General features: G+C 35.5%; 4 protein-coding genes across 4 annotated transcripts; all 4 read left to right on the top strand.

Moving 5' to 3' along the window:
* Positions 1-1,660: 1,660 nt before the first annotated feature.
* On the top strand, positions 1,661-2,636 carry LOC114745105 (uncharacterized). The gene is made up of 2 exons (XM_028933246.1): positions 1,661-1,921; positions 2,073-2,636. Exons 1-2 carry the CDS (start codon positions 1,661-1,663, stop codon positions 2,634-2,636), a joined length of 825 nt encoding a protein of 274 aa, XP_028789079.1.
* A 5,895-nt stretch (positions 2,637-8,531) lies between these two features.
* On the top strand, positions 8,532-13,725 carry LOC114745104 (uncharacterized). Its single transcript, XM_028933245.1, has 6 exons — positions 8,532-9,120; positions 9,237-9,401; positions 10,309-10,419; positions 11,448-11,558; positions 12,633-12,758; positions 13,670-13,725. Exons 1-6 carry the CDS (start codon positions 8,532-8,534, stop codon positions 13,723-13,725), a joined length of 1,158 nt encoding a protein of 385 aa, XP_028789078.1.
* A 31,326-nt stretch (positions 13,726-45,051) lies between these two features.
* LOC114745102 (uncharacterized) lies at positions 45,052-45,558 on the top strand. Its single transcript, XM_028933244.1, has one exon. The coding sequence runs from the start codon at positions 45,052-45,054 to the stop codon at positions 45,556-45,558; it is 507 nt and encodes a 168-aa protein (XP_028789077.1).
* Positions 45,559-50,023: 4,465 nt separating this feature from the next.
* Positions 50,024-50,476, top strand: LOC114745101 (uncharacterized mitochondrial protein AtMg00240-like). The gene has a single exon (XM_028933243.1). It carries the CDS (start codon positions 50,024-50,026, stop codon positions 50,474-50,476), a length of 453 nt encoding a protein of 150 aa, XP_028789076.1.
* Positions 50,477-72,089: the final 21,613 nt, after the last annotated feature.

Raw genomic sequence — 72,089 nt, 5'->3', positions numbered from 1 at the left:
GTCTTTTGAATTTAACTAACTCTCAAATTAATTGAAGTAATGATGGCTTTAATCATTATGCTACAGGATTGCTTTTCCATTTACTGTCACTTGTTAATTCTCTTTGTTTATTTCATTCACATCCATTTTATAAACTAAAAATACAAAAATTATTTACTTATTTTGCATCCTTTTAAATTTTGCCAATTAGTTAGTTAAAAAGAAAATCAATCCCTTTCCAAGTTAATTCTTTATTTTTTATACTTAATTTGCTTAGGATTTCAAATAAAGGCTCCTCAAAGTGAAACAACCCGAATTTTACACTATATTGCATTGTTTAGATTTATTTTTGATTGGAAACCCCAAGATCAACGACAAAAGCTCTCATCACACCACGTAACCCTTCAGTTTTAAACATGTCGGCACTTTGGATTTTAGTCTTAACACGCGCATCTAGGCCTAAACCCCTATGTTTTGTGTCACACCATTCTCAAGAATCACCTTGCATTTTTAACAAAGTCTTCTATCAGATTTCCTCGGCAAAAAGAAAGTCAATATGCAATCATGAGGCTCTACTTTGGCATGTGATTAAATGCGACGATTTCGAGATTATATCCCAGTGCATCATCAAACTCCCCATAACCAAAATTAACATAAGCCCCTGCATATTATCTTGCCTCCTTACTGACATGACCATTAAGCTCCCACCAATCAAAATCTTCTCAAAACTTTTCCTTAAATTGTGCATCTCCACTACGAAAGGTGCATAACGCTATAATGTTGATAATATCACGTCCAATAACAGTCCCAATATATTGATGGGTTAAACTCAATGGCAATGTACAAAACTTTAAATGAACATGTTTTAATTTAATTATGCACAATTTAAATTATTTTCTATAAATATTTTGCTGCAACTGACTCGGCGTTCTGATTCCTAGAAAATTGGTTCCATGGGATACGGCGAATGAAGGAGCAGCACACATGGTCTCTTGGAATAATGGAAGAACTTCTTCATCATGCTTCCGAAGAATATTTATCAGAAATAACATCCATAAGCCCCTCTAAACCGCCTTCAGCTTCCCCAGCACAAAAGAAGACAACGGTAAATATTCATGAAAACTCCAAGCATTAGTTCATAAAGCATTATTAATTAACTTATTATAGATATAGGGAACGTGACATTTGTGGACGACTACGTAATTAATCATTATACATTATCAAAATGAAACTTTTTTTATTGATCTAATTTTAACACTATCAAATTAGAATGGTATAATTTACTGTTAAAATTTTTTCTGAATTTCTGTGGAAGTCCGTGGATCCTTTTATTTTGGCAAATAAAATTTAGTGTTTGTATGACACTTGAGAGGACACAAGCATCATTGTATCATCAATATGCCGACTCAGAAACCGATTGTTTCAATGGTTCACGTCCTATATATCTACATTATGACTGACATCATAACTACCCATGTATCATCAACGAATTATGGTCGATCAAGTTTCGTTGAATAATTAGAAATATTAATTCAGTCAGCATGATTTTCCTCAATTCAAATTGCTGCGACAATAACAACAATCTAATTTTGTGATTTGGACTGTGAATGATTGGATAGAAACAGCATCTAAAATAGTTGACGCACCCCTAATGATTGTTACTAAGAATGGCGTGACAGAAATGGTCGAGAAAACTCTAGACTTTTTTGCATCTACCATGAAAGCTGTGAACGAAGAAGGAAAGAACATAGTTCTGTTAGTGGCAGAAAAGAGGAAGAACAAGATTTATCAAATTTTGTGTGAAAATAATGAAGACCCTTATAGGAGTGCATTTAGTCTAGTGGACAAAAATGGAAATACCGCATTGCATTTGGCAGCCAAGCTTGGAGTCAACCTAAATATGCAGACAACTACCATGGTGGAGGAATTCAAGTGGCTTGAGGTGCGTATCTATTTGCTATTAAAATCTCTTTGGCTCGGCCGTGAGGTCCAATCATAGATTAAAATACTCATCAGCACATTAAGTCATAGATTTATTTAAAATGTTGGATAAATAAACGTGGCGTGAGTTATATATATGAATTGTGATGCAGTTAGTAAAAAGTTCAGTGCCTCCTGAACTGTGGGAGGCGCCCAGCAATGATGGGAAAAGAGCAGAAGAAATCTTTAGAGAAAGTTTCGAGCAGCAAATGACAAGGGACAGAGAGTGGGTAAATCAGATCTCAGAAGCATGTTCTGTAGTGTCGACCTTAGTGGCATCCATGGCCTTTGCCAATGTGGCAGTCAATTTCCATAAAAAGAACTACTCATCGCTTTTGGCCCTTTCCTTGTCCCTCACTCCCGCCATCTCCTTCTTGTCCATACTTGCTTTTCGTTCTCAATCTCTTTACCTTTGGAGATATGTTCCTTTCAGGCATCACCTTGCTATTTTGACCATGTTCGGCTCCATTGTTGCTCTGTGGATCTCTCTCACGCTCCATGACCACTCTTTTAAAACTTATGCAATTATTGGCTTGCCAATCGCCCTCCTTACCATTTTCTCACTACCCACATTCATTGGTCCTGCGTTGACGTATATGTTTACCGAAATTCCAATCGCTAACCGCAAGACCATAGGTGCCATCCGAAGTACCAAGAATTTGAACCCGCCACATTAAGTGCATGTTTTAGTTCTATTTAAACAATACAATCCCCCATCGACTTTCATTTAAAAAGCTGTCGTGTGTAGTGATGATTTGATAGCTTTATTTCTCTTTTGTCTGTAATAAGTGTGTACTATTTCAACATCGCATGGGACTGAACTTGGAGGTTTGTGATAAAAATATAATTATTGACCTCACTTAAAACTAACTTCTTCGCTGGGGTGTGCAATAATAAGCATCATGATAACGGTTCAAATTTAATATGGATAGCAGAGATTTAATTTTTAATTTTTTTGTTTTTAAAAAAATCTTTTCCCCTAGATAATCCAAAACGAATATAATCTTTTAACTGTAAGTTTTTTTTAAAAAAATAATTTTTATTTGAATAATATTGATTTCACTACAGTGATGAGAATCATAGTATTCATGAGCACCAAAATTAGTTCCTTCGGCCACTCACCATCCTTCGCAGCACTACATAAGTTCTCCACATCTTCAACGATGTTGTCCAAAGTCATTATTCTCTCCCACACAAATAATGGCTTCATTCAATGCATATTAACTAACTAACTAATTAATTAATTAATTTTCATGACCCTAAGCATGGATCATGTCTTATTATTATTTAGATAATAATGGACCAGGCCTTAAAGACTTTTGGCTTAAATTAACTTCACTTTGAAGCTTGCTTCTCACTTAAACGTCGTTAATTAGCCCTGAATTACAACACTAATCATCTTCTTATGTTCACTCTCTCTAAACCATATGCGCCCATTATTAAGGTAATCTAATTCAACTCAACTCAATTTGCTTAATTATAAAAATGAATATTTATCCAAAGAAAAACTTGCGCACGTGAATTAGGAACTAGAAAGCTCTTTATTCTTTCCCTTTAGTACAAGTCTACTTTCTTCAATTGTACTCGATCAATCTCTTAACTAAAGGTACAATAGAAATGTAAATTGGATTCAGGTATATTTTTATGACAGTGCAAATGATATATACATGAAAAAGTCAACAACACAGAGAACCCGAGGCTTACCGAAGGCACAGCAGAATGAGATTCTGACTTCACCTGCCTAATCTTGAAGAATCAGAGATGAGGTGGAAAAGAACGAAAAACGAAGAGACATTATCTAATATAGCAAACAATTTTAAGTAGATCATCCTTTCCATGAGCTTCATTTTAAATAATATAAAATTCTGTATATATTTAAAAATATTACAAAAGGCAGGGTATGTTTTAAAAAAATCCGGACTAGACCCTGAATTGGCCTAAACAATGCTGCACGCTATAATCAAAGCTATGAGTGGGCTGGTTACAGTCGTAGTATATTTTAATTATACACTAAATATTTTAATTAACAAAAATAAAACAATAAAAAATTGATAAAAATAAAATGAATAATCATAAGAAATAAGTTGAGTGTAAAATTAAAATATAAATAATTAATTTCAAGTAGTAGTAAAATTAATTTGCCCTCAGTAGATTTGAAGTGGATTTATATGACTTGAAAATAACACTTATTACGAAACTAGTGTATTAGTATGACTTATTTATATTGACTAGTAATGGTCAAGATGTTAATTTGTAATGCACGATATGTTTTTATATGGCTAATTTATTGGTAGGCGAACGATTGTCATCTTTCATATATATTATCTTATATCAAGAATAACACATCCAGAAAACCAATAACTTTGCACGCAAATATTTTTCATTTTCATTTTTATTTTTCTAATGTAATTTTTAATTCTGCTCTCTACATGGGAGATCACTATATTTTTAACCATTACTTTTTAAAAGACTAATAAATTTAAACTCTTTAATTTAAATTGCTATGGTGTAAATGAAAAATATAGATCATAGTTATGAATCAAGACTAAACCAAGCACGAACGTTAAATACAAACCGTACGACTCCCAACAGCAGAAAGAAAGAAACATGAAGAAGAAAAACAAGTCAATGATCTTAAAGAACAAGAGATAAGTAGAAAAACCAAGTATTTAGAATTGGAAAAATAACGCTTTATGACATACACAAAAACAGAACAACGATTTAAATCCGATGAAGAGGGGGGAAATAAAGAGTCATTACAGAAAAACAAGTAAATCATCCCTTCCTAACAGTAACATGAGCATTTACGTTGGGAAAAAAGGAAAAAGAAAAACATGAACATTTAGGTCCTGTTTGGTACGTGGAACTGAGAAGTTGTAATTGGGACTAAGATTGAGTAATCCTAAGTTTTCATGTTTGGTACGAGGTAATGAGGAATCCGATTCCATTCCCAGTCCTATCCTTCATGGGATTCCTCATTACCACCTACGCCATTGGTCCTGCAATATCTATCCCAGGATTAAAATGGTTTTTTTATCAAAATATCCTCTCCCTCCCTATTCAGCGTCTTCCTCCTTAGTCATTGTTTCAGCCATTTCCTCCATCTCCAGTATCTATATTCTTCCATTTGTATTCGTCAGCTCTGGTTCATGGAGTCCTTCTCTCTAGCACAACTCCTCGACCTCATTTTCCTAGCTCTCTCTAATTCCTCTCGCCTTTAGTGCTGTCATTGTTGGACCTGAGTCTCCCTCCTCTCCCTTGTCCAAACCCTTCGCTACATCGAGGCCTTCAAGTACCAGCATCAATGCCGCAAGCTCACCCGCCATCAGTGCAGCAATCAGAGAACCCAGAAAAAGATTCAGAATATGGCGGAGAAAGAAGAAGAAGAAGAAGAAGAATATGCTTCGTAAGTCACAGTCTGGCAGATGTGAAACTTGAAATTCATAGGATCCGTCATCGTTATCAAGATTTGCATAAAAAAAAAAGGTCACTCTAAATTTTGTGGTGAGAAAAGATAATGACGACCCTGGGTTTGAGAGGAGAACAGAGGATAGCCACAATGAAGGAATGGGTTGCGAGAATGGCGATGGACTGAGTGTGGGAGTTGAGGTCAGGGGTGTTATTGTATTTTCAAAATTAACGGCTACTTATAAAATAAAAATAATGAATCCAATCGTTTCAAATATTACTCTGCACCAAACACAATTTTAAAGCCTAATCCCACAGCATTCCCACTCCCATTGCCATTTCCTTTCCAACCCTTACTCCCAGTCCGTCAAAATGTAAGTCCACGTACCAAAGGGGCCCTTACATCTTCTTAGGTTTGACTCCCCCTTTCGCTTCTTTCTCAAATTTTTTGAATTACAAGGGTAAGAATTAATAACTAGAGGTTATAAGCATAATCGAATGGAATGCATCATATTCCAGTTTTAATGGAATGCCACTATACTATGAAAACACATTGGCCTTCTTTCGTATTGTTTTTTTTAAAAAAAATAAAATTGAGCAATAATCGCTTACAAAATTTTTGCCACCCTATATGATATTCTCCTTGGACTTCAGAGATCACTTTTTTTATTTTTTATGTTCATGGAACTTAGGAAGTTATTTTCCTTTTTTTAGAAATATTATGGAAGCTTATCTTTAATGTGAGTTCTTTGTAATTTTTTAAGTATTTTTTTTTTTGGCTGGCCAACGTTCTTTCTTTACCTTATGGTCAATGATCTTTTATTTAGTTTACATAAAAATGAGGTATTACGTACAGTTTTTTGGGACAACGATGTATTATTAAATATAGGTAATTAAAAATTAAACCTCAATTTTTTGTCTTTAGTAGTCTTGTCCAATTATGAAATCAGTCTCTAGATTTTTTTTTTTAATGGACTCTGCTAAGATTATGTCCGTCAGGCCCTCCTTTCTGTAATTTTAAAGCTCTAGTTTTGGAATATAGCTCTTTGGGGTGTCCTGTTTTTTTTTTTTTAGGTTGACCAAATTTGAGGTCTCTTAATGATTGAAGAAATATGTGTCTATGAAAAATATTCCTTGTCATTTCCTTCGGCTTTTGTCAAAGATGCCATTTGAAGTGAATAATGCAGCGCATAAAATGATTATTATTATTATTTTTATGATAATAAAAGCAACTAAATTTGACGTTTAACATAAATATGTACAATTATAATCTTATTATTAATATGTGCAAAAATTAAATATTTATTTAAAAAAAATGCAAGTTAGGATTTAGCTTATTAACCTACTAATAAGCAGTGACGAACGTGTGCCCTCAACCCAACAGAATTTTCCCCCAATTCTTGACCCTCATGAATCCAATCTGATTTCCTCGCTGCTACCATGTGCCTACCAAGTGAAAGAGACTTATATAATTACCTTAATATGACTTGAGAATGGAACAAGTAAGATAAATTGATGGGAGAGAAGAATATTAAATTAAACTAGCCAGTAATGGTCCAATTCTATATATATATATATATATATATATAAAATTTATTCTTTAGTTCAAATATGGCTTTCATAATTACGTGACACCTCAAAACCCATAGTTTATGATCATTCTCTTCATCCACACTCTAATCACCAACCATGGTTTAAATTACCATTATAAAAATTATTGTTATTATTTTGGTATTATAATAAAAACAATTAGGTTTATGTTAAATAGCAATATATAAAATTATAATTTCATCATTAATGTGGGAATAAAAAATTAAATATTTATTTACTTATCTAAAGTTACAATTTAGCCCATTAACCTACCAGCTTTTGACCTCCCAACTACGTATACCACAAGAAATAGACTTTTGTTACTTTAACATGACTTGTAAATGGAGCAAGTAATTTAACATGCACTACAAAATAAATTGCTCCGACGTGTGTTTTTATAACAAGACTTTTCTAACTAGTATGTATATTAATAAGACTTATTTATATTGACTAGTAATGGTCAAGATGTTAACTTTTAATTAAGAAGAATGATTTCCTTGTTTTCTATATATTGTCTCTTTGGTTTTTTTCTTGTCTATCTCATCTTTCCACTCATCTCTTGCTACGTTCTTCAAGATTTGGTTGGAAAAGTCACAATCTCATTCTGCTATTTCTTTGGTAAGGCTCTAGTTCTTTGTGTGATTTACTTTTTCTCTCTTGGTAAATCCTCCCCTTTTCAGGTTCGAATTGATCTTCTTCACTTGTAATTTGGTGTCACGGTTATATCGTCTATTTGGGATTCTTGTTTGGAGTAGTTCGATTTCCACAGAACTAGCTTTAACCCATAAATATTAGGGAGAAAGACATTTAAGAACCACCAAAATATAAGAACCTAAAAACGATTTCTCAAAATGACTTAATTCCAATGAAGTCCCTAAATACTATTTTGAAATTAAGTTTTGTTTTTGGGTGAAATGATCTAATTACTTCTACTGAAATTAGTTGTCGTTGCCTTTTTTTCATTATTATTATTATTTGAAATGTTAAAGTTGTTACTTGTTAAACAAGTGTTTTATGTCATTTCGCTTTTTCAAATTTTAGATTTCAAATTAAGTGATTTAGGTCCTTATGAATTCACTGTGATTAGACTATTTGCATATTTCGGGAGTATTTTCATGTCTTTGTCCCTATATAATTCTCATTTACGCCATTTCAATTTAAGTTAAAGAGTTCATACTATTTGGGAAAAAAAGAATATGTCAATAAATTTGACATGTACTGTGACATTAAAAAGATACCTGAATTCAAAAAGTTACATTTCTATTGTATAGTTTCGGTTACGAAATTAAGTACAATTCATTAAAGTAGACTTCTACTAAAGGGAAAGAATGAAGAGCTTTCTAGTTCCTAATTGACACAAGCTATTGTTCGGATAAATATTCATTTATAACTTAGAAAATTGAGTTGATTTAGACAGCTTACCCCAACAATCTTCGCACAACGTCGTTCAATTTAGAAGCATGCTTTTAAAAGTGAACTTTTGATATAACCCAAAAGTTTTTTAGGCTTGGTCCATACTATATATGGTCATGAAAATTGGTTAATATGCATCAAAGCGAATTGTGTAGGAGACAATGATGAACTCCAGCGGTATCGTTCATCAAGAGGAAGTGGAGAACTTATGTAAAGCTGGCAAGTGGGCAAAAGTCCTTAAGATGTACGAGGAAAAAAGGGATCTTCGTATGGCCAAGATAACAGCAACAGGAGACACCATATTACACATGGCAGTGTATACTAAGAAAGAGCATGTTGTGGAATCATTGGTGGACATAGTTTGTGGTGGAGAGAAGATGAATAAGCAGGACAAGAAGCAGTCGGCGTCAGTGTCATCGGTGGATGAAAATGGAGATGAGAAGAAGTCCGTCCTTGGAGTTCAGAATGAAAAAGGTAACACTCCTTTGCATTTAGCTGCTTCAATAGGAAATGCTGAAATGTGTAAGAAGATCAGCGGCGCAGATCCGTTATTAATTGCCATACCTAATGGCAATGGTGAGACACCTCTCTTCGTGGCAGTTCTCAATGGAAACAGAAAAGCTTTTCTATGGCTTCATTATCAGTATATGAAAAGCCCAGGAGTTTCTTCAACAGACTTTGATCGCTCTATAATAAGGAGGAACAACGATGATACCATACTTCATTGTGCACTAGAAGAAGGGCATATTGGTAAATAGAAGCAAATTATTCATTCTTTCTCATATATATATATATATATATATTATACTGTGTTTTAATGTATTATTTATTCAAGTGCGTGCACATGGTTTGATTTGATTTAATAGATGTGGCAATCGAAATAGTTCACCTTTATGAAGATCATTTGAAAGAGATGCTCAAGCAGAATAAGAATGAGTTGTCTCCACTCCATCTCTTAGCAGGAACCCCTTCAGCTTTCGAAAGTAATGATCTTCTTGATCGATCTTCCATTGTTCAACTTCTTTATCGCTGTAAGTACATATTGTCTTTAATTTATGTGTTATCATGGTTGCAAAATCCTGACAATTTATGTCCTTGACCTCGATTATTATGTAGGACCTTAATATATTATCTATCCAATGATTTTCAATTTCATTCATTTATCATCTAACATACTCAAGAGTTTTATGCTGCATTTAAATGGAGAGCAAACTAAGGAGAAAAGAAAACCAAAGAAGAAAATATGGGGAGAGAAGAAGTGTATTTTTTTTTTTAATACAAAAGGCATATTGTACACGCCATAAGATCTACAAGAGCTTTGATACTAATGAAGGATCCACTGACGGATGAAAGCATTTCTTTTTTCCTGTTGAGAGAGTGAAGGAGAAGGATATGCTTTGGAGGTTATGATCTTCCCAAAAAAAAAACTCCTATATTCACTCCCTATCCCATGTACGATAACTATCTCCCCCCAGTATAGTACTACCTCCAATCCTAATTATAAGACCTCATTTATAGATTATAAATAAAGTCTTATAACTAAGACTGGAGGTAGGATATCACAGGTATTTGCCCATACTTTTTCATTACATTTATTCCCCAAAATGGCTGGGGCCATAATGCATCAAGTGCGAACAAGGTATAGCCCAACATTATTAAACTAAATGGACAAAAGAGGTGCTGAGAGGAATATATGAAAAAGTTTCGCTACTAAAAGAAGTGCCCATATTTAGTATTTAATAGTATCTCGAATAGAATTATCTTACATATGAGGATGTCTATGTGTAGCAGAAAAAGTTGTTGAATGTCATGGACATTTCTCTTATGTATGGCCTCAATTTTTTTTAAAAAAATACACTTCTCAAGAGTGCAATTTTAAATTTTATATTATGAAAATAATAATATGCGTGCGACTTTTGGTTTGTTTGGAACTTGAAGGCCTTTTTAGAGTTAAGAGAAAGAAGCATGCCACGACGAAGGCCGAATTGGAACAACGTGAACGTGAACCACGCCTTGTGGCCCTTATTAAAGGATTGATTGTTCATATAGGTAAGTATGATTTACAAGCATTGTTCTTTAGTTATATGAAGCGAACGATTAATAAACCAAACCACCGATAATTGCAAGAAGCCAAATCCCACGATGACCCATACCCACGAAAACCTAATTCCCAAGACTACCTTCAAAGCCTTAAAAACCTGGGATTTAATGCTAAGGGTCAAGTTTAGGAAACTTACCCATGTGTTCTTGGCCTTTATATAACTCCACTAAACCCCAAAAATGCATAAAAGTGATCATATATATGATCACAACTTTATTTTTATAGCAATCCAAAATAATGTTTAATTCCATCTTATCACCTCAGGCTCTTAAAGCCTTCTCTGCCCATTTTCTAAGCAATATAAGACTTCTTGATCGAAGTGTATCTCCTCCCACCAAACTGCTAATGTTGGAATTTTTATTAGCTCATACTCTACTTTAAGTATCATCATCTTCTAAATTTGGGAAAGGCAAAACTCACAATGTTACCACTACGTACCCTCTTTGAATTTTAAATTCATTTGATTAATAATCAGTAACCCATGGCTTTTCATCTTTACATGAATCAGATATTTTTATATAAACTAAATAAAGTCACCAATCATGCTAAAAGAATTATTTTTGTAATGCTAGAAAACTCATGCACTTCTAAACTTACGAAATCCAGCAGAATTATTGTATTATTATTGATTATATATATAACCTCATTATTTGAGTCAAATTTCCCACATATGAGTATTATCTCCATTTCTTATTTCTTTCTTCAGATTCAACAAAAATTTTACCTTAACAAAATTTAAAGGGCGGATGTCAATAATTAGTGTTTGGGAATTGAGTGGTATATGGTTTATTCATGCATGTTTGGCAACCACTACCTCCTGTTGTTAATATAAAACTTAGTTGACTAATTTAGAGATATTAAAGAAGTTACTAAATTATATTTATGTTTATTGCTTTTTTTTCCAAACTAATTTGCTTTACTTATAAATTGATATATAATCTAATTAAGTAATAAATTTTGTGACTCATATTTTCAGATCGTATTGCTGATTATCATGAAAGATCCACTTGGGCGGAGATTAGGAATGCAATGGTGATTCTGCTGCTTCTTTTGGTGGTGATACTGCTATTCCCCCCAGCATTTGTAGGTACGCCATGTCAATATGCGTAAAAGAGCCCACATGTCTACATTACTAAATGAGAATGATGAACTTATATAAGCACATGGATCTGATTTATATATCTATCTCCATAACTATTACTACTATTCCCAGTGAAAATTAAAGTCAGGCCAAATTAAAGCAAGAATTACAAAGAGAAGGAATGCATATATACAAGAAACTAGAATGTCATGAAATCTTCGGATAAATTGTCAATAAGAAGATCCTAATCAATAACATCATTAAATGTTCTCTTTGATTTTTCTCTAGGCCTCCTCACAAAACTCACAATTGTTGTCTTTAGCATCTCCGGTGGCCTTCTCAGTTTTTAATTTATACATGCCCAAAACACATTAAATGATTTTCACATAAACTCTTCCTCATCTATCTTTTTTACAAGTCTTATTTTTTTTTTTTGTATGTCCATAAATCTATCTCATCAAATCGCAGTTCAACGGACTCCATGCTTGTTACAGATCAAACAACCAGCACTTCACAACAAATTCTCTTAACAAGTGACAACGTTATTTTCTGCATCCCCCCCCCCCCCCAAAACCAAAAAATCTTCACCTCCGAAGGAGCTTTTTAGTTCCCATATTTCCCCCTATATCGGAGCTAGAGGTCGATTGGAAGCCTCTAGTCTAGTATAATCTAAAATTCTAGACATCTTACCTACTCCATATGACTAAAACCACCAATTCTGCAACCATTCATTCTCCCGTATCTTTTATTTATATTTTTCTTGTTATTAGACAAATTATCTTCTTCTAATTGTATCCATCCTGTGTATTACATGAGCTGATAACTATATTCTTACGAGTATTTATGTAGTGAAACTATTGAATAAAAGTAATTCATATACTGCTCTATTGAAATTTTAAACTTGAGGAAAAATCCTAACAATATTATTGATGGGTTAAACTCAATGGCCAAATAGAAAAGTTTGAATGAAAATATTTTATTTTAATTATACATAGTAATAAGTTATTTTTATATACTATTTTGTTAAAATATTTTGCTGCAAGTGACTCGGGGTTCTGAAATTGGGATTCTGATTCCTAGAAATGCTGTTCCATATGATACGAAACTTGAAGGAAGAGCACACATGGTCTGTTCAAATAGTGGAAAAGCTTCTCCAGCATGGTTCCCCTGAAGATATGTCAGCAAATCCATATGAAGGGGGCAGCGGTAATTAATAAGATTTATGAAAATTTCAATCGTTAGTTCGTACTTAAAGCCTTGATAATTTATTATAAATATATAGAACATGACATTTTTGGATGAGTAGTATTAATCATTCCTCACCTTCACCGTCCTGGATTATCAATACGGATTACATGGTTAGTTAATGACAAAACGTATGGATTAAATTACATCATCAATATCTTCTTATAGTTTTGTTCAAATTATATACTTTCTTTAAAAAATTTAAACACTTCTTTGAAAACGAAAATGTAAATTATACAAAATAGTCTTGAATATTTTTATTAAATTACAGAAACATTCTTTCTATTTTCAAAATGCATGCAAGTTCTAAAATATAAATTAATTGCAAATATTTGTCATGAGCGATTTGAAATTACATGATCCTTTTTCCTATTTTCACGAAAAGTTTGCGCATATTTGAAAAATAGAAATATATATTAATCTAATTTGTATATATATTCAAGAGGATTTGTTAAATTCAATCTTTATTTTAGCTGAAATTGTGTTAATTTTGAAACATAAAGGAGATACCCAAGTAATTTTAACAAAATTTATGATCGAATGAACATTATCAATATCAAATATTTTCTTATTGATCTAACTTTAACAATCTGAATTTAATTACAATTGTATAACTTACTCTTAAAAGTTTTTCTGAATTTGTGTGGAATAGTCCATAGACTTTTTTATTTAGCGTTATTTTGCACCTATAATCCTCTCTACGTTATGATTGACATCAAAATTACCTTTATATCTTCAATGAATAATGATCGATCGAGTTTGGTTAAATAATTTATTCGGTCAACTGTAGTCTTTTCGTTAGGGTGATTTTTATCTGCGACAACAACGTTAACAATCTAATTTTGTGATTTGGACTGTGAATGATTGGATAGGGCCAGGGTCTAAAATAGTTGACACACCCCTAATGATTGCTGCTAAGATGGTGTAACAGAAATGGTACAAAAGATCCTAGAATATTTCCATCTACAATCGAAGTTGTAAATGAAGATAAAAAGAACATAGTTCTATTAGCGGCAGAAAAGAGGCAGACCAAGTTGTATCGGATTTTGCGTGGAAATGAAAAACTTGACAAAGTTGTATTTAGTCGAGTGGATAAAGATGGAAACACTGCATTGCACTTGGCAGCCAGGCTTGGGGTCCACCTAAATTGGCAGACAACTACCATGGTAGAGGAATTCAAGTGGTTTGAGGTGCGTCTCTATTTACTATATACTACCTCCTGTCCTTAATATAAGAACTAGTTGACTAATTTGAATATATTAAGAAAATTAGTTAAATTAGTTATTTATAATAAATAGATGTTGCCTTCCCTAAAATACCCTTGCTAATCATGTGTATTAGATAGAACTATTATTTGATGAAACTTTTAACATATGCAACTACTATAAGAACTACCTTGGGAAAAAATGGAAATGTATGAGAAACAAAGTAAATTGGGGTCTTATATTTATAATCAAATTGAATATCAAACTAGCTTTTATATTAAAGACCAGAGGTAGAATTAAGATTTCTCTGTCTTAGCCGTGAAGTCTAATAAAAAATTAAGATGCCGATTATCACTTTAGATCAAAGATTTATTCAAAATGTTGGATAAATAAGCATATTATGGTATATATTTAAATGGTGATGCAGTTTGTGAAAAGATCCGTGCCTTCTGATTTGTGGGAGATATACAACAAGGAAGGGAAAACCGCAGAAGAAATTTTTAGAGAGAGTTACAAGGAATATATGACAAGCGATAGAGATTGGTTGAATCAGACCTCACAAGCATGTTCTGTGGCATCAACCCTAGTTGCGTCTATGGCCTATTCCTATATCGTGGCAGAGAATTTCGATGAAAAGAACTACCCAGCAATTGTGGCTCTTTCCTTGTCCCTCACTTCCACCATCTCTTTTCTGGGTATACTTGCTTTTCGTTCTCAATCTCTTAAATTTTGGAAATACGTTCCTTTCATGCTTCAAATTGCTATTTTGACCATGTTCGGCTCCATTGTCGCTTTGTGGATCTCTCTCATGCTCCTTGGCAAATCTTTAACAACTTACGCAATTCTTGGCTCACCAATTGCCATCCTTACCATTGTCTCACTACCCATCTTCATCGGTCCTACGTTGATGTCTTTGTTTACCAAGGTTCCACCCCCGGACCGCAGCACCACAAGTGCCATCCGCTACCGAAGGCCCCAGAAAACGGAAAATGAAACAGATCCAAACTCGCAAAATTAAGTTCATGTCTTACTATTCAAACAACGCAATCCATCATCGATCACTTTCATCTGAAAACCTCTTGCGTGTGTAGTTTGAAAGTTTTATTTCCCTTTTATTTGCAATAATGTGTGTGTAATGAATAAGTATACTATTTCAATATTATAGTGCTGTACTTGGAGGTTAATTTGTGATAATTATTTCTTGGGCCTTACTTGTACAACTTCTTTTCTCGGGGTTCTCATGATGATGCCAATCCGAGTTGTGGCTCAGTCATTATATGCAGCCTATTAGTAATTAAATCAGTCTTATATTTCGGAGGAATATAAAATTATTTTTGTGGGACCCAAGTGCCATTCATTCCAATTTCTACATCCATCCAAGCCCTTATTCTTGTGCTAAGTTCGCACTTTCCCGCACACTTCTTCTGTCACAAGAAATTTCTGTGCTCTATGGTAAGCATATCTATAGATTTCATTAATGGTTATATACTATTCTAAAAGTTTGATTCAAGTACTTTTTTTGAGTTTGACAGTGGAAATGGGCATGTGGCATGGCCTAGCCTGTTTAAAAATAAGAATAGGTCGAGGCTTTTTAAAGGCTTGTTTCTCTTAACAAGCCAAGTCTAGGTTCTTAAAGAAGCCTTTTAAGCATGTCTGAGCCTGTTATAATTTTAGTTTTTTTTGGTACAGTTTATAATTTTAATTAATTGTCAATTAATCTATCCTACCACGGAGTTTTTTATCAGACCTATGTAGGCAGCGTCACATTGTTTTGCCATAAAGAGTACGTTGCATTTCTAAACAAGTAAAACAAACATCCGTCTAAAATCAACGAAACAAACAGCAGCCAAGAAAGGAATAGTCAAACAGTAAAAAGTCTCCAAATAAGAAACATCCTAGGGCCCAAATTAGAATTTCTAGCAGGGGACTCTTTATCAATCAGCAAATGCAACTGATAAGGATATGTAAGTTTGAATGAAGTTTCAGAGTAAATTAAATTATTTCAACTATATCTTCGGATATGTAATACGAAACATCCTGCCTTTAACCCCTTAGAGTACGTGTTTGGAAGCGTTATGGTTCAAGCGATTCACAAAACAAGCCCGTAGATTGAAAATTTGCGGCAAAATTGAAGCTTTTCCCCAAACTTTCAATCCAGGTCGTGACTTGAGTCCACAAAATGTCCAGGTTGTGACTTGGTACTTTCTAGTCGTGACTTGAAGTCACAGAGGTCATTTTTGCTCCCAGGTCGCGAGCTCAACTTCCTAGGTTGCGACCTGAGGTCACAGAGAGCTTTCGGGTACTGTTCACTAAGTATTTTTCAGAATACAGGTCCAATTTTAGGATGGCGTAACTCTTAGCACACACATCCGTTTTAAATTATCTACATCTTGTTTTAAAGCTTAGGATGTGTACTTTAATCACATCAAATTTCATGCCTTAAATCATTTATTTGATAGGTCAGACTGAAGCTAGAAACTGACTGCTCTAGGACCTACGTTTTATCCATCAAACAATTCTTACTCTAATTCTCCCTTCATTCGAACATGCAACAACTGGCTTTATAGATTCCCATTCATTCATATACTTTGAGTTTCATGACATTACATTATACATCAAACATTACATCACATTTTGTGCTTGACATATCCACAATTAATTGCATAATTAGCAATGTCAATTATTACATTGAAACGCATGTAAATTTTCCATTTTCATTGCTTCCATCTTCTTGCCCTTCTTCATGCATGCCTTCTCTTTATCATTTGACTTACTATATTTGGTTAAGGGAGAGTGAGATTTGGGAGAATCCCAATAGCAAACAATAACCACTCAAACAAGTATGGCAAGTTTGGCATTCATAACATGCTTGTAACTTAACATTTCTATAACATAGTAACATGTTTGGAAATCATCATGCATTAACCATAAAACACGTAGGCCTATGAAACATTTCAAACATATTCACAATCACAGCATGAGTTCATAAAACCATATAAACACAAAACATGTCATACATACAAGCAAATACCAAGCACATAAGATCAGAGGAGGGTAAAATTTGCTACTTTGCACTATAAGTTTTCTCTTGTTCTTTAAGTTGCTCCCTAAGCTTCCCAACCATCTAGGTTGCTTACTCAACCACATCAAAACCTTCTCTTGAATGCCTCAAGGTCCTAATTACAGCCACAAGAGTCACATTACTCATTAGGACCAAGAATTACACAATATGGAAGACTTATGTCCTTAAACTTAATCCCTTTTTCTTTAATTTATAACGTAGCGTTCTAGTTTTGTAAAAATTGTTCCCTTAGGCCAATCCTACACAATTTTTCTCAAGGAATCCAAATATGAGCTTAGATTTGTCAAAATCCAATTTCTTCCCCTAGTTCTAGGCCAAAACTGAAATCTGCCACTTAATTTTCAGTTTTGATTCCAATGCTTCCAACTTCATTAATCTTTCATCTTATCCCTACATCATTTTTCATTTTAAACATATTGGAAGCATCAAAATCATCAAAATCACATCCTAGGCACAAGAACTAGGGCTGGCCGAAACATTTCTTCAAGTTACACAATCATGAAATTTAACTAATTTCAGCATAAAACCACTTTATTCGTGTTCTTTTCAAGTTGTTGAACATTATTTTAACATCAATTTCATCTTCCCCTAATCTTAAGAATTTCGTGTAGCACCTCCCCCAAGGGTTCCAAGCTCCCAAAGATCATTAAAATCCATAACCAAGCTCAACAACAAGGGTAGTAAAAACTACATCAAAAACTATGAACATACCTTATTTCAGAGCTTGATCTTGCATATAACCGCTTGGCCTTTCTTTCTCCCTCTTCTTTCTCTCTCTAGAAACCATTTTGCAAGATTTTCCCTATAGATCCATGGCTTGCTTGAAAATGAGGGGTGGGGAGGGGGTATTTATAGAAAACAAGACTGAATCTAGGCCGTTGATCTTAAAAATACGTGACTTGATCTGGACCGCCCATTTTCTCTTTTTATCTTATGGTGACAAGTGCCCTTTGACATCATGTTTACCTCATCATGATGACATCATGCTTACATCATCAAGCCACATGTCCCTAATCCAACCATACATGTGTCTTATCCAGCCGTACTGTGTCTTGCGTCCAATCGTACACGTGTCATTCATCCAACCATTCACTTGTCTCCCCCATGTCCCTTCATCATTTTGGCATTAAAATAGGGAGGAAATTAATATAAAATTCGTGCAAAATACCACCCTTAGGTATTCCTCCACCTACCTTGCCATTCTAGACCGTATAGGATACTTTTTTAGGTCCTAACATTTTCGGGACCACGTTCTGGCACCATTTTCTCACCTCAAATAGATCCACATAGTATTATATAACATGCCCAAAGAGGGAGTGATGCTCTTCCCTTGTTCTTCCGTTAAAATAATTAAAATAATTAATCATATTTACTTTGGAGTGAACTTGACCGAATTCTTTCTACCAATCTACGACTCTAAGAATCTGTCTCTAGGTGCCAATACTATTTATTCATCACAAGGAATTTCTTTAATTTTTCTTAAGTCAAAAGTCAACCTCTAGACATTTGACTTTGACTTTCCCCGGATAGTATGTAAATAGGCTTTAAATTCCATTAAAGCCAACCTCTTTGCTTTTTGGGGACGGAATTATTTTTAAAACATGTGATAATTCCTCAAGTATTTCTCCCCATTTCCTTCCAATTATATGAGGCCTCCTTATACTTTAAATAATTCATTTTCAGTAATATCCAAAATTAGTCAAAACCCTGGGAATTCCATAAATTCCTTCCAGGGGCATTTTCATCATTTTTAGCTTCATGTGGGCCTTTGGACCCTATTCCTATTTTTCTAAAATTTTTCTAAGCTATTCAGGCCTTAACCTACCATTTCCTATTTTTTGGGATTTTCAGGCATAATTTTCATTTTTGCCCTTATCAACCCGAAAACTTTGTAAAATTACAATTTTGCCTCTAGTTTAGCTTAACCTCAAAATTCATCTCATTGAGGCCTCCAACATAACTATTGGCCTACATCCATCTCTATTTCTTATTCCTGGCCCTGAGACTTCATCCGAGTCTCTAGCTTCCTTTTTTCTCGGTCCCAGAAAACTTTCTCTGTGCGATTTAGTCCCTAGAAATCCCTCTGTCCTTCTAGGGAATCTCTGGGATCTCTGTCAAAAAAGAGTATAGTAGTCTATCCATTTTAAACTAATTATAGTACTTCTAGGCTCAAAAGTCAGGATATTACATAATATATGAAGTTTTAGAGTAAATTTTATCGTTGATAACTTATTAATGCTAATAAGAATCAATATAAAAAGCCTTTTTATATTTGGGGTAAGAAGCCCTTTTGCACTAATAATTTTTTAAAAAAAAAATACAGATTTTTTAAACAAGCTTCAGGCTAAGCTTAGGCTAAAAAAAAAAAAAGCCTATGACAAGCCACAAGTTAGGAACCAACTTGTTAAAAGATAGGCCTGGCCTAGTAAGGGTGAAACCTGGCCTATTTCCACTCATGAGTATGCAAGACCCAACACTCTTCCATTAGTATTTATTTAATTTTTGAATTTTTGAATTAAAGGGGTGCAAGCACTATGCACTAATAACAGCTTGAGGTTAAAAGTGAGCTTACGAGTAGGCGAATTGGCTTATTATTTCAATTTCAACTCCCATCGATATTTCTGTCCAATAAAATTGAACATGACGTGATCCTCAATTATTGACCATTTTTTATGCCGATGTATATAAAATAGAATATTTTGCCAGGTAATCTGTTGACTTTTTATGGTTCCAAAATTTCATATCCACATCCTGTGTGAGCGTGACACAGTAAGTAGAGAGAGAGATGAACATTTCGTAGAGGCATTAGGAGGGAGTATGGGAACAATTGAGGCAACTTTCAAACAGCCCGTGCTTTTACATTTTTAAATTTAACCTTTACTCCCTCAATTCAAAATTATAAGACACTTTTAATTAATTTAGACTCTCAATTAGTTAGTTAATAATTTTTAAATTTATATATTCTATTCATATTTGCTCTTACTTAACACGGTGTCTCAATTATAAAACTTTATTAATTGCACTTCCTAATTAAAGACTTTTTTTTAAAAAAAAGTTATTAGTAATTTCACTTTGAAACATAACAAATGCCTTATATTTTTTAACATGATATTTTAAAAAAATGTCATATAAGTTTGAAGTGAGGAGTATGGTTTTTAAATGGGCAGTTTCTTGGTCAACTATTAATAATTTCAGTTTAATTTTTACGCTCTATAACTTCTTACATTTCTATTATTAATTTAAAAATAAAATGTGATAAATTTAAACGCTAATCATAAAAGGCGCGTAAATCATATAAAAGTATTGCTTTTTTTAATTGCACTTGAGCTCTGCATTGTGTGTGTGTGTGTGTGTGTGTGTGTGTGTGTGTGTGTGTGTGATCACTTATGTTCCATTTCAGCTGTAGCTTTGGTTGTGAGAACAAGAGAGTAGACGTAAGGGAAAGAATTAATTGTTTTCTAAAATTAAAAAATAAAAATGATAGCTGGATTCGTGGAGAAAGGGTTGACCAAAAGCTTTTAAAACTAATGCTCAATTTTCTAATATTTGGGAAGTAGACAAAAGTAGCAACAACAAAGAAAGAAATAGTCATGTTGTTCTTCGTTTTGCGCTGTGCTTGTTATATAGTATTAATATAATTTTAAAATGCAGCTCATTGGAAGGATGATCTACTCATTTGTTTTCTATATAATGCCTTTTCGTTTTTCTTTCTTCTCCCGATCTTTGATCTTTCTACTCATCTCTGGTTCTTCAAGATCTGGTTGGTGAAGCCACAATCTCATTCTGTTATTTCTCCGGTAAGTCTGTGGTTCTTTGTGTCATTTACTTCTTCTTTCTTGGCTAGATCTCTCCCTTTTCATCTTTGGATTCGTCTTCTTCGGATTGATCTTCTTTTTCTTCTTGAAGTTATTTAATTACTAGCTCCTTTAGGGTATCATGGTTGTATTTCCTATACGGGATTCTTGTTAATTTGATCGGGACCAATTTCCAGTTTTCAATTTAGTTTGAAGAGATTATTGATAACCTCTTGAAATTCCTAAAAATTTAGCTTGTTTTAACAATCTTTTGTGGGTTTTGAAAGATAATTGTGCAGGGTTATTCCCTTAAAACTATAAAATATGACCTGAAAATGTGAAACTTGATTTGTACTAACATTTGGGGATTATTTGTGCAATGCTTCTAACATTCTTGGTGTAGGAAATAGCGAGAGTTAGAAGACGAATGATAAGGAGAAATATTTAACCTATTTTGGCTAATCAAAGGAAGATTAAGGATGCAGAGCAAGCAAGGATGGAAGAACCATGTGAAGGAGGCCAAAAATGCATCATCCGTTGTGGTGCCTAAAGCAAGCCGCCTCGACCTCTAAAACAAAAAAGAAGGAGAGGCATTTTGTATAAAGTGTCGCAGTGCCTGTCCAAATCCGGCACGGCACCTAATCCTTGCCAAAGAGATTCCCTTTTTGTGTAATCTGCCATGATGCCTATCCCTATGCAACTATACATTTTGTATTGTAACTTAAAATTTAGGGCATATAAAAGGGGAAATATGTTATCTTCAGTGAGACTTTGACTTGGGGACTTGCTTCGACTTGGGGACTTGCTTGGAGGAGTTCTTTGCTAGGATTTGGAGGTTTTGAGGCTTGGGAGCTTTAGGCTTGAAGTTTGCAGGAGATTTGAAGCTTCTTTACTCATTTTCCTTGGTTTTCTTCTTCTCTTCTCCTTTGTTTCTATAATGGCTTCAAAATACCCTTGTATTTGTGGCAACATGTATAGCTAAAGTAGTCATTCTAGGATTATTTTGATCTATTGTATGGATTAAGGCTTGTTTTAACTCTCTCTTTAATGTTAATGATAATGTTATATTGTTTTTACCTTGATCTTAGTGCTTCCTTGTGATTGGCCACCACTTGGAGTGATTTGTTTGATTGGTTGAAGCTTGAGAAAGTTTAATCGATCTTTGAACTTGGGTGAGAACATGCTAGTTTATGCTATTGAATGGATGGTTTATTAATAGAATAGAGATATATCTATTGATCTAGTATTGTCCCAAAAGGGTTTTGGTTTTCAAAGTGTGATCTTTTCAACAAAAATAAGAGATTGTGAAGTTTTATTATGATTACAAAATTTGGTTTTGACTTAAGAAAGCTTAATCAATATTTGTGAACCTCGGGCTGACCTAATTTATCATTAAAACACTAAATGAGAAGTTTCTAGCCAGGTTTTATGAAGCACTATAGTGAGAAATAATCCTAGATCCTTATTTGTCTCAAAGTCAAATTTATTTTGCTTTGATTTTTACCTTTGTTTTCAGAGTACCTTAGACAACTTCATTTACACATTAATTTGCACTTAACCTAATCCTAAATATAGTTGCGCTTTTTAACTCGTCCGACCATAGTTTCCAAGAGAATAATACTTTTTATACTACTTGCAACTCATGTGCTTGCGGTTAAGCTAAATGACAAACAATTATATCATTTGAAAAATACATCAATAAACTTGACATGTACTGTGACATTAAAACGCACCTAAGTTCAACAAGTTAAATTTCTGTTGTAGCTTTGGTTATGGGATTGAGTACAATTCATGAAAGTAGACCTCGTACTAAAGGGAAAGAATCAAGAGCTTTCTAGTTCCTAACTGACATGTGCAAGTTGTTGTTTGGATAAATATCCATTTATAATGAAGAAACTTGAGTTGACTTAAGTAGTTTACCACAATAAATTTGTGCATACAGTTTAGAGTAGTATATAGGACATGATCTGTATAGTGATTATCAGTGAATTTGTAAGGTGTTAGAAGGTTCCCATGACCACGTAGCCTAGCCGGCCCTAGCTATCCAGTACTTCTTATAAATCCTGTCACCAATATTTAGAAGGTTCCCGTGACCACGTAGCCTAGCTGGCCCTAGCTATCCAGTACTTCTTATAAATCCTATCACTAATATCCGAGCAATCGACTAATTCGGCTTGCAATTCGTGGCTTCCCCTGTTTATAAAAGCGTCTACTCTGAAACTGAAATACGAGATTAAAAGGGATCTATCAGGTCCTAAATCAACTCTTTGTTGGCAAAACCTATCAATCATTGGTTGAAGAGGTTGAGCCCCTGCTAAAGAGGAAACAGCAGAAAGCAAGTTTCATTTGGCCAATAATTTTGCAATCTAACGCTGTCAAAAATTTTCAACAGCTTGCTAGTTTAAAGGTTTCTGAAAAAAAAGAAAAACCGTTTCACTTTCTCGCGCCTCCGTCCACTTTCATACGGTCAAGAGGCTACATAATAATGCTGCCTGCTTTAAAACCCCCACTTGCTTACCATCTTTTCGATGAGGTTGGTGAACTAAAACCAGGCTTGGACACGTCAGCTTCACATCTTAAATTTAAGCATAATGAAGTTACTGTCCTCGATACAGTTTTAATTTCTTTCCTCAAGAAAACAGCACGATGTTGAAACTCGAAAGCCTTTTTCTTCAGTCCATGATCAAGTCTAAAATCTCAGCTAGCTTCATGCCCAGAGTTGTTTCTTTCGAGCCTCGTCACTTTGATTTGGCTCTGATAGATGCATAGAATTTCAACTCATTCAAATTTCATCCGTTTCACGTGGACCATGCCTCTCAAGAGTTTTCGGCCCCAAGCTCTGATCTTTTTCATAAATGCCAAACTATAAACCACGAAACCACACATGCATAAATTATTAGCTTTTACCACATGGCCATAAAATTTGACTGGTTGTATTTTTGTGCATGGCACATGGGAGGGTATAAATTTGAGCAAGATCAACTGGACCAATATACAAATCAACCGAAAATACTTAGAATGAAATATAAATTGGAAAAGCAGGTTTCAATTGAGCTTGCCTATTTTAAGTTTAGCCTAGCAGCGCCATCTCATAAAATAGGGAGGGATTCAATTCCACCAAGCCGCGCTTGGAGAGACATTCTAGATCTAGAAATGCTTGGATAAATGTTTGAGAATTTGTTGTATATGTGCTTATCCTGCGTAATATAAATCAAGGTTCTCCAACTCGTGATGATAATCACTATAAAAGGGACGACAATAATGCCATTCTTCACTGTGCAGTAGCGGGAGGCCTTTTTGGTAAATAAAGACAATTATTCATTCTTAATGTATTATTAATAATTGATTCAAGTGCATATCGTTTGCTTTGATTTCACAGATTTGGCAATCGATGTAGTTCTCCATTATAAACATCATTTGAGAGAGCTGAACATGCGTAATCAGAACGGGTTGTCTCCACTTCATTTCTTAGCGGCAACCCCTTCAGCTTTTAAAAGTACTGATCTTCCTGGTCCATCTTTCATTGTTCAACTTCTTTACCACTATAAGGACAGTCTTTCTGTGACTTCTTGCTTGCAATCATGATAAGTTTTTGTCCTATTATTAGGGGAAAAAAATCTCCACGAGATCCATTCAAATTTACTGGAGTGCACACTACCTAGCACGTGACCTTTTTACATCAGTTAAAAGGGGGAAAAAAAAATTCGGGCACTAGATGTAGGCACTCTCCTAATAGAGATTTACACCTTGACTCTTATCTTATGAGGAACTAATCCTCTCCATGTGACATAACTCTGGTTGGTGGCCCTCATAGTCATCTGACAGAAGTTAGTGGTAGGAGCTAACATGTAGTTAGACGAATTTGAATTAACTGCACTAGCTAGAGTAGAAGTCAATGAAGAAGAAATAGTCACATTATAAGATTATTGCAATGAGAAGGAGAAGACGGCATAGAGAGAGATTTGTACTTTGGCTTAGTTTAAAAGAAACACTACAATTTGAAAAGAATCAACCTAATACTGATGTTAGTGGCAAATTGTCTCCAAAGGGCCATCTAGGATTAAGCTTCATCTTAACACCTTCTAACGTGATGCAATGCAGCTTGGATCCAGATACATTATGATGAGCCTCCAGCTTGCTACCCTTAATGATTAATGCAATAATGCATTCCTAAACAAATAAATAATTCCCCCAATCCAGTTTGAACCCACTGACTGTTTTTTATTTGAGAGATAAAATGGACAGGAGTCTTATATTTAATATCAAATTGAATATCAAATTCGCTCTTATATATATTAAGAACCAAAAGTAGTATATCTTTTTGTGCATTTTATAAATTTATATAGATGTGTGCAGCTCAAAAGTATCATACCCTGCTTTTTTTCTTTGGTGATCATATCCTACTTTTAATTCATTGTATTTTATAGCACTATAAAACTAATAATACTTGTTTGTTTGGAAATCAGAAGGCTTTTCTAGAGTTAAGAAGAAGCAGGCCGCGACGTGGGAAGATTTGGAACAATGCACACGCGAACCATGCATATGGTCCCCCATGAATGTATTGCAACATTATGCTATATGCAAGTATGATTTACAAGTATTGTTCTTCATAAGTGTAATATATTTTTGTGTGTGTGTGTGGGGGGGGGGGGGAAGAGAATGATGTATTCATGTAAGGCTTTTGTTTGTATTCTGTAGAGATATTATAGGAGATATTATAAGATATGTAAATATCCTGTAATTAGTATATAGGATATGATGTGATATGATTTCATATTAATGAGCCATTAATACCTAGGCTCCTCTAGTGTATATAAATACCCAATCGAAGTATCAATAAAATACATAATTTTCATTCTCTAAATTACATGATACCAGAGCCAGTTTACTAGGGTTAAAAGAAACATTTTTTTCTGGCCTCCAGCGTCCGTCACTGTTCACCAGCGCCGTCACTGTTCACGCGGCTACCAAACGATCAGCTTTCCAGCCTCTACAGTGAACACGCGCCGGCCAGAGGAGGTCGCAGGGGTCCGATCGGCCAGCCACCGGAGTCTCGTCGTCGTCCGAGCAGCGCGTGGCCTTCACGCGCCGTCACCCTGCGCGGGTACTGTTCACGCGCCGTCGCGTTTTGCAGCGTTTTCCGGCGTCTTCTCTCGATTTCCGGCGTCTTCTGGTGTTTTCCGACCCATCCCTACTGCTTCTACCTTCTGGGTCACATTGTTTGTTATGATTCAGAGCAATTTTGGCTTCCTAAACAAGCGTTGACACTCTGGTTTGTGGTATTCTAATCTATTTTTTATTCTGTGGTCCCTAGTGTGATCCACTTGGCTGATTAGTATTTTTGTGATAATTATTATCCTAATGGGTGATAACAAGTCTGTTATTTCTGAGATGGTTCCAGTAGTCACTAAGATTACTGAACACAAACTAACTTGGAAAAATTATCTGGATTGGAGTAAGACTATTCGTATTTATTTTCGGAGTATTGAGAAGGAAGATCACTTGACTGACAATCCTCCTGATGAAAAGGATGCCTCTCGCAAGTCATGGTTAAGAGATGATGCACGGCTTCTGTTACAACTTCGTAACTCTATTGACAGTGAGATCATGCCTTCTATTACTCATTGTGAATTTGTTAAAGAGCTAATGGATTATTTGGCACTCTTATACTCAGGAAAGAACAACATCTCTCGTATGTACGAGGTCTGCAGATCATTCTATCGGTCCGAGATGCCAGTTGACCGTTCCCTCACAAATTTCTTTATGGATTTTAAAAGCACCTATGAAGAGCTCAATGTTCTTATGCCTATTTCTGATGACAGGAAAGTTAATGTGTCTCACCGCGAGCAGATGGCCACCATGAGTTTTCTGACTGCACTGCCATCTCAATATGCGGCTGCTCGATCACAAATTTTGTCGGGAGCTGACATCCCCTCTCTTGAAGAAGCTTTCTCTCGTGTACTGAGAACTGAACAAAACCCTTCCTCAACTCCCATTCCACCTACTAGTGCATTACTCAGTCGAGGCCAGAATGACAATCGAGGGCTCCCTAGTCGTAGTGGTCCGAAACCAGGAGGTGGTAATCAGGAGCCCAAGGAAGTGATATGTTATTACTGCAAGGAACCGGGACATACTAAACGCACATGTCGTAAGCTGCAAAACAAGCAACAACGACAGAGCTCTGCCCATGTGGCCACAACAACCAGTGACATGGTTACTATCTCAGCTACTGAGTATGCTCAATTGAAATCTGCAAATCCCCCCGTGAGCACTGCTAGTACAACAGGTAATGAGGCTACTGCCCTTGTCTCTTCTTCCTCCAAATGGATCATAGACTCTGGTGCTACTGACCACATGACAGGTAACCGTCATCTCTTCTCTAGCTATAATTCGTATGCCAACCCTTCTGCTATCACCATTGCGGATGGTTCCCACTCTCGTGTCCTTGGATCTGGATCTGTTAAACCTACTCCTTCTATTCATTTAAAATCTGTACTCAATGTCCCAAATCTTGCTTTTAACCTTTTGTCCCCTAGCAAGCTTACTCGCCAATTAAATTGTTGGGTCTCACTTTTTCCTGACCATTGCTTGATACAGGATCTTTTGACGAAGAGGATTATTGGTAGGGGCTACGAATCTGGCGGACATTACTTCCTTGATGATCAGGGGTCTCGTGCGGTGGCTTGTACTGGTGGTGTCACTCCATTTGAAGCACATTGTCGTTTGGGTCATTTATCTTTATCTTCTTTAAAAAAGGTTTATCCTCAGTTTCAGCATTTGTCGTCTTTAGATTGTGAGTCGTGTCAGTTTGCTAAACATCATCGTCTACCGTTAGTGTCTAGAGTCAATAAACGGGCTTCGTCCCCTTTGAGTTAGTGCACTCCGATATTTGGGGTCCGTGTCCAGTTGAGTCTAAAGGTGGTTTTAAATATTTTGTCACATTTGTTGATGATTATTCCCGTACCACTTGGCTATATTTAATGAAAAATCGTTCTGAGCTTTTCTCTCACTTTTGTACTTTTGTTGCCGAAATTAAAACTCAATTCAATACGCTTGTCCACACCTTGCGCAGTGATAATGCTAAAGAATATTTTTCTGAATCCTTTCGCTCTTTTATGCTTCAACATGGCATTCTTCATCAATCTTCTTGTGTGGATACACCGGCCCAGAATGGTGTGGCCGAAAGAAAAAATCGTCACTTATTAGAAGTGGCCCGTGCACTTTTATTTCAAATGCAGGTTCCAAAACCATTCTGGGCAGATGCAGTCTCCACAGCTTGTTTTCTTATTAATCGCATGCCCTCCTCTGTCCTTGATGGTAACATTCCCTACACCACTCTCTTTCCTTCCAAAGCTTTGTTCCCTATTGATCCTAAGATCTTTGGCTGTGTTTGTTTTGTTCGAGATGTGCGTCCCACGGTCTCCAAATTGGACCCCAAGTCTCTTAAATGTGTCTTTCTTGGCTACTCTCGAGTTCAAAAGGGTTATCGATGTTTTTCTCCTACTTTGAATCGTTATTTGGTTTCAGCTGATGTCACTTTTCAGGAATCTGTTGCCTACTTTGCATCTAATGCTTCCGCTTTACCTTCTCCACCGGCGGAGGAGGATACCTTTCTGGTATATTCTGTTAGTCCAAGCTTGCCACCAGCACCAGCTCCCGTACTGGCACCTGATCAACCATCTTTGTCTTGGGTCTACACCAGACGTTTGAAGGAAACTACTCCTACTATTGCGCCACATTCTGCTCCACCATTATTTGCTTCGTCATCTGATCCTGCAGCAAGCATCATACACCCTGAGCCTGACCCTACCCCAGGTCTAGATGCCGATCCCTCAATTGACTCTGAGACACCTCCTGTTCCAGCTCCAGATCCCTCTCTTGATTTGCCCATTGCCCTTCGTAAAGGTAAACGTACTTGTGCCCATCCTATTTCTTCTTTTGTTTCATATAACCACCTCCCTTCTGTTTCTCGTGCCTTTGTTGTCTCTTTAGATACTATTTCAGTACCTAAGTCCCTTCATGAAGCCTTGTCCCACCCGGGTTGGCGTACTGCTATGGAAGAAGAGATGGCGGCCCTTCATTGTGCTGGCACATGGACCTTAGTAGATTTACCAGCAGGAAAGAAAGCTATTGGGTGTAAGTGGGTGTTGACCCCTAAAGTTAAGGCGGATGGTACACTTGAACGCCTCAAGGCTCGCCTTGTCGCAAAAGGCTATGCTCAAAAGTATGGTATTGACTACTCTGAGACTTTTTCTCCCGTGGCCAAGCTCTCTTCTGTTCGTCTGTTTATCTCTATGGCCGCTACCTATAGTTGGGATCTCCATCAATTAGATATCAAAAATGCATTCTTGAACGGTGATCTCCTTGAAGAAGTGTATATGGAGCAACCACCAGGTTTTGTTGCTCAGGGGGAGCGTGGGAAGGTGTGTCGCCTTAAGAAATCACTCTATGGCTTAAAACAAAGTCCTCGGGCATGGTTTGACAGATTTAGTACTGTTGTGAAAAACTTTGGCTTGCACCAGAGTAAGTGTGATCATTCTGTGTTCTATCAGCAAACAAGTGCTGGCATGATTCTACTAGTTGTGTATGTCGATGACATTGTGATTACAGGAAACAATGCCTCGGGGATCTCATCTCTCAAGTCGTTCCTTAACTCACATTTCCAAACGAAGGATCTGGGTTCATTGAAGTATTTTCTGGGAATTGAAGTCATGAGGAGCAAGAAAGGCATCTTATTGACTCAGAGAAAGTATGTTCTTGATCTGCTGAAAGAAACTGGGAAACTAGGGGTTGCCCCGACCAGCTTCCCTATGGTCTATAATCCTCTGCTTGATGCTGATGGTAGCATACCATGTGAAAATCCTGATGAGGCTGCTAAGAGCAAGCCATTTGAAAATCCAGAGAGGTATAGGAGACTGATTGGGAAGTTGAATTACCTTACAGTGACCCGTCCTGATATCACCTATCCAGTAAGTGTCCTTAGCCAATTTATGGTTGCGCCAACTGTCCGACAATGGGAAGCCTTAGAGCATGTGTTACACTACTTGAAGGGATCCCCGGGTCGTGGGATATTGTACAAGAATCATGGTCACACAGACATTGAGTGCTTTTGTGATGCTGATCATGGTGGGTCGAAAGCCACAAGACGATCGACTACAGGATACTGTGTTTTTGTAGGAGGCAACTTGGTGTCCTGGAAAAGCAAGAAACAGAATGTGGTGTCACGATCGAGTGCAGAAGCGGAATACAGAGCCATGGCGCAATCTGTATGTGAGATAGTTTGGATATACCAGCTACTAAAAGAGGTTGGTCTTAAAACCTCGTTACCAGCAAAGCTGTGGTGTGATAATAAAGCAGCCCTACACATAGCTTCGAATTCGGTCTTTCATGAACGAACGAAACATATTGAGATTGACTGTCATTTCATCCGAGACAAGCTCAAGGAAAACTTCATCTCTACAGGACATGTTAGATCCAGCGACCAGTTGGGTGATCTTCTCACCAAAGCTCTCAATGGGGTTCGAGTTGAATATCTTTGTAACAAGTTGGGCATGATTGACATCTATGCTCCAACTTGAGGGGGAGTGTAGAGATATTATAGGAGATATTATAAGATATGTAAATATCCTGTAATTAGTATATAGGATATGATGTGATATGATTTCATATTAATGAGCCATTAATACCTAGGCTCCTCTAGTGTATATAAATACCCAATCGAAGTATCAATAAAATACATAATTTTCATTCTCTAAATTACATATTCCATTAATATACCCACATAGTATAAACCAACCCGTCGATATAAGTCAGATTTTAGCTAAATAATGTCATTATTTGAGTCACATTTCCAACATATGAATATTCACTCTTTATTTCTTTCTTTAAATTCAACGAAACTTTTTTCACATGGGCAAATTTTAATACTTAGTGTTTGGGAATCCCAGTGGTATATGATTTAGCAACTAATAAATTTTATTGTGACTCGTACTTGCAGATGGAGAATCGTGGTTCGCGAAGATCGGCAATCTAATTGTGCGTTCGCTGTGTAAATTAGCTTTCTTCCTACTGAATTTGCAGGTACGCCATGTGAACGCGCATGCAAAAGCATACATGTCTGCTTTATTAAATTAAAATAATATATACATAAGCACACGGATATGATTTATATATCTCTGTGTCTGCTATTATTCCCTGTGACGTCAGGCGAAACAAAGGATTACAGAGATAAGGAACGCAGACAAGAAAACAGAAGGTCATATCACCATATTATGTAAAGCTTATGCCTGATCTTTATTTCTCAGCATCCTAATCATTTTAGTGGTGCATTTTCACTAATGATTTTTCTTGTGCCCAATTTTACCCCTGGTGTTATTTCTCTTGCGCACAAAATAAAATGATCATAGGTAAAATTGCATCCAAGAAAGAGATTATTGATAAAATTACACCAATAAAAAGACTGGAGTGGTAGATGCGCCTAAAAATAAAATTAGAGATAAAATTGCATCATTATCCCATCATATTTCATTGAACTAGAGTCAGTTTGTCGCACAGCACATAAGGGAAACAATCGGACTCATCTAAACTAATTGGCTTAGATATGCTTTGGGCCTCAACTATAACACTAGTGGAAACCAAGGGCACACAGAACAATGATGACATAGCCATTGGATCTACATTGACTCTCCCGTTACACATTATACAACATGTTACGTTTAATTAGTTTCATCTCTCTTTAAACTGAGAAATGGACAGCGCAACAATTTTGGTGCGTTTAGTTTCTCATTGAAAACCACCAAAATGATATTTTTGTGGAAACATTTCTAATCTGAATATGTGGACCTTAAGTTCGTGTTATACATATATATAGATTGCATGACATCATTATCCTCTTTTAACAACCAAATTTTTAAATAAATTGTTGGCCAAAAATCCTGATTAAGAACATCATATCCCATTCTCTTTAATCTTCCTTTACCTCTCTTCATAAGGACTGAAAATTGTTTGATCCACCCTTCTTATTGTGTCTCCAACAACCTTTCTTTGTACATGTTCAAACTACCTCAAAAGATTTGAGAGAATAATCTCCTCAGTAGATATCAGGTCAACCATTCCTCAGATATACTCATTATGAATCTTCTATTTATTTGTGTATCTACATTAACAACTTCATTTCTACTAACCCAATTTTATGTTATCCCTTTAAAATCTTACATTCACTACCATAACGTATAATTGGTCTTGTAGTAGTTTAATAAAACTTTCCTTTAAGCTTATTAGGTGTTTTCTTTTATCACAAATAATTCTTATAGCCTTTCTCCGTTTCAACATCTCACTTGTATTCTATATCTAATATTCCTATCAATTTCACCATCTTGTGTAATTAATCCAAAATTTCTAAACTTTTTCACTTGCCGTATGATTGTTTATGCCTAAATTTCTAAACTTTGTCACTTGTATGATTCTTCACATTGCAAGTACACTGATTGTGACAAAAAAAAGTATCATTCTCATAACGATCTGGTTTCAAGACCCAATCAAATATTGATTATCACACTTTCGCCTATTTGAGTGACCTAAATATCAAGAGCGAAGGAAAACTATTTTTAAATTAGACATTAATAGAAGTAAATGATTCTTGGACTTCAAGGACAAAATGGGACATATGATCATTTATCCCCCTTGTATATATTAACATTTAATTTACATTCTCTCATAAATATTTTTAATGAATATATGTGCTAGTTTAGGATTCTAAAAGCACTTGTGTAAAAGCTTCCTCAGATCAAGAACAAGTATTTAATTCCATTAATTGTTCAATCTCTTGTTAAAATCAATAGAATTCAAATTTAAGTCCCAACCTTAATGTGACTATGCAAACTTTCAAAGTTAGCAAGTATATCTTTAGCTTACCAACAAAAACATCCATTCAACATGCAAAATTTAAGTTCTTACAAAATTTTACTGAAGCTCTACGTTTAAGCTAGCCCAGCCTTTCAAGCATTTCTCAAATGAATAAAACATCTAAATGGTGATCAAGCACTTAACTTGTTTCTAATTAAAATATTATAGAGCTGTTATAAGTGATGATTCGTGTCATGGTATATTTTACAGTTAAATATATCCTGTGCATTACATGAGTTTGATAGTTACATTCTTATGAGTACTTATGTAATGAAACTACTGAATAAAAGTAATTGTAGTCATACGCGAATCTATTGAAATTTAAATTTAAGGGAAAAAAAATACCAATAACATTGGTGGGTTAAATTCAATGGCTGAATACAAAAGTTTATTAATTAAATGAAAATATTTTATTTTAATTATGCATAATGATAAATTTTTTAAACAATAAAAATATTTTGCTGCAGCTGGCTGGGGGTTCTGATTCTTAGGAAAAGGGTTCAATGGGATGCGAATAATGAAGGAAAAGCACACATGGTCTGTTCAAATAGCAGTGGATTGCAGTAAAAATATTTGTTTAAACTCAAAGCATTTGTTCATAAAGCATTATTAATTTATCACATTATATTTAGAAAAAGTAATTAATCATTCTTGAACTCACCGTTGGATGACTTATTAATGATAAAATATTGAATAAATTAAATCAATATTTTTTAATATAATTTTCGGATTTTGACTGTGAATGATTGGATAGAGGCAGGGCCTATAATAGTTGATACACCCGTGATGATTGCTGCTAAGAATGTGTTACAGAAATGGTGGAAAAAATCCTAGAATTATTTCTATCTACAATGAAAGTTGTGAATGACAAGGGAAAGAACACAATTCTATTAGCGGCAGAAAAGAGGCAGACTAAGGTGCATCAGATTTTGTGTGAAAAAGAAAAGCTTGACAAAAGTGTATTTATTCAAGTGGATAATGATGGAAACACTGCATTGCACTTGGCAACCAAGGTTGGGGCCCACCTAAATTGGCAGACAACTACCATGATGGAGGAATTCAAGTGGTTTGAGGTGCGTATACATTTGCTATTAAAAGTTTTTTGGCTTCAAGTCAGAGATTATTCAAAATGTTAGATAAATAAACTTGGTGTATCTATGAATGGTGATGCAGTTTGTGAAAAATTCATTGCCACCTGAATTATGGGAAAAATATAACAATACTGGGAAAACTGCAGAAAAAATCTTTATAGATGGTTACAAGGAACAAATGACAAGTGACAGAGAGTGGTTGAATCAGACCTCAGAAACATTTTCTGTGGTGTCGACCCTAGTTGCATCCATGGCTTTTGCCAATGTGGCAGTCAATTTCGATGAAAAGAACTGCTTCTCACTTGTGGTCCTTTCCTTGTCCCTCACTTCCACCATCTCCTTTCTGGGCATTGTTGCTTTTCGTTCTCAATCTCTTAACTTTTGGAGATTCGTTCCTTTCATGATTCACATTGCTATTTTCACCGTGTTTGGCTCCATTGTTGCTTTATGGATCTCTCTGTTGCTCCATGACCAGTCTTCAATAGCTTACATAATTCTTCGCTTGCCAATTGCCATTCTTACCATTGTCTTGCTACCCATTTTCATTGGTCCTACGTTGATGTCTATGTTTACCAAGATTCCACCCCCTAGCCGAAAGACCATAAGGCCCCAGAAAAAGGAAAATTGAACAAATCTGAACCTGCGAAAATTCAGTTCATGTCTTACTATTCATCGCTTTCATTTAAAAACCTCTTGTGCGTTTGATTTGATATATCCTTCTACTCCTCTTTTGTTTGCAGTAATGTATGTGCAATTAGTAAATAGCACACTATTTCAATGTCTTGGTACTGTACTTGGAGCTGGTTTGTGATAGTTATTCCATGCACCTCATTTATATAATTTCTTTTGTGGGCAGCTCATGATGAAGCCGATTCAACTAGTGGCTTAGCCATAAAGTCTCTTTAATTACTTTCATTAATGAAGTCATGAGTTTGAATAGGTAGGGAAGACAAGGGTGCACTGACTGATCTGATTCAAATATATATAACTTGACTCGACGAAATTGAGTAATTTAATCAAATTGTTGAGGATGATTATCGCTTGTAATTACGCATTGAGCAAATATTACTGTAGTTAATATTATAATATTTAATATTTAATATTTAGTGAATATCGACTCCCACGATCCTAGGCAGATTAGGAGATCAAATTTAATTTAAATTACTCCTAGATTAATTGCGTGATCCTCTGTAATCTCCTTCTATCTCGGTTTATCTCTTTTCCGTCTATATATATATGATGTACAGTGCACTATGAATATATACAAATCAATATTACTCTGTATATCACATCTTCATGGTATCAGAGCCGGCCGATGTCCATCCATCGTCGAGTCCGACAGGTTCCTCTCATTCATCCTCTGCATTGGAGGACGCACAAGCTCGGTCGAACCCCAGGCGACGTCCGACCACAATGGAGCCCCCTAGTGGATCGCCTACGCACAACTCTGTTTTGACTGGTAGTTCCTCAGCGTCTACGATCAGTTTCAATGCCTCCTCCATTACACTTGTGTTGGAAAAACTCACCGACAACAACTACAGAGAGTGGGCTCAAGCAATGCGATTGGCTATTGGAGGCCGCGGAAGGCTCGGGTTGGTCACAGGAGAATCATCCGCACCCAGTGATCCTAAGTCCTCGGAGATGCAGCGATGGCTCACGGATAATTCACTTGTTTGCTCCTGGTTGATTAATGCGATGTCACCTACACTTAAACGGAGCTTTATGTACCTACCGACTGCCAAAGAGATATGGGATGCTGTTCGTGAATCTTACTCTGATGGTGAGGACCTCGTGCTGCTCTATGATCTCAAGACTAGAATTTGGAACATCAAACAAGGGTCTCACAGCGTCACAGATTACTGGTTAGAGCTTGTTGGATTATGGCAAGAATTGGATATGATCACCGAGGAAGAATGGACGTCATCTGCCGATGCTGCACGACACAAAAACACTGTTGAAAAAGAACGTGTGTTTCAGTTCCTCACCAACTTGAATCCTAACTTCGATGACCTTCGCAATCGTATTCTCAGCCGTGCATCACTACCTAGCACTCGTGAGGCGTTCTCTGAAGTCCGTCATGAAGCATCACATCATAACATTATGCTACCCCCAGCATCTATCACTGACTCCTCTGCTCTTATCAGTAAAGGGGCGCCCTCATCATCCTCCACGAAGGGTAAAGTCACTTGTGATCATTGTAAAAAAACGGGTCACACTCGTGAACGTTGTTGGGACATCCATGGCAAACCAGCTGATTGGAAACCTCGAAAGGGTAAGCCCCAGGGCTATCAAGTATCACCAGAGACCTCCCAATCTTCTGATTCTCTTCCACCCTTGTCGAATGAGCAAATGCATCAACTACTTATTGCTCTTAAAGGTCTCCCAGCACGGCAACCTTCCCCTGCTGTGTCTGCCTCCGTAACTCATACAGGTACTCCTCCTTTTGCTCTTCACACGTCTTTCACATCCAACAAATGGATAGTTGACACTGGTGCTACTGACCATATGACCTCGGATGGTCACATGTTTGTTACCTATCTTCCCTGCGCTGGTAATGATAACATCACCACTGCTAACGGTACTAGTGCTCCCATTGCTGGAAAAGGCTCGGTTACTATTTCAGATTCCCTACATCTCAATTCTGTCTTACATGTCCCTCATTTGGCTTGTAACCTTCTCTCTGTTAGCAAGATAACTAAACATGCCAATTGTGGTGCTTATTTTTTTCCCACTTACTGTGTTTTTCAGGATCTCTCATCGGGGAAGATGATTGGCATAGCTAGGGAGCATGATGGACTCTATTATCTAGACATCTCTACTGTGACTGCCTTGTGTTCACGAATCAATGGTCTTGTCTCTACTTCTGACAATAATGATATTTTATTATGGCATAAACGGATGGGTCATCCCAGTTTCTCTTATTTGCAACGTTTGTTTCCTCATTTTTCTATTAATAAAAATTTTCTGTTACATTGTGATTCTTGTACACTTGCAAAACACCACCGTACACCCTTCCCACCATCCCAATACAAACCCACTCGTCCATTTTCTATAATTCACAGTGATGTTTGGGGTCCATCTCATATTTCAAACCGTACCCACTCCAAATGGTTTGTAACTTTTATTGACGATCATACACGAATGACTTGGGTCTACTTACTAAAAGAAAAATCCGCTGTTCCTACCGTCTTTATAGAATTCTTTAAACTTGTCCAAAATCAGTTTAACACCATGATTCAGGTTCTATACACAGATAATGGCACTGAGTTTTTTAATCATTAGCTTGACTCTTTTCTAAAAAACAATGGCATTGTCCACAATAGCTCTTGTCCTCATAGTCCACAACAAAACGGTGTTGCCGAAAGGAAAAATCGACATCTGCTTGAGGTTGCCCGCGCACTCCTATTCACGAGTAATGTACCTAAATTTTTTTGGGGGGATGTTGTTCTAACAGCCACTCATTTAATCAATTAAATGCCAAGTCGTGTTCTCTCTTTTGTCTCTCCCTTAGACAAACTACGCGAAACTCACCCCATCACTCATCTTTATCACCACCTTCCGCTTCATGTTTTTGGTTGCTCTGTCTTCGTTCATCTTCATCACCCTCCTTCTAAACTTGACCCACGTGCTATTAAGTGTCTTTTCTTAGGATACTCATCAAGTCAGAAAGGCTATAAGTGCTATGATCCTATTTCTAAACGTCTCTTTATTAGTCGTGATGTCTCCTTTTCTGAGCATGAACCGTACTTTCCCACTTTGACAAACTCAATTATTTTTATATATTTTGGTATCTCTTATATGAGTTTTGTCAGCTTAATTGGTCCCTTTCTGCCTTAATTGATTTATTTTATTTTATTTTGAATTATTATTTTATAGGGGCAAAATTGTCATATTTTGGTTTAATTGTGACTAATTGATTTTTGAGGACAATTAATGCTATCTTATCCTTGAATTTTGTTTGCAGATTTTTGGAAGAAATGAAAATGAAAATTAAAAAATAAATAAATAAAAAGAAAAAAAATAAAAGAAAAATCAATTAAAAAAATATAATAATAAAAGGGGGAGCAAAACACAACGTTTTGCCCCCCCAACCTAATATCTAATAATTGAATCACCTTCATCCCGGGAGAAGACGCAGGCGCGGCCAAACACACACACACGACGCCGAACACGAAGGGAAGCGGAGAAAGACGCAAACGCGAGGAGGCGACGCTGAGCGAGCTTGGGCGGCGAGCGACACACTCTTCATCATCATCGTCTTCATATCTTCTTCTTCTCCTGGGCACGAACAGCGACAGTAGAGGGGGAGGAAGGGATTCAGCGTGAACAGTGTTCTTCCATGGGATCCTGTAGCAAAATACTGATTGTGGCATTCCTTATGGCAATCCATGGCTAGAGCTTAATAATCCTCTAATTCAACAACAATGACAGGAGCTTATATTATCAAGGGGGAGTTTTAGTTGCTTTAATTTCCTGTCTAATAATTGTTTAACAATTCCTAGGTCTTAGGATAGTTATTCTAATTATTAGAAAATTTTGTATTGTTAAATCTGATTATCTGTGGGGATTTTTGTGGCTGGATTACTGTTTAGCATTTGACATTGAGTTGTTTATAGCTTTGATTTCAATTATGATGTTGTGGTTATGACATTTATATTGATTTTGGAGTTAATATATTGTGATTTTCTAAGGTGGCTTAGAATTTTGGATCATATTGTCTCTTGCTAGCTTTAATTCTGTTATTTTGGATTTAAGAGTTCTAATTAAGCATTGGTTTTTGACATCCTTAATCCCATTTTACTATTCTGGTTGCAGTTAGTAAGTTGAGATTTTAGGAAAATATTTTGTGGCAACTCGAGGTGGCTCGGTTGTTGGATTAAAAGCTTAATTATAATTCTTAATTCATTATTTTTAACTCCCACATCTTTTAGAGTGATGATTGCCTACATTGTTGAATTAGAGGATTGATTATCATCAGTGTTATTTGTGTGTTTCATTTTCATTTCTTTCATCTTCAGTTATTTCAATCATCTTTTATACAAAAGAAAATAACAAAAAAAATTATTTTAATTTCAATTTAATTCAAGGCATTTAGTTAGCAATTTTTCAAACTCAAATCAAAAATCCTTTTTATAGTTTAGGTTACTTGCATTTATTTACTAGGATTTAATTTCGTTTTCAGCTCCTTAAAGTGAATACGACCCGGATTGTGCACTATATTGCATTAATTCGGTTAATTTTTGGAGTAACCCCAAAGCGACAATTAAGGGAAGTTCAACTTCAAGTGGCGCCGTTGCTGGGGGGCCAAGAAATTGGTTCCCTAGTAATTAAGTGTCAAGTAGCCTTGATTGGGGTTCATTTGTTGAGCCTTTTTAGTTTTCATTTTTGTTAGTTTTTGCATTTCCTTTAGTAATTTGCATTTATTTCTTTTGATTTTTCATAGCATTTCTTTCCTTTGCATAGAAAATTTCTCAAAAACACAACTAAATATCTTGATTTTTCATTCATTGCATTTTTCATTCTCATACACATACACTTGCATTGCATTGCATTCATCTGTTTTCTTTTGTTTAATTGTTTCTGGTTGATTGATTGTTTATGCCAAGAAAGGGTAGGTCTAAAACCCTAGTTCCTTCCAATCTTGAGCTTCAAAGTTCTTTAAGGGAAGTTAGACAAGACCAAAGGGTAGAAAGGACTAGTGAGGTTGAACTAGACAATTTAACTGATCTAGATTTGGTGGTTGACTTAGGTAACATAATGGAAACAGTTAATAATCCTAATGGTAACAACAATGGTGGTAATGAGAGAGGGGGCAATGGACATAATGGGGAGCATGATAGAGTAGGAGAGAATAATGGAGATAACCCTAGAAGAAGAACCATTAGGGAAGCCACTACTTCTGATGCAAATTATGATCCTTTTAATGTTGCATGCCCTAATGTTGATGTTAATTTTGAGATTAAAGGTCCACTGCTTAATTATTTGCCTAAATTTCATGGTTTGACAGGTGAGGACCCGTACAATCATCTGAAATCTCTCTCTATGGTATGTGCTAGCATGAAGCCGGTTGGGGCTAATCTGGATGAGGTTCTTTGGAAGGTATTCCACTTGTCTCTGGAGGGCAAAGCGCGAGAATGGTACATGAGCTTGCCTAGTTATATGGCAGATGCCTACCATAACTGGAACAACCTCAGAAAAGCATTCTTGGAGAAGTATTTCCCTGCTTCCCGGACTTCTACATTGAGAAAAGAGATCTACTCTGCAAAGCAAGATTATGATGAGTCACTTTATGACTACTGGAACCGTTTTCAGGACTTGCTTTCTAGATGTCCACACCATCAGATTCCAGATGAGCAGTTAGTCCAATACTTTTATGATGGACTTAAGACCCAAGATAAGGGGATGTTGGATGCTGCTTCTGGGGGTTCTCTCATTGATTTAACTGCTGAGGAGGCATGGGAACTTATCAAGAAAATGGCATTGAACCATCAACAGTATAGCATCAGGGAGTCTAAAAATATCAATGCAGTGCATGCTAATCCTTCTTCAGTCCACATTCCTCAATTGGACACATTCACTTCTCAAATTGCTGCTTTGACTGCACAGTTGAATAAGCTTGCATCTCACACTCCCCCTACTGACACTCGGAATCCTAATTCCATGGAGATGACTGCACCTAGTTGTGAGCATTGTAATTCTGTTATGCACATCTCTGCTGCTTGCCCTCATAGATATGAGGAAGTTTCTGCCATGTATCAAGGAAGGGCCAATCAATCTAAGCAATGGAACCCATACTCAAACACATATAATGAAGGATGGAAAGCTCATCCAAATTTCCGATGGGGAGGAGGTGACAATAGGCAGGTTCAAGAAGGGTTTCAAGGGAATATGGTTCCTCAAGGACAATCTTACTATGGAGGGTTACAAGGAGAATCTTCTAGAGCCATGTCTACCCCACAGCAATCACAGTCTAAGGATGATGAGCGGTTCTCTCGAATACTCAAGGGCATTGAGGCAATGACTGAGCACATATCTAAGTCTGAAGCTAGAATTTTAGCCCTAGAGAATAGGATGGAGCAATGGGAAACTAGAACCTCTAATTTGACTTCTTATGTCACTAAGTTGTCAAATGGTGTGAGTGAACAGCAAGCTAAGGCTAGTGGTTCAATGCCTTCCAACACGGTGATAAATCCTAAATCTTTGAATGCAATTACATTGAGAAGCGGTAAGGAAATTGGTGCTAAGAAAGTGCAATTCAAAGAAGATGAAGAGGATGAAGAACCAGTTGATGAAGAGATAGAAGTTGAGTCTCCTCCTTCTAAAACCACTCAAGACATTCCCAAGGCCACTCAAGAGACCTCCATTCAATCCAAAGAGCCAATAGAGAAAGGATCATCTTCCAAAGGTGATGAGGTAAATATTTCTGACTTGCCTTTTCCTCATTCATATCTCATGAGTAAGAAAGTTGTTGAAAAGAAAGATAATGATGAGCTTTTTGAAATGTTTAGCAAACTTGAGGTTAATGTGCCATTACTTGATTTGATTAAAAGATGCCTAAGTGTGCTAAGTTTCTAAAAGATCTATGTACAAACAAGAGGAAGTATAGGCATAGTGAGAGAATCCAACTGGGGTCTAGTGTTAGTGCTATTTCAAGCCACAGCTGCCTATTAAGTGTAAAGACCCGGGTTCCTACACTATTCCCTGTACCATAGGCAAAACAAACATTTCACATGCCTTACTAGACTTAGGTGCAGCCATAAATGTTATGCCTACCTCTATCTATGAGAGTTTGGGTATTCATGCCTTGAAAGACACCAGTGTTGTGCTAGGTCTAGCTGATAGGACTGTGAGACATCCTAAGGGCTTTCTTGAGGATGTTCTTGTGCAAGTGAAGGGTCTTGTGTTCCCAGCTGACTTTTATGTGCTAGATATGACTGATGAGATTAAAGCCGATAGCACTTTGATTCTAGGAAGACCTTTTCTTAGAACAGCCCAAACCATAATTAATGTGAAAGACGGGGTCATTACCATGGGCTTTGGGGACCAACAGATTACCTTCAACATTTCTGATGCTATGAGTCAAGGTTATGCAGATTGCTCTTACTTGGGTGTTAATTTGATTGATTGTGCTGTTAATGATGTTGATGATTTGCATGAATCTGAGATGCATGAACATGACTGGTATGGTGAGATTGTTGAGCATGATGATGCATTTACTTGTTTATCTACCCCTCATTCTTCTTCTTTTTGCTCATGTTATGGTGACGTGGTGTGTGTTAACTGTTTAGAAGTTGATCACCTCCTTTCCATCTCTCATGATTTTGATGCATCATCTTGTCTTAACTGTGATTCTGCCTTGAACATTACACTTGATGATAGCCTTGAGAAAGGCGAGTTTGTTGATTCTGCAGGTACTGATGATAAAGGAGCTGTTACACAAGCTACACCGGTAGCTTCTCCTTTGAGTGGTGCTGGAACATTAGAAGAGGCTAGCAACAAGATTGCTACTCACTTAGTCACTTCTAATCCCACTCTTCCTTGTGATTTACTTAATGTTTCTGTTGATAAAATTGATACCGATCCTTCTTTTTGTAGGTCATCCAAGAATGGCACTGAGTTGGGAAGTGGAGGACATACACATCATGATGAGCTTATATCTCCTTCCCCAAGCCATATGGACATGCCGCTTGCATTGAATGCACTTGACATAAAAGAATTAGTTCCTTCTGTTGTGCAACCTCCTGATTTAGAACTGAAACCCCTCCCCTCTAATTTGAAATATGTCTTTCTTGCTGCTGATTCTAAATTGCCTGTTATTATTTCCAGTTCTTTGAGTAGTTCTGAAGAAGAAAGATTGATTTCTGTGTTGAAGAGTCATAAAGGGGCTATAGGATGGTCTTTAGGGGATATTCCAGGAATTAATCCATCAGTTTGCACACACAGGATCCTTTTGAATGAAGGGTCCAAGCCAGTTAGGCAACCACAGAGGAGACTGAATCCTCTCATTCTGGATGTGGTTAAGAAGGAAGTCTCAAAGTTGTTGAGTGCTGGGATCATCTATCCCATATCAGACAGTGAGTGGGTAAGTCCGGTACAAGTAGTACCAAAGAAGAGCGGTATCACAGTAGTGAGAAATGAAAATGATGAACTGATTCCAACTAGGGTTCAAAATGCTTGGAGAGTGTGTATAGACTATAGGAAGTTGAATGATGCTACGAGAAAGGACCACTTTCCATTACCTTTTATAGATCAGATGTTGGAAAGAATTTCAGGAAAGTCTCACTATTGTTTTCTTGACGGTTTTTCTGGCTATTTTCAAGTGCCTATCGCTCCTGAAGATCAGGACAAGACTACCTTCACATGCCCTTTTGGTACCTTTGCTTATCGAAGGATGCCATTTGGGTTGTGTAACGCTCCAGGCACCTTTCAAAGGTGCATGATGGCGATATTTAGTGATCTTCTAGAGCAAAACATGGAAGTTTTTATGGATGACTTCACTGTTTATGGTGAGAGTTTTGATGAGTGCTTGAATAGCCTAGAGCAGGCTCTTGAGAGGTGTATTGATAAGAAATTGGTTTTAAACTTTGAAAAGTGTCATTTCATGGTTGATAAAGGGATAGTCTTAGGTCACCTCATCTCTCAAAAGGGGATTGAGGTTGATAGGGCCAAAATTGAAGTTATTTCATCCCTTCCTTATCCTACTTGTTTAAAGGATTTGAGGTCTTTCTTAGGGCATGCAGGTTTCTATCGGCGCTTTATTAAGGATTTTAGTAAAGTTGCTCTGCCTCTTTCTACCTTATTGAAAAAGGATACTGAATTTAAATTTGATGATAAGTGTAGACATGCTTTTGACACTTTGAAATCTATGCTTGTTTCACCTCCTATTCTCACTGCACCTAACTGGAATTTACATTTTGAGTTGTCTTGTGATGCTTCTAACTTTGCAGTAGGTGCCATGCTTGGACAGAAGGAGGAGAAACAGTCTAGAGTCATCGCATATGCCTCCAAGACGCTTGATTCCGCTCAAGTGAATTATACCACTACGGAGAAGGAACTGTTTGCTATTATTTTTGCTTTGGATAAGTTTAGACAGTATCTTATAAACTCTCGAGTGGTTGTCTTTACAGATCATGCAGCGGTTCGATACCTATTTAAGAAGCCTCAGTCTAAACCTAGACTGCTGAGATGGGCTTTGCTGCTACAGGAGTTTGATATCGAGATTAGAGATAGAGCCGGAGCGGAGAATCATGTAGCTGACCACCTTAGTCGGTTACCTGAAGGCACACAGGGAGTTGACTCTTCTGATCTTGTTATTGACTCATTTCCTGATTCTGCACTTTTTGCCTTGGCTGTTCATGAGCCTTGGTACTCTAATATAGTTAATTATCTTGTCACTGACCTTATACCTCCTTCTATGTCTAAATTTCAGATTGATAAGCTGAAGAGGGAGGCAAGATACTATATCTGGGATGCTCCAATCCTGTGGAAGCAATGCAGTGACCAGATCATCAGACGCTGTGTTCCAAATAATGAGATCCACTCTATCCTTACCTTTGCACATTCTTTATCTTGTGGGGGGCATTTTAGTGCTAATAGGACTGCTAGGAGGGTTTTAGAGTGTGGTTTTTATTGGCCTTCTCTATTTAAGGATGCTTATTCTTTCTGCAAGTCTTGTGATAAGTGTCAGAGGTTTGGGAGTTTGGGTAGGAAGCATGAGATGCCTCTAAGACCTATGCATTTTTGTGAAATCTTTGATGTGTGGGGCATGGATTTTATGGGTCCCTTCCCTTCGTCTTTTGGGTTTTCATACATATTACTTGCAGTAGATTATGTGTCTCGATGGGTAGAGGCAGTGCCAACTAGGAAAGATGATGCTTCTACTGTTGCCAAGTTTTTACGTTCTCATATCTTTTGCAGGTATGGCATTCCAAGAGCAATCATCAGTGACCAAGGAACACACTTCTGCAACAGGACCATCAAGTCTCTATTGGCTAAACATGGAGTCAATCACAAGCTGGCCACTCCTTATCACCCTCAGACGAATGGGTTAGCTGAAGTCTCTAACCGGGAAGTGAAACGAATACTTGAGAAGATGTGAAACCATCCCGTAAGGACTGGAGTGAAAGGCTTGAGGAAGCTCTTTGGGCTTACAGGACTGCCTACAAGACCCCTATAGGCATGTCCCCCTTCCGGTTGCTCTATGGCAAGGCTTGCCATCTACCTATGGAGATCGAGCACAAATCTTATTGGGCAATCAAGGCATGTGATGCAGATCTCGAATCTTCACTAGTCAATCGGAAGATGCAACTCCAAGAACTTGAAGAAATGAGACTTGAATCCTATGACAATGCCAGAATCTACAAAGACAAGCTGAAAATGATTCATGACAGACAGATTCTGAGGAAGCAGTTTTATGAAGGTGACAAGGTTCTAAAGTTTAAAGCCCGGTTGAAGCTGATGCCCGGGAAGTTTGTCACCAAGTGGGAAGGTCCGTTTAGAGTTACTAAAGTATATCCCTTTGGCACGGTAGAGCTCGTAGATGAGGAGACCGGTATAACTTCACAAGTCAACGGCCATCTGCTGAAGCACTACCACGAGGATCAAAGACCTCCTGATCACCCGGTTGTTCCCTTCCACCCTACTCTTTTACTTTCTGTTGTATTGCTGGTGATATCTGTTTGCTGAGATAGTTAGGAGTAAGTGTGGGGGAGGGAACTTTTCCAGTAGTTGTAGTTGTAGCTGTTTATTTCTGTTTAGTAGTTGTGTTTTGTTTCCTCTTGATTCTGCCATCTCTTCTGATCACTTGATTTATACTTGTCTATTTTCATTTCACATTATCTTATCCTACCTCTCCTTCTCTCTTCTTCGTGATAGTGACGTGTTGTGCTTCGATTTCAAATCGGACTTCACAACTTCACTTACCGAGAGTTTAGGTTAAGATAATGTTGTTTTTCTTACATTGAGGACAATGTATTGATCAAGTGTGGGGGAGGGATTGTTGTTGAGTTGTTGAGCTGTTTTGGAAAAAAAAAATTTTGCCTTTGGATTTGCTCCTGTTTCCTAAGTATTGCTGCTATAATTGCTCTCTTCTCTGCCTTATTGGTTGATTTCTGAATTGCATCGCATGATTTGAGAGTGATTCTTGCTTGGGAATTTTGCTGTGGTTTCTATGTCCTTGCTTTCATTCGCCTCAGTGTTCTGCACTGCTGTATGGGCGAGTTGCTGTTCTCTCTGTTGCTGACTTGACTTTTGTAATCCTTGGGCATCTCTTTTAAAATCCTTTTGCACAATGCTTGTGAATGTTGCACGGCTGAGTTTGATTGCATTTGATTTGAGTGATTTTTGTCTTAGTTGATTAGCATAGTAGAATGCCTTTAGTGCAGTGTTATTAACCTTGTTTCATAGCTTGATCCTTAAGGAGGAAACATCTTGGAGAAAGCCTTGATGGAAGGATTGTTGAGCCATATATTTTCTCATCTTGTGTGATTTTCATCTAGTTTTGGTTAACCTCTAGAACTTGTTTAGATTCTTTTTCAAAGCTACATTAATACCTAGGTTTGTGAAGATGATAGGGGCATTCATTTCTAAACCTTTACCCAAACACAAACCACTTCATTTAACCTTTGTTCACCCCTTTGAGCCTTCACTTTCATTCCATTATTATTATTTTTTTTAGCAAGTGTTTTGCATGAGTTACATTTGGTTTTTCATTTTGAAAAGTACATCATTAATGTCTATATCTTTGCCTTCTTGGGTTTGGATGCCAAAAAAAAAAAAAAAAAAAAAAAAAGGAAATAGAAAAAGGCAAGAAAGAGAAGAAAATGTTTAGAAAAAGCCAAAGAAAGAAAGTTATAAAAAAAAAAGAAAAAGAAAATAAGTTGCAACAAAAGAATAAATTTGAAATAAGGCATTCCATGGTGGTTTGAAGAGCAAAGATTTCTGTCTCAAAAGGTTAAAATCTGCACTTTGGTGTTGTTTCATGATTGTACTTTAGCTCACTTTGAGTTGATACTTTATTACTCATGCATTTCACTTGCTAGTTCATTTATTCATTTGGCCTTGCTTTCCAACATTACAACCCTTCAAGTCCCCTTGATCATGAGTCTAAGGTATGTTAGTGGTGGAGATATTAGAATTTCTACAAGCTTATGGTAGGTGCTAATCTAGGTGGATTGAGTGAAATTTTTCCCATTTGAGAGATGAGTGAAACACTTGTACCATATGTGAGCTCTATTATGTTTCTCTTCTTTTATCCTGCTATGTTTCTTGTGTTAATTTCTTTGCACTGAAGTATTCTATGATTGTTGATTAATTAAGAATAAAGGTTGCTTGAGTTAATTGCACATTCATGCTTAGTTAGTTTTATGTTTGCTTGCATTGAGTGTCTCTATTGGATTCTTCTTTAATGATGTTTTGCCCAGGAGTGCAAAAGGCTAAGTGTGGGGGAGTTGACAAACTCAATTATTTTTATATATTTTGGTATCTCTTATATGAGTTTTGTCAGCTTAAGTGGTCCCTTTTTGCCTTAATTGATTTATTTTATTTTATTTTGAATTATTATTTTATAGGGGCAAAATTGTCATATTTTGGTTTAATTGTGACTAATTGATTTTTTAGGACAATTAATGCTATCTTATCCTTGAATTTTGCTTGGAGGTTTTTGGAAGAAATGAAAATGAAAATTTAAAAAATAAAAAATAAAAGAAAAATCAATTAAAAAATATAATAATAAAAGGGGGAGCAAAACGCAACGTTTTGCCCCCCCAACCTAATATCTAATAATTGAATCACCTTCATCCCGGGGAGAAGACGCAGGCGCGGCCGAACACACACACACGACGCCGAACACGAAGGGAAGCGGAGAAAGACGCAAACGCGAGGAGGCGACGCTGAGCGAGCTTGGGCGGCGAGCGACACACTCTTCATCATCATCATCTTCATATCTTCTTCTTCTCCTGGGCACGAACAGTGACAGTAGAGGGGGAGGAAGGGATTCAGCGTGAACAGTGTTCTTCCATGGGATCCTGTAGCAAAATACTGATTGTGGCATTCCTTATGGCAATCCATGGCTAGAGCTTAATAATCCTCTAATTCAACAACAATGACAGGAGCTTATATTATCAAGGAGGAGTTTTAGTTGCTTTAATTTCCTGTCTAATAATTGTTTAACAATTCCTAGGTCTTAGGATAGTTATTCTGATTATTAGAAAATTTTATATTGTTAAATCTGATTATCTGTGGGGATTTTTGTGGCTGGATTACTGTTTGGCATTTGACATTGGGTTGTTTATAGCTTTGATTTCAATTATGATGTTGTGGTTATGACATTTATATTGATTTTGGAGTTAATATATTGTGATTTTCTAAGGTGGCTTAGAATTTTGGATCATATTGTCTCTTGCTAGCTTTAATTCTGTTATTTTGGATTTAAGAGTTCTAATTAAGCATTGGTTTTTGACATCCTTAATCTCATTTTACTATTCTGGTTGCAGTTAGTAAGTTGGGATTTTAGGAAAATATTTAGTGGCAACTCGAGGTGGCTCGGTTGTTGGATTAAAAGCTTAATTATAATTCTTAATTCATTATTTTTAACTCCCAAATCTTTTAGAGTGATGATTGCCTACATTGTTGAATTAGAGGATTGATTATCATCAGTGTTATTTGTGTGTTTCATTTTCATTTCTTTCATCTTCAGTTATTTCAATCATCTTTTATATAAAAGAAAATAACAAAAAAAATTATTTTAATTTCAATTTAATTCAAGGCATTTAGTTAGCAATTTTTCAAACTCAAATCAAAAATCCTTTTTATAGTTTAGGTTACTTGCATTTATTTACTAGGATTTAATTTCGTTTTCGGCTCCTCAAAGTGAATACGACCCGGATTGTGCACTATATTGCATTAATTCGGTTAATTTTTGGAGTAACCCCAAAGCGACAATTAAGGGAAGTTCAACTTCAAGTGTTTCTTCAATTCAGGGGGAGAGTTGGAATGAATTTCAGCGTGTAGAAAGCATACCTGAGCCCATACCCCCAATGCAACCTACAGAGTCTGTGACACCTATTCCTATCCCTCCAAATGTTGCACAAGTGCCAAAGGCAGGGGGAGATAAGACCAATGAAAAATATAGCAAGGTGTACACACGGAGAGATAAAGAAACTATAGAGTCTCACATGCCCAAGGCTCTGCCAGAATCTGACCAAATGAAAGATCCTGGAACTACTGAGGAGGACCTACCTATTGCTCTGAGGAAGAAGGCTTGTTCGTGTACTAAGCATCCTATCCAACAGTATGTATCTTATACCACTCTATCTCATGATTATCGTGCTTTTACCACTAATCTTGATGAAATCAGAATACCTAACAATGTACATGAGGCACTTGAGCATCCTGAGTGGAAGAAGGAAGTACTAGAAGAGATAACGGCATTAGAAAAGAATGAAATGGGAAGTGGTTAATCTACCAAAAGGGAAGAAAGCAGTGGGTTGTAAGTGGGTCTTTACCCTGAAATACAATGCAGATGGAACACTAAATAAGTTTAAGGCACGACTAGTAGCCAGGGGCTTCACTCAGACCTATGGGCTAGACTACACTGAGACTTTTGCTCCAGTGGCAAAATTAAATACAATCCGAGTTCTGTTATCTATTGTAGCCAACTTGGATTGGCCATTATAGCAACTAGATATCAAGAATGCATTCCTTAATGGAGAATTGAAAGAAGAAGTCTATATGACACTTCCTCCAGGATTTGACAAGGGAAAGCAAAATCAAGTCTGCAAGCTAAAAATATCTTTGTATGGCTTAAAACAGTCTCCTAGGGCTTGGTTTGACAGATTCTCTAAAGTACTGAAGGTTGAGGGCTATAGACAAAGTTTGTCAGATCATACAATGTTTGTCAAGAAGAATGGAGCACTGAAGGCAATTCTTATTGTCTACGTAGATGACATTATTCTCACAGGTGATGATGTAACCGAGATAAACAGAATAAAGACAGCTTTAGACTGAGAATTTGAGGTCAAAGATCTAGGAAAACTGAGGTATTTCCTTGGAATGGAAGTTGCATGTTCAAAGAAGGGAATTTATGTCTCACAACGAAAGTATATTCTCGATCTACTATGGGAAACAGGGATGCAGGCCAATAAGAACACCAATGAGTGTCAAGAAGGGAAGCATCAACCGGTGTAATAAGAAAGCAACTACCAAAGAAGAGGCTAAGAAAGAAAAGAAGCAACGAAAGGATGAGGAACCTGTAGATATTGGGAGGTACCAAAGACTAGTAGGGAAGTTAATCTACTTGTCTCATACCAGACCTGATATTGCCTTTGCAGTAAGTGTAGCAAGTCAACATATGCACTCACCCAGAAAGAAACACATGGATGCAGCCTATAGAATTTTAAAATACTTGAAAGGAACACCAGGTAGAGGACTCTTCTTTAAGAAATGTGAATCCAGAACAGTGGAAATTTACACAGATGCAGATTGGGCAAGTGCTCCCGAGGACAGTAGATCCACATCTGGCTATTGTACCTTTGTGTGGGGCAATCTAGTAACATGGCAGAGTAAAAAACAGAATGTTGTGTCTAAAAGTAGTACAGAATCATAATTAAGGGCACTAGCTCAAGGTATCATGGAGGGTCTCTGGCTGGAAAGAGTAGCAGAGGAGGCTCAAGTTCACATCAACAAGCCAATGAAACTATTCTGTGACAACAAAGCAGCCATAAACATGGCTCTAAATCCAGTACAACATAGCAAAACTAAGCATGTCGAGGTTGACCGACACTTCATCAGAGAAAAAGTGGAAGATGGAATTGTATGTTTGTCCTATGTGATATCAAAGCAACAACTTGCAGACATTCTCACAAAGGGACTTCCTGAAGAATTGTTCGAGAACTTTATAAGCAAGTTGGACATGATTAGCATCTATGATCCAACTTGAGGGGGAGTGTAGTTAATATTATAATATTTAATATTTAATATTTAGTGAATATCGACTCCCATGATCCTAGGCAGATTAGGAGATCAGATTTAAATTTAAATTACTCCTAGATTAATTGCGTGATCCTCTGTAATCTCCTTCTATCTCGGTTTATCTCTTTTCTGTCTATATATATATGATGTACAGTGCACTATGAATATATACAAATCAATATTACTCTGTATATCACGTCTTCAATTACTTAATTAGTGGGATGAAAATGTTGAGATAATTAATGATTATGTGATAATTGATTTAGATTTTGAATTCAATGGGCTATATCGTATGTATATTCCAAGTCAAACGCAGGTCATATGTAACCCAGCTGAAATTTCAAGGAATTTAAGGGATGCCATCAACAGTTAGCAGGTATATAATGATAATATGCCTATCATAAACAAATTAGAATTACAACATTTTTAAAAGATACTCCTCCGGACCTTAATATAAGACCTATTTAAATAATTTGATTAGATTAAGGAAGTTAGGTAAGTTAGTTAATTATAAGAAATATGACATGTTTTTCCTAAAACACCATAATCATCTTTCTTAATATCCTTCCTCCCTTATTTACTTGATTATGATTGAGGAAGTATCCATAAGGGTAATTTAGAAAAAAATTGATCTTTTATTTAGGACCAAAATTAACTAAACAATTAGGTCCTATATTAAGGACCGGAGGAGTAATTCATCCCCGCTTTACTTTTTTTTTTGGGTTAAAAAAAAAACTTTGCAATGGTCCAACACAATCAAAGTTCCACACTCCCATATCCTAGGCAGGCAAGAATAATTTTCAACGTGGCTAGTTAAAGTTGAGCCCAAAAGTTTCACGTTATTTATATCTTTCGAAAAGTTGTAAAGTTTGCAAATTCTATAAGAGTTAAATTGGTTAAAAAGACTTTCGCATATTATTTAGGGAAAAGCGCACTTTTAGTTATCTAATTTTATATTAGGTTTCTCTAACATATTTTAAATGTTGATATTAACAAGCACATATAAGAAAAAAACATCACATAGGAAAGTAGGATGTAAATTAGGAAACTTAGTTTATCACGTGAATTTAATGAATTGGTGGTCACAAGCCTTTTGAGAATATAAATATATATATATATATATATTCACTGGTGAAATTTTGAGAATCTAAAAAGTATGAGCTGTCAATTCCCTTCTTATTTGTACTTGTTCATTAGTTAATTATAGTTGTTCTTATGTGTATATTCACTAATAAAATTTTGGAAATATAAAAAATGGGAAGTAACACATGAGGATATTAACAACTCTAAAATTTTATTTTGGCATCTAACTTTTATAAAATGTCTTTTTAGTTCTTTAATTCTACCTACTATTAATTTTATTAACAAAGAAAAATTACTCACCCAGTAATTAATAATGTTGACAAAACATTCAAAAATCCTAACATAGTGTTAAATTTAAATTTTTAAAAAGTCAAACGAGGTCTTATATTAAGGATAAGAGGTAGTAGGATTAAACTATATCTAGCACTCTAAAATATTTTCTCAGGTGTATTCAATACTATAAAATATTTTGTAATATATATATATATAACACCCTGAAGTATTTTTTTTTTTCCCTTCTTGTTGCACTGGAAAATATTTTAGGCATTGTATGCACCTAAAAGATATTATTTAAGATATTAGATGCACCAAAAAATACTTCAAGGTACTAGATACACTTGAAAAATTATTTCAGGATGCTAGATGTACTACAAATACTTTGAAATACTGAATATGTTTGAAAAAATCCTTTACAGTACTGGATGCACATTAACCTAATATAATACTCGGAGAGTCTTTTTCAGGGGACACGCATGTTTCAGGGAGGGAAAGCTAAGATAAAAATCGTTTATTGATTGGAAGTGGATAAATGAAGAGAAATTAAATAAATGGATGAGATAGTGTTATTATTTTGCCAGGCAGGAGACGAGATAATAAAGTTTACTTCATAGGTTATAGATTTATTGGGAATTAAAAGAAGAAGTAGTAGTAATAGTAGTAGTAGTAATAATAATAATATCATTTTAGCATGTCATTGTTGAGAGAATCACGTGCTGCTCAATTATATATATTGAACACAAATGTTGATGGGTAGTTGACATTGAAATAGCATTATAATCCATCGGGATACAATATAATACTCAAGAGTTCTTTTCGGGGGATGTGCACGTTTGAAAAGGGGGGAGTTAAGATAAAAGCGTCATTTATTGATTGGAAGTGAATAAATAAATAAATAAAGGTGATTATGTTAATATTTTGCATGTGGTTTAAACTGACTAAAAAACATGGTAGATGATACATAGATATATTGCCAGACAGTAGAGGAGATTATGATAAGGTTTACTTTATAGGTTGTGGATTTATGGGAAATTGAAGTGATAATGTTGTCATTTTAGCATGTCATTATTGAAGGTTACTAGAAAATTCCAAGAGATAAAATATAGTACCGTATAAGATTGTTACGCAAAATTCTTCTTGAAACCAATATAATGTACTCTACAAATTTAAATTCATGAAGTTATAAATCAAATTATTTATAAATAATGTCCCTTCTATTTAATACCCAAACAATATATGAAGCTGCATTTTTCTACCTTACAAATAATATATTTGATTTTTTTCCATAAATTTTATATTGTGGACAGGTACTCCCCGGGCTATGTATGTGTATAAATAAATGATAATTAGTTTGGAGGGAATAACTCATATATATATTTCATAGGAAAAATTTCATTTAAATCCCCCACAAATACTACTTAATTTCCCATAGGTGCCAAAAAATTATAAAATTTGAATTCAGTATTAAAGGACAAAAATGAAATTATTTTTTGACATGAAGTCAACAGTGATCTCCGTCGAGCTCCTCTGGACCTTCGTTCTATCTTGCTGCTCTGTCTCTGGTTCTCTAGTTCCAGACCGAGGAGAAGAAGAAGATGAAGACGGTGGTGATGGTGGGTTGGAGTGGAGATGGAAAGTGATGATTTGGACTGATCGGGGGTGAAGAACACAGTGATTTCCGTCGCGCTCACGCCGTCGAACACCTCCGGTCCCTCACTCTCGGTCTGCTCTTTCTGTTCATTCTCTCCTCTCGCCTCCTGTCTCTGGTCTTCTCACTCCCGAATGAAGATGATGATGATCAGTTTTAGGTTTGCTCCCCCCCTTTTTTTAATTTATTTTTTATTATATTTTTTCTCTCTTTTTTTATTTTCATTTTTATTTTTAAATCTCTCAAAAACCTACAACCAAAATTCAAGAATAAGGTAACATTAATTGTACTTAAAGATCAACCAATCACAATTATGACAAATTTGCCCCTATTATGCACTAATTCAAAGTGAAGCACTTTAATTCGAATTATAATCAAATAATGCAATTAAGTACTAATAATAATAACAAAAACCCACTAAAAAATATGAAAATGCATGTAAAATATAGGTTTGTTTTTAACCTATTTTAAAAAGATCAATCTATTGTGATTAAAATAAATTAAATGTTTAAATATCATAAAAGTGTTATTTTTGCAATTACACTGAGCTGTGCATGAGAAACTACAAGGAACATATATATATATATATATATATATTTTCCATTTGGTCCTCCTACTCATTTCCTGTTCTTTATTATTTAATTTTGGTGAAGTTACAATCTCATTCTGCTGTCTCCTTGCTATTTCTTTGGTAAGACTTTACTTCTTTCCTGTCAGTAATTTGTTTTTCTTCTTTCAAATTGGTTTCATTTGTGACAAAGCTGTGGTTTGGACCCTTGAGCTCGCGTGTACACGATGGGAGCCTTTGGTAGTAAGTTAAGATGTTACATGTAAACGTAAAGTGCAAAATTATATTATATATATTTATATGTTATTTTACATAACAAGCGCGAACACAAATATATTAATTTTATATTATATAAACACACATATAAAATTTAATATGTTATGAAATATTTCTATTTATTTCTCTTATTTTATGTAAATATTTATTAATATTTAATATTCTTTTTTTGTTAAAAATATTATGTACATTAATATTTATATTACATACTCTATTTTTTATTTGTATTTTTATTTATATAATATATTTTTGAAAATTTCACATACATAATTTTTTATTGGTATTGATAATAATCTTTAAAATGAAAAACCATCCTCCCACATGTTTAATTGAAGTCATAAAGTAAAAATGACAGCTGGGTTCGACGACGTCTTGACGAAATGTTTCAAACACTATTGCCCAAACTTTTAAAATCCGGGAAAAAGACAAAAGTAGCAACTTTTAAAATTTCACATATATAATTTTTTATTGGTATTGATAATAATCTTTAAAATGAAAAACCATCCTCCCACATGTTTAATTGAAGTCATAAAGTAAAAATGACAGCTGGGTTCGACGGCGTCTTGACGAAATGTTTCAAACACTATTGCCCAAACTTTTAAAATCCGGGAAAAAGACAAAAGTAGCAACATTCAAGAAGGAATTAGTCATTGTTAAGATATCTTGTTAATATTTTGTTGATATGATTTTGTTTATTTGATTTGTATTCATCTCCTGATTTATTATTAGAATTTATTATTCCTTTTTCTTGTATATATAGATGTACTCATCTTATTCCATAATACACAAATAATATTCATTTCCAATATTTTATCTCTTTCTCTATTTTCACATGGTATCAGAGTCCTAACCTTTTAGACACCTACCTTTGTTGGACGTGTCGTCACACATGTGCTTTTACCCCGTATTGGTTCTGTCCAGATTTGCGCCACTCCACATCCTTTCTACAACCATCTTTTACATGTGTATTTACTATAGAAAAGTCTGAGGTTGCCCTTCCCATCTCTGTTATCTTGAATGGCTCCAACTACCGCCTATGGTTGGAGAGTATGCGTGGCTTTTTAAAAGGGCGTAAACTATGGCGTTATATTACTGGTAATATTCGTTTTCCTGCTCGCGAAGCTAATGAGACTAATTTGAAATTCAATGACTGACTTGATGAGTGGGATAGGATAAACAATCAAATTATCACATGGTTTCAAAATACCTCAATTGCTAGCATAAATCAACAATTTGGCCACTTTGAGACCGTAAAAGAGATATGGGACCACCTTGCTAATCGCTATACATCATCTGATTTGTCCAATCAGTTTCAATTGCATAAAGATCTTAGTGTCTTGAAGCAAAAAAAAGGTCAGCCCCTATATGAGTTTTTGGCAAAGATTGAGTCTATCTAAGATCAATTAGCCTACTCGGAATCTAGTTTCAAGAATGAGGAAGATGCACAGGCCTTCTTTTGGTACTGCGATCAGCTTCATCTTATTCAATTATTGATGTCTCTCACGGATGATTTTGAGCCTGTTCGAGCATCCCTACTTCATCAAAGTCCACTCCCGACTCTTGAGAATGCTCTCCCTCGACTTCGCTCCGAAGAAACTCGATTAGGACTTTTATAGCGTACTCTTGAAATGGTTTTTGTTGCCGCTGGAAGATCCTCTAAATCTTGTCGTTGTTGCCCTCAATCTGATCACTCCTTTGATCAATGTCCCTATATTGAGTGCCGAACTTGTCAAAAGAGGGGACATATAGCTGCAAATTGTCCTACCATGTTCTGTCACTGCTGTAAAAAGACTGGGCATCTTATTGATCGATGCCCTACTCATCCTCCTAGGTCTGATTAGGGAAGATCAACAAGGCCAAGTTCCTATTCCAAGCTTGCATTATCTACTGCTGCTGCTGATTCTGCCTTAGAATCTTCCACTGCAAATCTTCAAGCTTTACTTCGTAAGTTTAGTCCTGATACTTCCAGTCCACCTGCTGCCTTGGCCACCCCCTCAAGTACTTCATGGTTCTTTGACTTTGCTTGTTGCAACCCTATGACTGGTCAGGAAATTTTTTTTCTTCTACGTCCAAAAATACTACTGCTAATCCCATACATACTGCTAACAACTCTCAAATGCCTGTTAGCCATATTGGTGCTATTTCTTTGCCCTCCTTATCCATTCATGAGACTTACTTTGTCCCTGTTATTAGTTTTAATCTTCTTTTTGTTAGACAACTTGTTGACATGGGTTATAATGTCTTATTTACCAAAAGTGATTGTGTTGTGATGGATTCTCAAACAGGACAGGTCATCAAGAGTGGATGTAAGGTTAGCTGTATGTTTGAGCTCAACTCACTGCATCTCCCTGAAGTCACTTCTCCCAAATTGTGTGCTGCTGCTACATCTCATCCCTTGATTTATGGCATCACCATCTTGCTCATCCTTCCTTCAATAAACTTCATCCTTTAATTTCTAGTGGCTTCTTAGGTTGAGTTGAGAATTAGTCTTTACATTGTGTTTCATGTCAAACTGCCAAACAACCTACTTTATCATTTAATAAAAATGACTCTATTACTTATTCCATTTTTTACTTGGTTCATTTAGACATTTGGGGTCCCGCACCTACTCCTTCAATGGGAGGATCTCAATACTTTGTGATTTTTGTTGATGATCATTTGCACTATACTTGGATATATCTTATGAAAAACCGATTTGAATTACCTGATATTTATATTAAATTTGCTACTATGATTCAAACTCAGTTCTCAAAAATTATTAAAGTCTTTCGCTGTGATAATTCTTTAGAATACTAGGATTCTAAACTGCTTAAATTTCTTAATGATCAGGGAACCATCTCTCAGTACTCTTGTCCTTATATCTCTCAGCAAAATGATAGGGCTGAACATAAACACTACCATATCCTTGATTAGGGCTACACAATAGACAGAGTGGACCAAATCAGAGCCCAACCTGAAGTCCAGTCTGATTTTTTGGTCGGACTAGGTTTAATAGTTTGTGGTCTGGTCTAGTCCAGTGATTACCCGAGGTCAGGTTGGACTGGACTTGGTCCACTAGACTGGTGGACTAGTCCAAGCAGTCCAGTTGTCCAATTTTCTTTTTTTCTTTTTAATTTTTTATGAGAAATAAGATTTCAACAAGATAAATACAATTAAGACAATAAAAAATACCTATAATCATATGAAACTCGTCCTAAAATATTAAGACTTTATCATAAATACATAAAAATATCTAAAAATATTAAAAACAATTAAAGGCACCATCTAAATTACAAATTATTGAAAAATAAAAAATTCACCTAGATTGGACTGGACCAGTCTAGGTGATATGACCACTTGGTTCGAAACCCAATCTAGCCTGACCAACTAGTCTGGTCTAGTCTAGTCTAATTTCATTATATAGTTAATTTGGACTAGATTAAATCAAACAGGATCACTTCGGGTGTTGGACCGGACCGGACTGGACTACCGGGTTTTTGCACACCCCTCTCCTTGATTCTATCAGAACCTTGCTTATTTCCTCTTCCTGTCCTGAACGTTTTCTGGGGTGAAGCAGTATTGACTGCTGTTTACTGCATTAATAGAGTTCCTACACCAGTTGTTGGTAACATCTCTCTTTTTTAGCTTATTCATGGTACACCTCCTCACTATAGCCTTCTAAAAGTCTTTGCTTGTATCTGTTTTGTTCTTCTTCTATCTCCTGAGACCACCAAACTACAAGCTCGTGCTTGCGTTTATTGCTTCCTTGGTTATGATCCAGAATATAAGGGTTATCGCTGTTGGGACCCTATCTCTCATCGCATTCGGGTCTCCCGTCATGTTGTTTTTTGGGAACATATAAAATTTTCATCTTTGACTGACGTTTCCTCCCTTTCTCCTCCTTCACCTTCTATTTTTACAAATGCTTCTGTTGATTTTTTTCCTGATAATTTAGATACTTATGTTGATCTTTTTCCTAAACACAAGCTATTTCATTTAACCTTTATTCACCCCTTTGAGCCTTCACTTTTATTTCACTCATTGTTTTTCAGCAAGTGTTTCGCATGAGTTACATTTGATTTTTCATTTTGAAAAGTACATTATTAATGTCTATATCTTTGCCTTCTTGGGTTTGGACGCCAAGGAAAAAAAAAGCCAAAAGAACAAAAGAACAAAAAAAAGAATACAAAAGAAGAAAAAGAAGTGGAAAAGGGCAATAGAGAAAAGAAAATATATAGAAAAAGCAAAAGAAAGAAGTAAAAAAAAAAAGAGAAAATAAGTTGCAACAAAAGAATAAAATTTGAAATAAGGCATTCTATGGTGGTTTGAAGAGCAAAGATTTCTATTTCAAAAGTTTAAAATTTGCACATTGGTGATTCTTTCATGATCGTACGTTAGCTCACTTTGAGTTGAAACTCTACTACTCATGCATTTCACTTGTTAGTTCATTTTTACATTGCATTGCGAATATTGAGGGATCATCAGTTATATGCTAAGTTGAGCAAGTGCGAGTTCTGGCTTAAAGAAGTGAAGTTCTTAGGCCATGTAGTATCTGCCGAGGGAGTAGCTGTTGATCCTAGCAAGGTCGATGCTGTATTGAAATGGGAAACACCAAAATCTGTGACGGAGGTAAGAAGTTTCGTGGGCTTAGCTGGGTATTATCGAAGATTCATCAAGGGATTTTCTCAAATCGCCATGCCTCTAACTAAGTTGACCAAGAAAGACCAACCGTTTATCTGGAGTGAAAAGTGTGAGGCGGCTTTCCAAGAACTGAAGGCTAAGTTGACCACGGCTCCAGTGTTGACTATTCCAGATCCTAGTAAACCGTACACCCTTTATACTGATGCTTCACTTAAGGGTTTAGGGTGTGTCCTGATGCAGGAAGGAAAGGTGGTTGCCTATGCATCTAGGCAATTAAGGCCGCATGAGGAAAATTATCCTACACATGACTTGGAATTAGCGGCGGTGGTTTTTGCATTAAAGATCTGGAGGCACTACTTATATGGATCACAGTTTGAAGTCTTCAGCGATCACAAGAGCTTGAAGTATTTAATAGGTCAGAAGGAACTGAATAATAGACAACGTCGGTGGATGGAATTCATCAAGGACTATGACTTTGAGCTTAAGTATCATCCAGGTAAAGCCAATGTGGTTGCAGACGCTTTGAGTAGGAAAATGGTGCATGTGTTTCACCTGAGTTTGGAGGAATACTACTGCTTAGAGAGATTGAGAGATCTCCAAGTGATGCATGAGGCTCCAGCCACTCTACAATCAATTTTGGGTGATTATGAGTTCTTTCGAGACTTGAAGGCTGCACAGATGGAGGATGACCGGTTATTGAGCATTCGAGAGGAAGTGGAGACCCGTGGTGTGCCTGATTATGAAATTGGTGAAGAAGGAATCCTGAGGTACAAGAAGAGGATTTGTGTCCCTAATAATGAGGAAATCAAAAGGACTATTCTAGAAGAGGCGCATCGAAGTAATTACACGATACACCCAGGGATAACCAAGATGTACCAAGACCTGAAAAGGAACTATTGGTGGCCAAAAATGAAGAGGGATGTCACGGACTTTGTAATGAAATGTCTGACATGTCAAAAGGTCAAGATAGAACATCAGAGACCTCCAGGACTATTAAAGAATCTTGATATTCCCCAATGGAAATGGGATAGTATTTCCATGGATTTCATTACTGGTATGCCAAGAACCCCGGCTGGCTATGATGCGATATGGGTAATTGTAGATAGATTGACTAAGTCAGCGCACTTCCTGCCTATCAAGAGTACTTACTCGTTAGAACGATTGACAAAGCTGTATATAGATGAGATTGTTCGACTTCATGGAGTGCCGGAGTCTATCATTTCAGATAGGGACCCAAGGTTTACATCGAACTTCTGGCAATCATTACATGAAGCTATGGGCACCAAGCTCAAGTTTAGTACTGCTTATCATCTCAGACTGATGGACAGACTGAGAGGACGATTCAAACTCTCGAGGATATGTTGAGGGCTTGCGCTATAGAGCTAAAGGGTAGTTGGGACACTCACTTGTCATTAGCTGAGTTTGCCTATAACAACAGCTATCACGCTAGCATTCAGATGGCACCATATGAAGCTTTGTACGGGAGGAAATGTAGATCTCCACTTTGTTGGACTGAATTAAGTGAAAGAACAATTATTGGCCCAGATTTAGTGGACATCACAACCAGAAAGATTGAGCTGATCAAGCAGAAGCTGTTGATGGCCCAAAGTCGACAGAAGAGTTATGCGGATCGTCGAAGGAGACCTTTAGAATTTGAAGTGGGTGATCATGTATTTCTGAAGGTTTCACCGGTCACTGGTGTTGGTAGATCCATCAAAGCCAAGAAGCTTACACCCCGATTTATGGGTCCTTATGAGATTTTGGAGCGGATCAGACCTGTTGCATATCGAATTGCGCTACCGCCACATCTTTCCAGTTTACACGACGTGTTCCACGTGTCACAGTTGAAAAAGTATCATTCCGATCCGTCTCATGTTATCGAGCCTGAAGAGGTGGAATTGCGAGATAATTTGACTTATCCAGCAGAACCAGAGCGGATTTTGGACGTTAAGGATAAATAATTAAGGAACAAAACTATCCGTCTTGTTAAAGTCTTTTGGAAGGGCATGAGTCCCGGTGATGCTACTTGAGAGACAGAGGAACAGATGCGTTATGAGTACCCTTACCTGTTTTCTTAGTAAGCACTTTGAGTTACTTTTGTTTTTATTTCTTGTATGTGGTTGTTTGAATTTTGGGGACAAAATTCTTATTAGGTGGGGAGAATTGTAATATCCTAAAAAAAAAAAGTAATTGAAAAATAATATAATATAATAATATTTTATTATAATATTTATAAAAAAAACAAAGTCCAACTTTCCACCGATATTTCGGTGGAAAGTTGGAGGGGGCGTGGAAATTTTGGGGAGGGGGCGTGGAAATTGGGGGTTGGGTTTGAAAAACAAACCCTCCCCCAATAATTGTGTGGGGGTGTTAAATACCCCCCACAACCCATTTTCCCCCACGGCAGGCGCAAGAAGGAGCAGGAGAGAGGGAGAGAGGGAGTGTGTGTGAGCGAGAGAAACATACCGGTGAAGCAGAGGGCAAGCTTTGAAGATATTTTAGGTACATGAAATTATCTCTTTTCATCAAACTTTCTTCATAAATATTTCATATATATTTTATGCTTCCTAATAGTAGTATTATCATAGTGATTAGGGAAAATTTTGAGACTTATATATGATATAAGTATTGAGTTTTGATAAAAGATGACTATAGAAATTTAGAAATAAATAAGTTGTTAATTTTAATCGGTTTAGATTTCTCTATTTGTTAGTTTTAGTATTTAAATTAATTTATTTAGTTGAAAATCTGTTATTTATGGGATATACCATATTTTTACCGATTAAATTTAAGTTAAATAATTTATTTGGATTGTTTGATATATTATTGAGATTTTAATCGGTTAGGATTGGTCCATTTGTTGGTTTTAGTGCTTAAATGGATTTTTCTAGTTGAAAAATATGTGATATATGATTTATATCATATTTTACTGATTAAAATTAAGTTGAATAATTTAATTGAGGTGTTTAATATATTATTAAGATTTTAATCGGTTTATTTTTATTTATTGGGTGACTGGAGGTTTTAAAATAATTATTGTAGCTAAAAATTTTATTATTTATGGAAATATATATATATGGTAGTTATACCATTAAAGTTTTGATTAGATTATTCATTTATAAATATTTGAAGTATTATTGAATTTTTGATAGTTTGATTTTGAAGTTTAAACTTAAATGAGGATTTTTAGAGTTTATAATATAATAGTTTTATATTTGGAAATTGTTGAAAATCCTTTTTAAGGTAAATAATTTGGAGGTGGCAAATAAATAATTTGGGGTTGTTAGAAATTTTAAGTTGTTTCTAAAATACTTAATAATTTTTGGGTTATGAGAGTTGCGGGAATTTAGAATAAAAATTTAATTAAAGTAGAAATTTAACTAATATAGAGAAGTTTAAGTAATTAATTAATTAGTTTATATTAATATGTGGTTATATTAATTGTGTAGATTAATTATTGGTTGAGCATAGGATTGACCTTCTGGTAATCCTAAGTATTGCTTTGGCGAGAGGTAACCACTTTCCACTTGTTATATGTACTAATATGTTGTTTGTGAGTATTTTGCTATTTTTAGAATAATATTTGATATTTGGAACTTGAGTAGATATGTTATGTCTTTTGAGCTATGAAAATTGTCTTGTGGGATTTTTGAAATGGTGATTGAGAAGTTTGGAAAGATATATGATTTATATCTTATGGATTATACTGAGAAAAGATTGAGACATTTTTATTATATTGTGAATGATTGGTTGTTATTTGGATTTTGGGATTGAGTCCTATCCTACCACGTGGTAAGGCCGCCATTGGTGCACATTGGTTGGCTTTTTCTTTCGTCCCCCATAGTGAGGGATAGGCCTTTGTGGCTTCTTATTCGTCCCCCAGAGTGAGGGATAGGCCCATATGTTTGATTGATCCCCCAGAGTGAGGGATAGACTTATGTGGCTTGTGTGTTGGCCCCCATAGTGAGGGTTTGGATGATTGAAATTATATTTCTATGGATATATCTATATTTCTCGAGAATTAATAACTGTCCCACTTGACACCTCACGAGCACGTGTTAGTATGTATGATGAGTTGGAAAGTTGGTTACTGAGGCGTTTGTCTCACCTCGTGGTTTAACATTTTCAGGTGATAGTTCAGGTGGTGGCCCATCAGGGAAGGCTCCGGAGGCATAATGTGCTATTATAGCTTGGATAGCCTCCCTGCTTTTGTCCTATGTGTTGACTTGTTATATATTGCCACATAGGGCTCATCTACTATCATGATGTAAAATAATACTTTTAATTACTACTATCTGGTATGATAGGGCGTGAGGAGGCCCGAGGCATTTTAGACTCTGCGTGTAACGCTCCTTTGAAAGTGTTGACTTTTGACTAATGAGCTCTATAGTTTATATTAAACTGATTTATCAGTTCGTATAGTTGAAAATATAAGTTTGGTTTGGGCTAATAGTTTAATGATATTTCTGGACTTTGGAAGTCCAAGGCCCAAGCGAACAATCGATGTTACTCTTATTATAAGTTTATTTCTTTTAACCATGATAGCGATTTTAAAATTTTAAGGTTTCTTCTTTTCTATCATGGTTAATCATTCAAATAAATTGTTAGATTTAATCTAAAATAGTTTTGAAAGAGCGGTTGTCACCAGGGCGGCCACCTCCCTCTTCACTCACTAATCTTCATTCCATTTATTCACTTATCACTGATCTTTCATTATTCCATTAGTTTCACATCATCTATGGGAGTTTGAGCTTGCTTGGGAGAAAATTTGGGAGGAGTATGGTGGAGGCTAGAGCTTTAGGTTAACACCTAAAAACTACAAGGGAGTGATATTTCAGTTATCTTTTTTAATCCAAGGACTTGAGATTATTTAGTTTTAAATAATTGAGTTTTATTTTCATGAGACAATTTAGTTTTATATTGTCATTTTAATTTCTGGATTGGATTGATACTTGGATTATATTTGTGCCGAGATACTTGCTAGAATTTATATTATGAACCTTTATATTGTAATTGAATTTATAATTGAGTTTTTATTATGGATTTAATTATCAATGTAGTTTGACTTGCAAATTTGGGTTCTTTTGCCTCTTGATTGTTTAATTGAGTTGGTACATTATCTAATTGTTTAATTAGATAATTTTAAACATAATTTTCAAAATTAATTTCAACAAATTGTAATTGGCTTTAATGGTTTGATTAACTCGCATTTATACTATTATGAATTCTCTAATAATTTAAGTATTTTTGAACTTGAGAGTTTTTCTTGCTTCAAGTAGGTAATTAAACTTATTAAGTACACTCTTTTGTCACTTTTCTTTGGTCTAATTAATTGGTTTAGGCTATAAAAGTTAACTTTATGGGAATCCTAAGTTGTTTCTTTTAACGTATTTGAAGAAAACCCCTTGTTTTTGCTTTGTTAATTTTCTTTGGTTTTTGCTTAATCTTCCTTTTGGCAATTTAATTTTTACTTTCTAAAAATCCCTCCAAAAATTACGTTTGCACCCATTTAGTTTAGTTTCATCTTCAAATAGATTTGACGGCATTTGCATCTTAGTTTTATAGCATTTAGAATTAGTGTTTCATATTTTAGTTTAGATCCATTGCATTGCATTTTTCACCACCTAAACTCATATCTAAAGAAAACCTCTAAATTGCTCATTAGGAGAATGACCTAGGTTGCCACTATATTGCATTTGTAGTTAGTTCTAGTTTAATTGAGTGCTTTAGCAACAGAGACATGTCCATCTTAATATAATTATAGTATTGACTTTTACAAATTAAAAAGTTTTACAAATTTTACAAATTAAAGGAGATTCTATAGGAGTAGGACAATGTGACTTGGGTTGATTCTTTTTTTTTTTTTTTTGGCTGGGCATATGTATCCTCCTACTAAAAGTAATTCTATTCAAAACACAATCAGATACTAAATATAGACATAGTAGAGATTCAAATATTGGTTTGTTATTTTATGAGGGATTAGCTATTTCTGCTAAAGTCAATCCTGTTAATGGGTCGACTTCATTGAAAACTTATCCTAACAAAAGTCTATTTAGGTTAGTGGATTAAAAGCCTAACAGTACATTGCATCACTTGGCAGCGAGGCTCCCAGTCGACCTTAATATATATATTTGATTGCTCCCAATTTTTCACTAAAAAAATAAATAAATTGAATCGAAGTATTAAATGGAGTCGACACGGAAGAGTTATTCAAAATGTTGTGTATGCATAGAGATGGTTAAGCATTCCCCCAGTTGGTGGAGAACTTTTTGTTATTTAGATCCCTTTTTGGGAATTTTATAGCAAGTTTTCCTATTAAAAATATCTATCTATTCTTGTTCTCTTTTGCTTATGCCTCATTCCTTTGGGGAAAAATTCTTGACCGATAGTCAATTAGACTAAATTTATAACAAATCGTACTCCCTCCGCCACTTAATGTGGAAGACATTATCTAGAAATTTTGTTTGTTCTAAGTATAAGACCTATTATAAAATTCAGTAAATTAAAGCATGTATGCATATTTCCAAGAATGTTATAATTATAATGTGTTTTTTTTTTGTGGCACCCATGTTTGACTATAAGGTTTAGAAGAAAAGGTTAATAAGGACAAATTAGGAATGCTATAAATTTTTTATAAAAAATAAGATAATCAACTAATTTTAGCCATCTTTCTTAATATAGCGATTCAGATTTAAAATGTCTTATAAATAGAATTAGAGGAAGTACAAATACTCCTATAGAAATGTACATTATTAAAGGAAGTGACTCTTAATTTGGATGAAAAGATAATTAGAAAAGGGAAAAAATAGGGAAAATCTCAACAACAAAAAAGCTTTAAAATTTTGAAATTCTAAATCAGAAATGACTACAAAAATGTGTTGTCATTTGCTTTTTGAATGTTCTCAATTATTATTAAAGTATAGTGAACAAGACTGATTTAAAATTTTAAAATCCAAATGTATTTTTTTGGGATTCCTCAAAAAAAATACTAAAAGGGAAACTTTCAAAAATTGAAATTTTTTTACTATTTTTAAAAGCTCTACTCATGATATTCTTTTCCTTTATTTTCCTTCCATTTTTTTCTCCATCCAAACTAATCCTAAATATTCCAAATGACTCCATTCATGCATTTGGCAGACAATCCCCACTATTAATTAATCATGAAATGATATAATCAATTTCAATTGCCATTAAATTTCTACCAATTCACTCCCCCATTTTTATTTAGATCAAAATTTAGATCCCCTTCAAACCACTATATAAACACTACTCTCTATGAACTTCCCCTAACAAACACTAAAATCACAGGGAAAAAAAGGTACTAATTTGGATCGTTCGATCGAGTTGCTTCTTAACGAGATCAAGGATGCAAGAATAGTTCTTCACCAGTACTTATTTTGTTGCTTGTCCTCGTCACCTTTTCAGGTTCAATTCAATATCTACACACACACACACACACACATATCACCTTTAGGTCGATATCAAAGGTAAAAAAAAAAAAAAATACTACCTCGGATTCTTAATATAAAAGCTAGTTTGACTTTTAATTTGATTATAAATATAATACCTCAATCCACTTTCTCTTTCATATTTATTTATTTTTCTCAAGATAGTCCTTGTAGTAGTTGCACATGTTAAATGTTTCATCAAATAACAATTGATTAACAAGGGTATTTTAGGGATAACAATACCTATTTATTACAAATAGCTAATTTAACTAATTTTTTAATATATTTAAATTAGTTAAATAGCTTTTATATTAAGAACCAAAGGTAATAATAACAAAGAAGTCTCACAACAAATAAGTAATATACAATGAAAATCCAGTACAAGAAATAATATCATAGATGCATATGACTCATTATTATATGAGCTTTTAGTTATTATATTTTTTATGTAGATGAATACTATTTTCTACTCCTTTGCATTGAGGGGGACATTAAAGTCATTAGTGTTCCAAATTACTCTGTTCATGCACGAAGAGAGATACTTACATACTTCTAAAGTGCCATGTCATCCATGCTCTCTCCAATGAAAATACTCCAACTGCATTTTCTTATGAATTCCACAAATTTCTATCATAATGAATCATGAAGAGAGAAAAATAATATAAGAGAAATTTGTGGGATGTGGGATCTACAAGAAAAGGCACTTGGAACATTTTTATTGGAGATACTAGGGATGGCATAGCGCTCGAAGCGTATGTAAGTATTTCTTGCTTACGAGTGGAGAGAACCCCCCCCCCAAAAAAAAAAACAATTTATGGCTGTTATTAAATGCTACTATAATCTGCCTTAATTGCCATTAAATTTTTAATTAACAAATCAGTTCCCTCTTTACTGTTTTGGTCAAAGTCTAGTTCCCCTTCAAACTACTATATATAAATACGAGTACTACTCTATGTGAACTTCCCCTAACAACTACCAAAAAACCCACAAAACAAGAGTACTAATTTGGATCCTTGGAGTTGCTTCTCAATGGCCAAGAATATTTCTTCATCATCAATACATGCATTATTGATTGTCTTCTTCATCTTTTGGGGTTCAATTCAACACACACACATATATATATAGCTGACTAAAACATTAATAATTGATTTGCTACATATTGTTACTGATCAATGTGGGTTTTGAATAATGATTTATACGTGCAGGTATGACAGTGAGGAGTAGTGGTCAACTGCATCCGATTTGCGTAGAAGAAATGCGTCTGCTGAATTGGCTGAATGAACCCTGTCTTGCATATTACTCCTCCGGTCCTTATTATAAGACCCAATTTGACTTTTTATTTGGTCCTAATTATAAGACCCAATCCATTTTGTCTCTTATATTTATGCATTTTTTTCTAAGATAATCCTTCTAATAATGATAGTTTTAGCCAATATACTTAATTAGCAAGGATATTTTAGAAATGACAACACTTATTTATTATAAATAACCAACTTAACTTACTTCCTTAATCTCCTCAAATAAGTCAATTGGGTTTTATAATTAGGACTGAAGGAGTATATCAACAAGCATGGCGCCTCCTCCACTGGAAAGTGCGTCGCTAATAATACTTTTTGTCATTCGATCACTACATATATGTTCTTCCCCCATCCTATTAATTAATTCAATAAATTCATGCTTTATAAAATACTATTTATTTTTATTATTCATTCCCCCCTTATTATTATCACTCTGATATTTAATATAAGACACATTTCTAACTAACTCTGCAAAATGGTAAAAATAAAAAAAAACAAAAGAAAAGAAAAGAAATTATTACTTTACAAGATTATCCTTCAATCAAAATGAGTGTACTGTCTTAGTATCTTTTATTACATAATGTCTCTCTCCAATACAATTAACAAGGGCCAATGATCATTATTGTCATTGCGAGTACAGTTGTTGACAAAAATCTTCTTGACACCCATCCTATGTTTGATTAAATTATAAATTCAAATATATCATGCTTTTTTATTACTCCTTTGCTATTTGTTACTAATTTCTTCTCTCCTTTTTATAAAATGTGCATTCCAAATTATTGTACCAACTGTGTTGCCGTAAAGAAGGCCAACCAAAGTCAAAACAGGCACTCCCTAATAATTTAGTTATTTGTATATTTTAGGAGTATTAATACGGGGACATAAATCGTAAATATATGAATATGATTCACCAAAATCCACAATTCCTAATGGAATAGGTACCAAAGCAATTTTGCTGCCCACTACCACTAAATCATCACCCTCCAAGTCAAACTGGTGCTTGTTATTGCACCGGGGGCTGTTGCACCAGGTGTTAAAGCATTGGTGTTTTGTATTCATTGAGCAAAGGCAGGTTGTAATTGTATAGCCGTATCTGAAAACATATCTTGGGGGCATCCTAAAGCACTCATGGTCCTTATGAATATACAAACCAAAACCGTGATATTTACCAGATGGGCTATTTCGAAATCTAGCTAATTTTAACCATTTTCTTCTTCTTCTTTTTTAAATAGAAAGGCTAGTCAAGTTTGAATATTGCACACCCAAGTCAAATAACCACAGAACCAAAATGACAAAACAAATTAAGGTAAATTAGCCTTAGTTAAGAGAAAGCTGTGTTCTAAGCAAAAATAAGGAGGATTCATCAAGATTTTCTGACCACAAAAAGGAGGATTCCATCAAGATAAACTAAAACTCTGTTCAAACAAAGATAAGCCTAAACTCACTACGCTCGTATCATGAGCCCATCTCGCAAGGGAATCAGCGCACAGTAGAACTTCTCTATTATTTGAATGTATGATCTCATCATCAAGATTCCAATTTAAAAGGATATGGGATCTCAGCTAATTAAACAATATCCTATGATCTCGAAAGGGATGAGAATGAAGCAGAATCATCAAGTAAAATAATATGGATAGGTTCCACGAAATCAGAATATAGAGCTTAATTAATTTTTTTGACACACGCTTGTAAGTTAGCCTTCTGTAGAACTGCTTCTGCTAGAATTAATCTGACGTACGACCTAATCTGATCTCCCTTATCAATTCGGATAATTAAGTCCTCCACAAGCTGCATGTGGTTCAATGACCCATCCACCTCAATCCAGAAGTAGTCTGCCAGAGGAATGCTATATATGCTTGAAATGCCTATTATCAACATCTTCCGGGAGATGGTGGATGCACCTAAAGACGAGCCAGTTTCGATGCTCATCATAATAATAAACACCATGATGATCATCGCTATAGTGAAATATACACCATTCAAATACAATTTTAATGGTCTAAATTTAAAATACTTAAATAAAAATCATTTTTTAAACAGCTTAAGGTAAAGAGATTACATTTATTTTGAATTATGTACGTGTTAAAGAACAAGTTTTAAGAAAAACAGAAATATAAAAAATTAATTTCTGGCCGTCCATATTAAATTGAACAGTTCAAATTTAATAAGCATTATGGTACACATCACTATGATGAGTATCAAAACTTGTTCCGTTTGTGGATGACGTTTTTGGGTTGGGCGCTGTCTCCTTTGATAGCTTTCGTGCACAGATTTTTCCAGATCAGCTAGCGCGCTTGTCCAAAAATCCTCAGCCAAAAGGCCATCTAGCTGGTTCTTAACACCAGGATCATGTTTTAAAATCCAAATAAGTTCAGCCAAACCTGCCAATCATCATAGAAAAAACATCGAGTAATAAATACTTCTCCGATCCTTAATATACGATCTAATTATTAAGTTAATCTTAATCCTAAATATAATACCTATTTATCACATTTATCAATTTTTTTCTAAATTATCCCTATTGATACTCCATCAACCATAATCAAATAGGAAAATGAGGGAAGGTATTAAAGAAGATGATTATGGTGTTTTAGGAAAAATATGTCATTTTTTTAATAATTAACCAACTACCTAACCTCCTTAATCCAATCAAACTTAGTTAAATAGGTCTTGCATAAAGACCGGAGAGTATAATAAATCAATTAAATGGAGTCAGATTCCATTGCACTCGCACAATCCTGAGAATGTGGATAACGGATTCCTCACTGTAGCATTCAAGGGGGCGTTTAGAATTCTCACTACAATCCCTGTTTACGCTCAAAGTGAGTTGTGGGTAATCTCCCCTTAGACACCTCAAATGCAAAGAATTTGCCCTTTTAGGAATAGGCTACCTCCTTATGTGTTTCCAATTTAGAGTTCTCAGTAATCCTATTTTTGAAATATTGACATTTAAACACATGATCATGTTTGATTGGAGAACTTTACATAATGGATATAAGAAACTTATACCTAAGTTTTCCCCTTTTTATAAAGATAAAAAGTATTACAAATCACAGAGATTGCATGTATACTTCTATGCATAGAAAGGGACACTAAAGTCATTAATGTTCCAAATTAATCCGTTCACGCATTTACAGAACCCACCCTCCTCAATTTATGAATACTATTAAATCCTATTATCTGTCTTAATTGCCATCAAATTTCTAATTAACAAGTCAGTTCCTCTTTATTGTTTTGGTCAATGTTTAGTTCCCCTTCAAACCACTATATAAATACTACCCTACGTGAGCTTCCCTAACAACCGAAAAAACCACAAAAGAAGAGTACTAATTTGATCCTTGGAGTTGATTCTTAACTAGAGCTAGCTAGCTAGCCAGGATGGCCAATAATGTTTCTTCTTCATCAGTACATGTTTTATTGCTTGTCCTCTTCATCTTTTCAGGTTCAATTCAACACATACATATAAATAGCTGACTAATATACAATAATAGTTGATTTCCTGTATATTATACTGCTAGTGATGTGTGGGTTTTGAGTAATGATTTATATATGCAGCTATGACAGTGAGGAGTGGTGGTCAACTGCATCCGATTTGCAAGGAAGAAATGCTTCTGGTGAATTGTGTGGATGAACCGTGTCTTGCATGGTGCATGAACAGGCATGGCGCCTCCTCCACTGGAAAGTGCGTAGCTAATAATACTTATTGCCATTGCGAATATAGTTGTTGACTAAATAAATGTTTCTTCGCCCATCCTTTTAATTAATTCAATAAATTCATGCTTTATAAAATACTATAATAGTCCTTATTTTTACTACTCCCTTCTTTATTTATTGCTTTGGCATTTAATATAAGACATTTCTAAACTAACTTTATACTAATCTGTTTAGATGACCATCGTAATGATGAGTATCATGATATTTTTATGATCTTATATTTATAAGTCTCTTTTAATATGTTTTACACAAAGATAAAAAAATCAAATTTCATTAACTCTACTTTAATATTCAATAACTTTAACATTATTCCTATT

The sequence above is a fragment of the Neltuma alba genome, unplaced genomic scaffold (assembly GCF_004799145.2).
Source record: "Neltuma alba isolate B1F8T4 unplaced genomic scaffold, ASM479914v2 tig00004532_pilon, whole genome shotgun sequence".
NCBI classification, from domain to species: Eukaryota; Viridiplantae; Streptophyta; class Magnoliopsida; order Fabales; family Fabaceae; genus Neltuma; species Neltuma alba.
Note: the sequence above shows the minus strand (reverse complement) of the source record. Positions and strands in the feature narration are given on the sequence as shown.

What these genes read in the sequence shown, in the direction of transcription:
- LOC114745102 (XM_028933244.1), top strand. Translation starts at nt 45,052, where the DNA reads ATGTCCCCCTTCCGGTTGCTCTATGGCAAGGCTTGCCATCTACCTATG.
- LOC114745105 (XM_028933246.1), top strand. Translation starts at nt 1,661, where the DNA reads ATGGTCGAGAAAACTCTAGACTTTTTTGCATCTACCATGAAAGCTGTG. An exon ending in AGGAATTCAAGTGGCTTGAG is followed by an intron (nt 1,922 to 2,072) that starts GTGCGTATCTAT and finishes ATTGTGATGCAG; the next exon opens with TTAGTAAAAAGTTCAGTGCC.
- LOC114745104 (XM_028933245.1), top strand. Translation starts at nt 8,532, where the DNA reads ATGATGAACTCCAGCGGTATCGTTCATCAAGAGGAAGTGGAGAACTTA. An exon ending in AGGATTGATTGTTCATATAG is followed by an intron (nt 10,420 to 11,447) that starts GTAAGTATGATT and finishes TCATATTTTCAG; the next exon opens with ATCGTATTGCTGATTATCAT. An exon ending in ATTCCCCCCAGCATTTGTAG is followed by an intron (nt 11,559 to 12,632) that starts GTACGCCATGTC and finishes TCTGATTCCTAG; the next exon opens with AAATGCTGTTCCATATGATA.
- LOC114745101 (XM_028933243.1), top strand. Translation starts at nt 50,024, where the DNA reads ATGAGTGTCAAGAAGGGAAGCATCAACCGGTGTAATAAGAAAGCAACT.